We start from the raw sequence: 72,089 nt of genomic DNA on the forward strand, positions 1-72,089 counted from the left end.
TGTTTAAACAAGGAAATACCCGATATACAGAGGGAGGGCAAAGGTCCAGTTTGAAGCGCAAGAGGAGCCTAGGGGTGAGCAGTGCGGAACCCCCACCCACCCAGCTGATTACATGTCCCCTACCCCCAAGCACTTTTCTCCTCAGCCAAGCTCCCAAAATGGCAGGAATCTCAGCTGGGCAAAGCATTCTTGGGGAGAGGCTATGGGAGAAGTGACAAGTACAAGTTCTCAAGTCAACAAGGTTTTGCTGTTAAAATCAGATCTATCACCAGCACCCCTTTTGGGATAACTGAGGTAGCTCTATGTTTAAACTCACAGAACTGTTGCCGTACCAATATTACCTACTAATAATTGTATTGTAAATCTGATGGTTGAATTCATAAATTTTATTGTCATTCTGTGCAGGCTTTTATTTTTAAAAAATCTTTCGTTATGACTGACTGTTTCCTCCATTTGTGCTGAAGTGGGTAAAGTGAAGGTTAAAACCAAAACTAGTCAAAAATTCTAATCTATTATCATTCCAAGTGATATCCAGTCCCATGTGTAAGAGAATCATGTTCACAATTTTATTCGAAACCTACACATCTTGTGACCCTCCAAGCTGAATACAGCCTAACAGCTATGTAAAATACCTAGAAGGCACAAGTCAACTTGTTTTTGCATTGTGACAGGCAGTAAAAATAGAACATTCATTAAGACCCCACATTTCTGCTGGGATATTCTGAGCTTGGTTGATGCATATCTGATTTATTTATCAATCTTTTCTCTTATGAAAGACAGTACCAAATACTTTTTAAAATATAGAAATACTTTTAATTTTTTTTAAAAAATCAAGTCTTTGGAATTGTTCATTAGTTCCTGTAATTGCCTAAATCTTGACTCTTATTTACACCCATCACGATCACACTATCAGGATTGCTACTGGCTAAAGGGAAAACTGGGCTAAACAATGGGCTGATTCAGACACAACACCAAAACCACCAGTTTGGCAAGATGTGAATGAGTCTTTAAAGACCCTTGGGCTCAGACACTAACTCCTCCCCATCTCCTTGGACACAAGGTCCTTCCCTCTCTGGCTGGCAGCGAACTATGGTTTGCATTTACACTACAGATTAGGATTGAAAACTAGGGTCAGACTGTAGTTTCCAATCCTGATTTGCACGGAAAGTGCAAACCATAGTTAGCCTGTTCAGGAAAAAAACAAAACAGAAAACGATGGCTTGCTGCCAGCCAGAGGGAGAGAATTACAGTGCATAAGGGAGAGGATAGTCATGAGTGTGTCTGATGGTCCTTAAAGGCTTGCTCACATCCAACAAAAACTATCGTATGGCATTATATCTGAACTAGCCCATTGTGTTACCTCCAACACAAGGACAAAAAAACATGTATGAACTGGTGCCTTTCGTAACTACCCACATTTCTTGTGGAACTCAAGCGCAGTAGCAAATATGCTATCTTAACAATTGAAACAAAATCACAATCTTTTTTGGTTATATGCATGATTTCCCCCCCTTATAAAATTTAATTCGTAATAGCACCCTGTTGAAGTATGTCCTGCCCTCATCTCTTAGGGAAAAGTTACCTCTTGCTCATGCCACAGCTAAAAAATCTGCAAATTTCTGCTCATCTATGCCACAGTTCCAATGAAAACAACAAGCTGCACCTTCTTGCTGGCAGGAGCTGGGGAGCTTTTACACAAAGGTAGTGTTCAGACTGAATTCCAACAGTTTGCTTTGGTGCTGTATTTAGACCTGGAAATGCTCCTGGAGAACATGCATGTGTCCTGTTTAAATGAACATCTAGAGCTAGAAGATAAAGCATTACTTATTCTCCTTAAAGTGCTCCTGTGCTAGAAAGCCAGTAACAAGATCAATAACTAGTAGTATTCCTTATACAGCAGGAATCCATTAGTACAGCCAGGGTAGAAATCCATGGCTAGACTATCCCCTTTGAGTCTAACAAAACCTATTTTACTAGATGCTTTGAGAAGCTTTTATTCAAGGGACAGGAACAGCATCTATGACTGACTAGTTCTGAACTGAACCCAAGTGAGCAAAACTAGATTGATTACTACAGAGCTGGTACTGAAGTAGATTCAGCACTACTTAGTCCCTATATTGAAGAAATACATGAAAAAATGTGTGTCCTTGTAGTGTTTTTTTTTTTTTTTACACCTTTGTATGTCCATCCATTTGACTCCACTTTAAACAATAACTCTATAATATGGAATCCACTGTTCCCAAGTTCATGTGTAGAACCAAATCCAACAGCCACTGCAGGCATGGGTTGGAACTAGGGATGTCAGAGGATTCCGCCACGGATCTCGGTGAGGCCGAATGCCACTGCATTCGGCCCCCCCCCAAATCCATGATGAAACGAAGCCCACCCGCCCCCCCACCCTGCGAAAGGTGCGCGAAACGGGACACTTACCCAATGCCGTTCACGCTGTTCTGCGAATGGCAGCCGCCTCCGCAGCTGCCATTCCCTTCATCACTATAGCTATGATAGGCTACGTAAATACTTACGCAGCCTATCACGGCTAACGCAGGGACGCCATTTGCATCCCTGCGGAAGCCGTGATAGGCTGCGTAAGTATTTACGTAGCCTATCATGGCAAAAAAAAAGGGAACGCAAATGGCGGCGGCTTCGGCGGCCGCCATTTGCGTTCCCCTTTTTTTTTTGCCGTGATAGCCTACGTAAATATTTACGTAGCCTATTATGGCAAAAAAAAAAAAAAAGAGTGCAAATGGCATAGTGGCTGCCATTTGCGTCCCGTCCCCCCTTTTTTTGCCATAATAGGCTACGTAAATATTTACGTAACCTATCATGGCAAAAAAAAAAGGGGGGGGAAACGCAAACGTCGGCTGCCATAGCCGCCGCCATCTGCGTTTGCTGTTGTTGTTCTTTCCCATGATAGCAAAATACAGGGACGCAAATGGTGGCGGCTACAGCAGCCGCCATTTGCGTCCCTGCAGGCTGCCCAGCGGCCGGATGTCCGGCTGCGGGCAGCCCCAGCCGGTGGCTCTGCGGAATCTCCGCAGAGCGGAGCCAGCAAGAATTTGGGGGGGAGGGAAGGAGCGCCTCTCCCCCACCGCAAATGTCACCCTTCGAAAAGGTAAGTGACTTTCGTACATCCCTAGTTGGAACCACATAAACTGATTGACCCACATGGGAACAGAGATTATATGTATGACCTTAGCAGTAGCATGGAAATAACCACAGGAGCAGCAACTCCCACACTGATAGGGCATCACTTAAAATTGGTACTTAGTCCCCAAAGATCCAATGTATGGACATACTTGTCATTTTTATGCCACTACCTTACAATAAAGCAGCATAGCAATAACCTTGATATTAATATTATTTTGCAATAAAGAACATTCTGGCACAATAGGTCAATTTTTGTTTGGTAGTACATGGTCCATGGGGTCACGAAGAGTCGGACATGACTGAACGACTGAACAACAACAACAACATGTATACATTTAGCACTGCTTCATCAACTGTTACATTTAGAAAATGTTATCCTCTAGATGGTATTCATTTTTAAGCACCGGTCTCCAGCACTCCTACTCATTTACAATAAATGATTCTGCTTTATTGTTAAGTTTATTTCTACATCAGGTTATGGCTAAAGCATTTATTATACATACAAGATCTGAGGAGACTGATGTTCAATACAATTTACTCTTTTTATTCATTTCAGTGGCTTATCACAGCAGCAATAAATAGGAATTGTATCTTTACAAAACACATTAAAGATAGTAACTTTCATTAACATGAAACCACTGCTAACACAGATATGAATTTAAAATCAATATAACTCTTAGATGACTAGTGTTTGGATGTGGAGCTAGAAAAAAAATCTACCACTGAGTAGCTTTGCTATGGTTTATGACTGGGTGATCTGCAGGGCTTCCAACATGTCTTCTACAGCTTTCAGAGAGTACTTGGTCTCCTTCTTACTATGACCAGCATACTAAGAAAAAAGAAAGTGTTATGAAACACTCATTTTATAAAATGTGCATTGAAACGTTACAACAAGCTACTTAATAACAAGGTGCGTCACTAAGGATTACAAATTCTAAGGATTACATTAACCAAACACACACACAAGGATTCTATTCTTTTATCACATAAAGTTTCCTTTAAAACCCTGTAACAAGATTTCACTGTAAAACTATCTATTTCAAGAGCCTGTTCTAACATTACCTCAAATTCCTGCTGGTATGGGGAGCAACCACATGTCCACAGACTACAAAAGCAGTGAGTGGCAGTAGGAACATCTGACAACTGAGGGGAAGTTTGTAAACATCTATAGTGTTGCTTAATTTTTAACTAAAAGCTTCTTTATAGATATAGTTGAACCAAAAATCCCTAGTTCAAATCTTAGCTCTACTCACTAGGTGACATTTGGTAAGGTTCTATCTCTAAGTGTCAGCTCCGCATCTGTAATAGCAGATTATATTAATACTGACCTACAGTATTATTACAGGGCTGTTCTAAGGATTACTGAAAGATATGCAGACTGCTTCGAACACCCAGACACACTATGTACATTTTAAGTATCATTATAATTGAAACTCATAGTTTTTTCCTTAACAGATAAATATACATGTATTAGGTTTCATCTAAACTACACTACATATTTCAGAGGAAATGCATTGTAAATTCTTTATCAATTACCAGACAAGTGACAGGTTTTGCAGAAAAATGACTGACAAACTCAAACAAGGACACCAAAGCTAACCAAGTTCAACTGACTGAGTCTGGATCCATCCCAGAGTGAATAACGGCTTGTTTTCCTTTTTTGTTGCTCACACTTTTTTTTTTTTTTAAAGCTGTCAACACAGTCTCTCGCACAATATATTATGTAACATCATATCAACTATTGTATTGGGTGGGGAAAGAAAAGGCCAATTAACACAGAAGGATATGATGACAACTGTTAACCCAAAATGTTAATAATATACTAAAACCAAAGTTAAAGATATTAAATGTTAAGCTAGGTCAAAAGTTACTAGGTTATTGGTAAAAGGGGAATTTTCTGTATATGAAACATCAACATATATTAAATATGACTAAATACAAATATTTCTTAATGTGACAAGATTTGGCCATGCTACAAAAAATAAGGTTCTATTTAAATTATAACACATAGGGTTGGATACAGACTTGGTCATACTTGGAGGAGGCCTGACGAATCAATGGGACCTGATGAAAATAAAGTCACGTTGCATGCCCAGTAGCTAATCAAACCTTGGTTTGACCTATCATTCATGGGCATTTTATTTTTGCTTGCTACTTTTTTGTGCTGGTGGGGCTGGGCAAAGACAGACTGAAACATAAAGGAACAACACTGGAAAGAAGACAAAATTATCCAGTGTACTGGTTCCAATGTTCTCATACTTCACTCAGTCATGAATGTATTTTAAAGACATTCCTAAATGTTTTAAAGACAGTCTTGCCTCCCCACACCCCCACTCTGTTGGGATTCTCTCTCTCCTTGACCCACTGGTGGGATTCTTGCCCCCCCTTCCTCCTCCTATTCCTCATTTTTTCTTCTTTTTCTCCCCTACCCCCACTTCCACCTACCCCCACACCACTGCTTCTGCTACCTCCTCTGGATTTCTTCCTTCCACCCACCACTGCCACCTCTTCCTCCTTCCACCTGCTTACCTACCTACCTGCCTGCTCACTGGCCACATGCCACAGCTGCCTCTTCCCGCCCATGCATGCATGCTTTTGCCACCTCTTCCTGCCTTCTTGCCAACAGCAGCAGCTGCTTCTACCTGCCACCACCTCTTCCCATCTGCCAGGCCACCTTCCCAGTCACTGCTTCTGCCGCTGCCACCCTTCCCCCACTCCTGCTGCCTTCTCCCTGTTTCCTAGTCGACTGTGAAGGTGGGGAAAAGCCGCTGCGGGGGGGGGGATGAGGAAGGGAGCAGGGGGGAGTGATGAAGGGGTCTTAGCATGTGCTGTCAGGGGTCTTGGCAGGCTCTGCATTGCTGACCCCTGCAACAGGGAATGCGTTGGAATGGGACAGTACCAGAGCATCCTTGAGTTGCTCCCAGTCATTTCAAAGATTTGTACAGAAGAACAGCCCAGTGGATTCTTCCTAAATGAACGAGCGGTAGCACGATTTCCATCACTCAGTCTGATTCTGCACAGCAGATTTATCAGCTAAGGACACATTCTACCAAGAACCTTCCTTGTGCATGTAAACAGGAATTGTACTAGGCTGTTCAAGCACATTCCATTCAGTTCAAGTAAGTTTGTACGGAAGTTCCTGATGGATCATTTGTTTTATACCATGTGTTGCTGTATTTTAGTGAGCTGGAACAACACGCACATACCATAGCTTAGGACGCTTAATTTCTTTTCAAGTACGTACCACATGTTAATCTTTTTCTTTTACTAAAATGGCCTATTCTCAAACTAAGCATTAACATCTGAGCACTTAATAAATTTCCAGGTTAATGCTTGTTTCTTCAAATACTATTGCTGTCCTGCATACTAGATTTCCTGATTTATGATGTGTTCCTTTTTTCTCATAATTAACTCAATTTAGCAAATGTCTCATGACCTGTTGACAAAATTTTGTGATCAGACAGGTAATATCCCAGCTGAAACAAGATGCAGGAACTGTTAACCTGCCTTTGACCCCTTTGGATATATTCAAACTTGAGAAACCTTAACTCCACATACTAAGATTTCAAAGAAAAGAGGGAGGGGGAGACGCCCAGGAGTAGCTCTTGATACTTACAGAGGTAAAGAGGTCTAACCTCTTAAGAAACTGATTATAGAAAAAACCCAACATTTAATTACTATTTGATAGTTTGGGGGCAGGGGGTGGGGGGATTCAATAACAAACTGCCAAAATGCACAGCTCCACAGTAGCTGAGGAAACAGGAGTTTGAAATAAGTAGCATTTTGCCTATTCTGTTTTAGGGACACTTAGAATAAACCTGACATCAGACATTAACAAGAGGAAAGCTTCCTGTTAATTTGAAGAATGGCTCCCTTTAATGGCACTGGCACAATCTCCAAGTTAAAAACAAACAAAGCCAAATGATGTCACAATGAATTATAGCCTAGTTGCACATCTAAACACTTCAAATTCTAGCTAATGACCAATTATTCTTCCTATTCCAGCATTAGGCAAAAATTAAGTTGAAAATGAAGCTTTTACCTCCCCTTCTCGTTGAAATCATGATTTAATTTTCTGTCTCAAATGGTTTGTAATAGAATCACTTCACTACTCATATATAACATATGGATGCCTAACGTGAGTGAGAATTTAACAGTGTACCCAAAAAGCATTTATCAGGGAAATTACTGAGTGTATCATGTTAAGAGCTTCTTTAGTAAAAATTAATCATACTTGCCCCTCTCTGCTAAAATGCTTCTATCACAGACACACTAAACTAATTATCTAACTAGAGCAATAGGAAACTATATTTTACGTTGATGTTAAGCAAACACAACAAAGGGGAGGAGTCTTCAATTTTAGTGATCTAGATTTACTGCAATCTAGTCCAGCATTCTGTTCTCACAACAGCAAATCCGATGCCTATCTGAAACCCACATGCAGAAACCCACCAGCGCTCTCCTGTTCATGTTCCCCAGCATCTTTCAGAGGCAGGAGGCAATATATAGCCACTGTGACTAGTAGCTACTGATAGCCTTACCTTCCAATAATTTGTCTAATCCTGTTTTGAAGCCTCTTGGTGGCAATCACTATACCTTGTGGTAGCAAATTCCATAGTTGATGTGCTGTGCGAAGTGCTTCCTTTTCTCTGTTCTGAATTTCCCAACATTTAGCTCCATTGGATGACCCCTGGCTCTAGTACTATGAGAGAGAAAAAAAACCTCCCCCTATCAACTTCCTCCCTACCATGCATAATTTTATACTCCTCTTTCATATCCCCCTTGCTCAGCCTTTTTCTAAGCTAAAAAATTCCAAATGTTGTCACCTTTCCTCAAAGAGGTGTTGCTCCAGCCCCATCAGCTGTTCCAAAGGCTAGCAGAATATTGAGTTGCTGAAGCCAGAATAATAATCAGCACAGTTCCCACGCACACACAGGAATGCTTCAGGGTCATACACTGGGCTATCGGGATCCAACCCATTGTATGTGGAACTATCTGTTTTTTATTTAACTTCAGGAGCTTTTGTTCAATGCTACAGCTCTTCCTCTTAAAAGTAAAGGTCATTTGGCACATCAACAATTCATTGTTTTGCTCACAAGATGGCAACCTTTAGCAAAATAGAGTACTCATACTGACAAGTCCATTCAACTGGAAGAATGCTACCTACCAAGTTCTCAGCCTGTTAGTTGGAGCCTTTAAGTCCTTTAGTAGTTTCAAATGCAAATATATAAACAGGCCAAACCAGGCAGCATACACAGGTCAAGCAAGGCTTGATCTTGATTTAGTAAAGATACTTATGGTACTTTATCCCAGAGTAGGGTGTAAACCTGAGATTCTGGCCAGCTTCTAATTTACGTAATTGTATCCTGCATAGTTAAATTCCCCTTGCAGTTTTCAGCTAGATATGGTATTTGTCACTTTTCTGCTAAAATACAGCTGAAGTATGCAATACATCACAAACATATGAAGTCACAAAGAAGTTCTGACATTTGTTTTAAATATATTTTAGTTGTGTAAAAATGTGAACTGTTCTGGTAAGTATCAACTGAGAGAGGGGCCAATTTACGATTGTTTTGATCCAACTCCAACATAACTTCACAATAGCTATGGAACTGGACCATAAAGTTACAAAAAATACAAGTTGTATTTTCCAATTTACACTGCTATGTTCAGAGATAAAGCATATGTGCTATTGTGAGTACCTAACTTCACACAACTGAGATTTAAGAGCAGTAAGTTTAGAAATTAGTATCAGTGGTTAAGCTCATTTTTTATCTATTTCATATATATACTGCTTTTCCTTTCCTTTAAGGCAGACCAAACTATAGATTATTACATTGTTTTATATTTTTTATCAGAATCAGAGGGTTTGTTTAAAACATTTCAATAGTGATTAAGCCTAAATTCCAACCAATTATCCCATACATAATAGTCTCTTTTATTAAAGTTAAGCTTATTGCCTTTCAGGTCAAACTGTCAAAACGCTATATGGTAACAATGTCAGCAAGTAATTACATTTATTTAATTTATATTTATATATTTATTAATTATATTTATACCTGAAAAGGTACATGTGGATGCAAAAGGATTCGCTAGTGTGCTCTAATTGAAACTACATATACAAAGGTTAGGCAGCTTTTGTAATGTGTTCGAGTTCCATGAACCAGATTTTAAGCAATGCTGGTTCAGATCAAAAGCCTATCTAATCCAGCATTCTGCTCCCACAGCAGTCATCCAGATGCTTATGGCAGAGGTGGGTAAGGGCCACATCTGCCCCCCCTGCCTCTAGTGCGGCCCTTGCTGCGCCAAATTTCAACAGCAAACACGAACAGAGGCTTTAAAGGATCTAATTTAGCCTGAACACAACCTAATTGTCCCTTTTCAGCCTCCATCACAGTTTGCCACCAAATTTTGGTGGTGGCAGCAGCTGGAGCACAGCCCGTGGGGGTGGAAAGTGGCTCCTGGAACCCCCGAACTGGCAGCAATTTCCATAGTTTAACTATGCGCTGTGTGAAATTCTTCATCTTACCTGACCCGAATCTCCCACCATTCAGTTGTAGTGGATGACCATGGGTTCTAGTATTATGAGTGAGGAAGAAGTGGATAGGGAGAAGTTTTCCCTATCTACTTTCTCTCTATCCACACTGTGCATAATTTCACAGACCTCTATTATGTTCGCTGTTACCCTTTTTCTAAGCTAAAGAGCCCCACACGTATGATGGAACTCCCTTTCCTCATAGCTCCAGCCCCTTGATCATTTTGGTTGCCCTTTTCAGAACCTTTTGCAGCTCTGTAATATCCTTTTTGAAGTGTAGTGACCGGAACTGTACACAGTATTCCAAGTGTAGCCACACCAAATATTTGTATGAAGGCATTATGATACTGGAAGTTTTATTTTTTATTCCTTTTGTAATGCTCCCCAACATTGGATTTGCCTTGTTCACAGCATCCACACACTGAGGTCTAACACATACATGTTAAAAAGGTGATGTAGTACATGTACTTTATCAGAGTTTAATGAAATACTCACCTGGTAAGCTCTGTTGATTTGGTTTGCAGCCCAACTAGCATATTTCATATTGTCCTTTTTCATCTTTGCACTTGCCTTGGAATTGGAAGCAATATGGCTGGCAGACTAGAACAGGAAGAAATCTGTAACAGAATCTTGAAAAGTAAACTAAAATATTGCATACACATAGAGCATGAAACAGTGCCAACAGGAAAGTGTGAGTAAAGGGATTAAAATAAACCACTGTTCTATCAACTATCTTGAAGCAAAAAGTGCAAGATATTTCAAATAAGAATTCAGAAATAATAAAAAGAATGGGGCATTTCAGTTCCGCTAGACAGGAGAGCCTCATTTGCTAGAGGCAGGCATGGCAGTGAACTCTAACACCAGGATCCAAAATAACTATGTAACCAGGTCCTGCATTTCTCTGAAGACAGCAGTTCCTCATGCCACATGGCAAACTGCTTTTGAAACGCAGGGGAATTTTTACAATCACTTTGCGATATTGCATAAGAAAGTTGCTGTTCGAAGAAAAACTAAAAAAAACCTCACTATGCAGTCACAAGTCTCGAGGTGCATCTAAAGCAGCCACTTGGGATTCCAGTCATAGCCTTAGTAACAATTCAAGAACCTCAGAGGCAATACTTTTGAAAATGAAGGCCTGACTGTGCATAAAAATCATGTTATTTCAGTTACAAGTCCTAAAACACAAAAAGTTCGGACAACTTCAAAAGAAGAATTTCTGTTAACACACACAGAGCAGGAATGATCTCGTTTCCAGAAAATGCTAACATTTAGGCAGCACATCCTGACTGCTGGTTATATGGGAATTTTTATTTGATCTGGCAGCAATAAAGAACCTCAAATCTTATCACCAGATAGTAAAGCAAGAGTCACAAATGACCTTGAGCGGGATAAAGGTTTTATCTGCCATTTTCTAGGATTATCAGTCAATATTTGATCCTCTTATGCTGCCATCAATAAAATATATTATACTTCAATCATAAGTATTCAAATTTGTATAAATTCTAGAACACTGCTTTTGAAGGAGTGTTAGCAGGAATTTGTAGCACTCATTAAAAAGTGGTTAAGTTGGAAATCAGCAATTCAAATACTCAGAATGCTTTATATAAAGATTTTTTTTAAATATCAAAGCTTTTAAATATGATCTTTGTCAATCTAGCAGCTGTAGCTGTTTTGTTGTAAGACTCAAGGTGACTTACAACAAAATTATAACATACAAAAAATTAAAATGCATATGGGTCTTGCAATATAAAAGTGGGTGGGAAAATTCTGAGTATATGTACTCCAAATCACTTGCCCCTCTGGTCCCATTCCTTCCGGCTTTATTTCACTATCTTCAGGAGTTCTGCCACAATGGGCAGAATCCAACAAGGTGCTTACGCCCCTGCTGATTCTCTTACACCCCACCAACTGCACTGTGCAAGCGGCCCCCACCGTAGGCTGAAACAAGTGGAAATGCTAGTTTCTGGAAGGAGACAGGTTGGCAGAGCTTGAATAAGGGAGCTCTGCCGACCTGCCTCCTTCCAGAAAGAAGTATTTCTGCTTGTTTCAGGGCTTCCCCTAGGAAGTGCTAAATCTCCCTTGCATAAGGAGTGGGTCCCACTTGTTCAATGGAATTCGCAGAGCCCACCACTTACAGAAGGGAACTGGCGGGGCAAAAAAGGAATTGGCAGGGGTGTAAGCGTTCCTTTGGATTTTGTCTGAAGAAGAGCTATTCTGTACATGATGACTTCCTATTCAGATAAAATCTCATGTGGGGAAGCTGTACTTAAGAACCTAAGAACATAAGAAGAGTTATGCTGGATCAGACCAAGGCTCCATCTAGTCTAGCATTCTGTTCACACAATGGCCAATCAGCTGTCGACCAGGAACCCACAAGCAGGACACAAGTGCAACAGCACCCTCCCACCCATGTTCCCCAGCAACTGGTGTACAGAGGCTCACTGCCTCTGGTACTGGAAGTAGCACATAGCCATCAAGACTAGTAGCCATTGATAGCCTTTTCCACCAGGAATTTGTCCAACCCCCTTTTAAAGCCATCCAAATAGGTGGCCATCTCTACACCCTGTGCTAGTGAATTCCATAGTTTAGCTATGCGCTGTGTGAAGGACTTCCTTTTATCTGTCCTGAATCTCCCACCAGTCAGCTTCATAGGATGACCTCAGGTTCTAGTCTTTTGAGAGAGGGAGAAAAATATCTCCCTATCCACATTCTCCTTACCATGCATAATTTTGTAGACCTCTATTATGTCTCCCCTACCCTCCTTTTTTCCAAGCTAAACAATCCCAGCTGATGTAGCTCATAAGGGAGATGCTCCAGCCCCTTGATCATTTTAGTTGCCTTTTTCTGCACTTCTTCCAGCTCTACAATATCTTTTTTTAGGTGTGGTGACCAGAACCATATACAGTATTCCAACTGTGGCTGCACCATATATTTGTATAAGGGCAGTATGATATTGGCAGTTTTATTCTCAAGTCCTTTTCTAATTATGCCTAATATGGAGTTTGGCTTTTTTACAGCGGCTGCACACTGGGTTGACATTTTCATTGAGCTGTCCACCACAACCCCAAGATCGCTTTCTTGGCTGGTCACCGCTAGTTCAGATCCCATCAGGCTATACTTGAAGTTGGGATTTTTTGCCCCAGTGTGCATCACTTTACACTTGCTTAAACCATGACATCACAAGCACACATCTATTTTACTCTATGCACACAGTATGTGCACTTCATACAATGAAATAAGGCATGTGCAGTCATTAAATGCAACAATATATATAATTTTTCTGCATGGAACAGACATCATGTAAACAGTGATAGTCCTTCTATAACTGAAGGTAAGTTTTTGGAGTCAAAATCTTCCATCTTTTTAATGGATCTGTTTAGGCCTAATCGCACTGAAAATTTGCAATAAGCTACAGAACAATTTAGCACAGGAAGGCCTGGCGTGCTATGGTCCATGGGGTCACAAAGAGTCGGACACGACTGAACAACAACACAGAACAATTTATTGAGTAGGTATGATCAGGTATCTTTATGTTTTAGCTTAACTTTATATTTGAAATCTAATACCTTACAACTGTGGTATCACCACCACTTAAGACAGAATGTGGACACTAAGATGTGTTTTAACTATAGGAGAGAAAAGATACATTACTTATTGATGTCAGATAAGTCTATTACCTAGCTAGGGAGAACTGAGCCAACAGAGAAACTCCTGACAACATTTCTTCACCTCGTCCGAGTTTAGCACATTTCTCCTTTTCAACTCCCTTGCCCAAATTTAAATATAAAATTATTATTTTTAAGATAAAAATTAAAATGCCTTCAGACTCACCATGTAAAGTCCAAACAATGCTCTCATGTTTCGGTTGTTCAGCTTCAGCGCCTGTGCAAAATACTTTCTTGAGAGCTCAAGGTTTTCAAGTCCTCCTTGAGTGTATTTAACCTATTGCAAATTAAGACTGGTGAAGAAGTTTTACTTTAACAAATGCTTTTACTTTAATATTCCGAAAAGTTGTGCCATTTCCCATAGGCCTCAGAAATGGAAACAGTTTTTCTTCCAAAAGTGAAAATGGTGCCTGGCTGACTAACACAGCTTGAAAAGGGGAAGCGTGTCAAATATTTGATGCTTAATTCAAGCGTTTTAAAATAAATCTCTTTAAGTGGTCCATATTGAAAGATAATAACTGACTAGAAAATGTAGGGGAGAGGATGTGATTCAGCTGTGGCAAGAGAATGTGAAAGTTACCATAGCAGATGACTAGTGGGCAAGCTGTAAGGACAGTGCACTCTGCCAATTACCAGCTAGCTGTCCAGACTGTTCTGAAATACTCACCTCTGCAAATTGCTGGCAATATAAGTGGTTGTGAGGGTTGGTCATCATGAGCTCCTCCAAGCAAAAGGCTGCCTTTGCATAGCTGAAGAACAAAATCAGGAAGCAACATTTAAGAGAGAAATAAAGCAAAAACAGCAGCTCTGTCTGACGTAATCATTTTTATTTTTTACTGCAATATCAGGACCACAGCAATGTCAGAATATCTACACAGAAAATTTGTTCGATTTTTTACAAATGACAGACCAGAAGTGCAAGTAGTCTGGCTTCCGTCTCCACTCTTCTGCTGTTAGTATGCAAAGACGAACGTGGAAACGTTGCCTACAATAAGATACATGGCTCCAGGGACCACCTGAGGTTCACAATCTCACAGAAAATAAGATTCACAAGTTCTATTCTGCACATTACAGCAGAAGGGTAGAAAGAACTAATTCCATTAGGTTGCATTTCAGCTTCCCTACTTCCTTCTAACATTTGAGCCTACTCAAAAAGTCCAGTTCTCTCTCTCACACACAGGACATATTTTCTCTTGACACCATTCCTTCTGAATGCTGCAGGGTACAGGAGAAAATGTACCCTGAAGCACTGAACAGGCTATGAACACAGTTAACACCGATTCCTGTAATTACAGCAGTTGGAAAAGGAATGCACTGATTGCAAAGTTACTGCCAGCCACATCTACGCACAGACGATTTCACAAGATTTCTCAGCATGATCTTATACCTATGAACAGTTGAGAGGTATAGTACAGTATGCAGAGAATGCAGCTGCCTTGCATCTATAAATTGCCCCTAACTCACACTTAATCAAGATACTGTTTAATTACAGTATCATGATGCTGATGTACACTTATACTGTTTTTCGAATATGACCAACAAGGTCTTAGACATGCAACAGTAGATATGCGGCAAACGTAACTTGAATATGATTATATCCAAGCCTCCCTTCAAACATATGTTTATCACTAAAATATACACACTTAAACAAGTATAGCTCTTAAGATCTGGGCAACTCATTCCCTTAAGCCTTTCCTAAGACAGAAAGAGTGAGTGCACACTCGGCTGCTCTACAACGGCACATTAATTCTGCAAAAATGTGTTCCCAAGCCTGCATTTCCCAATTTACTTACTATATTTCTAGGTCATCTTTCAAACAATGAAGCTGAACCCAACTGTGATCCAGCAGAAGCCTCTACGAGAGGGAGAGGAAGGGGAAATTATTCCCCTTTTGCCTGCAGCCCTCTGCGCCGCTTTTCACACTGTCCCCAGCGACGTGGAGTAGACTTTCAGAAGATGCAGGGGACTGCAGGAGCTAGAGGGAATTGGCAAAAATCGTCGCTTTTCCTCTGGGATCAAAAAACGTTTTGGAAATGGAAGGGCATAATTGGATTCAAATCAGGGTGCCCAAGGCAGCGTGCATAAAACTAACCTGTTAAAAACCGTAACAAGCGATGCTGAAACCCACAATGATTATAACAATAGTAGGAGTCAGACTGCCGAAGGCAGAGTCTAAGAATCAAAAGAACAGAACTAGCGCCACCATCTTTGCTATGAAACCCAGAGTTCAGAGTGTTCTACAGAAGCACACCTAAAATCAGATGCTTCTTCAATAGCCAAGGGACTTCTAAAATTTTAGAGACACCACACTAAAAGCTTTGCTGCTTGTTCAAGGAAACCTGATGTTAGTAACCGCCAGTATTTAGAGCAGAGCTTTATTTGTGAATCTTAATGCCTGGAGTGCCCCAAGTATGTGGGATGACCAGAGCACAGCTCCTTCTGCTGCGCCTAATGATCCTCCACTGAAAATTCTCCACACGTTTTCCTGTGCTGCTTCTGGATTTGGAGCCTGGGTAGAGAAGGCATCTGAATGGGGAAAGCAGCAAGGTTAAGCACCCATTCTGCCCCTGGGCTCTCCCCTGGAAGCCCCTCCCCCCCCCACAATCCAGCACTCTGCATTAGCATTATGAGAGAAGCTCATAATGGTCATGTCATGTCAAAAACTCATGATTGCCTTGAAACGTAGAGTTCAGCCCTGTTGAACACTGAAGCAGTGGGAAAAGCAGTAGTTCAATGGTGAGAAGAAGCAATGTGTGATTCAATTCTGAGTCGCAGGGGAAATAAGGTACCTCTCAATCCCATGGAGGCTGAAATGTGAAATCCCCAAATGCAGAACATTGGTAGTTCTAATACTAGCACTCCTTTGAAAAACTGAAATTTTTTAGTTAAATTAATTTTAAATTTTAAATCCATTTAATTTTTAAATTAAATAAATGTAATTACTGACTACTGTAGCAAAGGGGTCACAGTTCTTATATATACACACTTGAGGTCTGCATATAAATATATAGACCCACTGCTACTACTTCCATTTCATTGTCCTTTGGCAGGGTGAAGGAAATCACTGATCTAGATCATCGAGTGATCAAAATCACTGATTTAGATAATCAAGTAAAAGTTCTATTTAAATCAAGATTCTCATTTTGCAGTTCAGACATTTTCTTCACACATACATGCATATTAATTGGCTGCTATATCAATCAACACATATTGGTTTTCAGCTTTATACAATCTAGGAACATAATCCAAAACTTTAGTTCATGCAGCCCACGTCCTTTGGCACCAAAAAAAATGTAACTGTTTAGGGACATGGAAGTCATTCATGAATTCCCACTTGACTAAGAAGTTCTAATTCTTTAGTTATATGGATTTCTACTTGCCATGCTCTGTGTACTTAGGAGGGCGCATTAACCAACATCACTTTAAAGACAAGAGCCACAATTCAGCTTAAGCTTGCTTTACTCTTTGCTGGTCTGTAGCTTAAGTGCCTAAAACATTCTAGTAATTACTGAGCAAAATAGTATTTTTCCATGAAAAGTGAAGTACATGTCCATGTTCTTTGCTTGATAATCATAAATATTCATAATTTGCCAAAATAGTGTGTTTCATAGGGGGTAATGGATTAAAGGTTGATGTAAGTGTACATTTTAATGTATTTGAATTAAAGTTATAACTTAAAGTTTTAACTTATAAAGTTATAACTTCATTTTTAACCAGGCTATTTTTAAGAGGAAATACTTAATATAACAAATTTTATGAAATAATTAAAATTCAATTTAAACCAAACCTATTATATTTTTAAAATAACTAATTTTATCTATGTTGCCATTTGCAGACACTGTTAACAACCTTTATACCACTCTGCCAACTAAAGATAATACTTCATGCTTCTGATAAAATGAGTTCTAGTCCATGAAAGCTTATGCCATAATAAAATTGTTAAATTTAAGTATTACAAGTGTCTGCTGTTTTGACTATAACATAATACACAGCTACCATATATTTGTGTCTCTCTTATTTAAGTAAAAAGTTGATTATAATAATAAACATTGTACATTATATTAGACTATTTGTTGCAGGACTATTTCTTGACACACAATGAAAATCTGGTCAATAAAATTATCTGTTAAACTATATAGGCAATAAACGCTTATGTTATCTCTGAGAAAAAGAGCCTTTTTTTTGTAACCCCAATGCGAATGGCTGCCTTTTCTTCTGAGAACCTCATTATTTTCCTATTCTCCTAAAGGGAAGGAAACAATGTGGTACAATTTAGACCTGGGCCGAAAAAGTAAAGACAGGCAGAGGCGGGGACCCACAATAATTTGCCTGGGATGAAGGTTAGAATTAATGCTGTGATATTAGAAAACTTGAACTAAGGCTTTGAGCTAATCCACTCACTCCGGGATTTCCTCTTGTCACTAAAGCAATAAAAAGCTAACAAAAACATTAAATATCCAATAAGAAAGTTCCTACAATGCTCAACATTCTTGACTGCATTCTGTCTTTTACCTAGGAGACCAAACACCCTTATTTTAAAGTCACAGACTTTTTTCTTGCTTTCAAATCATGCCTTTAGTGTATCTCCTCACAGAGGACTCCTAAACTTTAAATACAGTTCATGCATATCATTTCTTAAGTTTACCGCTTTGCACTTATATCTAGCAAAACAAATTAAGTAATGCTGGCAATGTACATGCCCAAAATGTGCCTGTTTAAATAAAACTTGTCTGACAAGTAGGTGAAACGTATTCTTATCAACAATTTAAAAAATCAAGCTTCTCCTATGTAAATATAAATTAAGGAGGGGATTTGGCAGCCAGAACAGAATATTTATATGTGTATTATTTGTCCTACTAAAATAAAACTGGGTATTTTCCAATTAAGGACTTAAGAAAACAGTCTGTAAGATCTCTTCTTTATATGTAAAAAACCTCTCAGTCCTTTGCGGTGTGCTCTGCAAATAACTTACTCATGTTCATTGATGTAAAGCTCTGCAAGTTCATGCCAGGCTTCTTGGTCACCAACAAATCTAACCAAACAGAGCAAAAAATAATTTTAAAAATGGAAGGATTCTTTAAAATGAACAGCATGGAGGCAAAGAAATAAATCAAATGTAAATTCCATTTTAATTAAAAACAGATTTATCAGAATAGCAACACACAATACGTATTCTTATAAAACACTCACTGTTCCAGATACTCATTCAGCTCTCGGATGGCTTCTGCATTTTTCCCCTGGGCTTTTCGAATGGCAATCTTCCGCTTTCTTGCTGACTGTGGGTTGAAATTAACAGAGGATTATGTGCTCATAATTCCCTGGGTTTTTGTGAAACAGGCAATTTGACTGTGCAAATTATTATCTCAATGCCAGAGGAATTCTACTGCACAGCAACTGCTCGGCTGGAGTTTATAAATATACCCCATGACAACCTGCTGAGAGATTCAAAAACTTTTCTTGCTATCGCATTACTTTTTACTTTTCATGTACAAACTGTATGCATCATTTCATCCAAATAAGTGATTGTCCAGATTCTGATAATTACAAAGCAGTAGGGGATCCTAATCTTTATCTAGCCCAAAGTCTACCAATCAATCATTCATGTGCTCTGTGTCCCAAGAATAGTCCATCACTGGAGATTATGAAACTGTACTATGACTTTTTACCAGAAGTACTTCCCCGGGTTTCCAAGATGTTCTCTTTCTGTTTTAAAAAATCTTTAAAACGAGTATTTACATAACTCCCAAAGCAGAAATCTGGGTTTGCTGAAGCATGTTGCAGTAAGCATACAAAAAGATGAGCAATGCTGTGTGAAGGATTTCTGGCAGTATAACAAGCTTTAGGAAAATTTGTTTCCAACACAGCTATTTGAACTGTTCCATCAACTGACAGCTGTTCCATCAAATTAACAAATTCATAATGGGAAAACAAATCAAAAGATACACCTGAAGAACTTTAGTCTGGGAGCACAAGCCATCAGCCAATTTACTGAGCCAAGTGATACATTTTTAATTTTTTTTCTACAAATTTCATTTGCAGCAACAGAGGAGACAGTTCATTGCCATGAGAGAGGCTCTTTCTTTCCACCTCTGAATGCCATTCCTTCAGAAACACACAAGAAGGGCCTCCTCAAATGGTTCAGAATTAGACTTTTCAGCGGCTGCTGCTCTATTTGTAAACCACAGTATTCCCACACAACAGAAGCCATTCAAACCCCTAAGCCTCCTACTAATGGAAACATTATATCCTTTTCTGGAGCGCATGTATAAACTGATCATTATCTTGCACTAACTCCTAGCAGACATTTGATCACAGAAGACTACGAAGTTGGTGAAGAATGTGCAATACCCAATTCTAAGGTCACCTGTATTAAGCAGGGCATGGCATGCACAACCGAACAACTTTCTTGAACTCCAGACATTTGAAGTGTTCATCCCACCTCCCAATTAATTTATTTTTTAGTTCATTTGGAATTAAGTGTTTTCCTCAAATGCTATGAAATTTTGAAATTCATAAATCTCCTGCACTGCTATAACCAAGAAACCTCATTCGGTTTACCTGATTGGCTCCCACATCACTCTGCCCAGTTTCTACATAACCTGACTCTTCACACCATTTTCATCATCAGCATGAAAGAAGTAGACCCACAGTAGCCAGGAACTTACTAATCCTCTCCTCTCTGGATGTGTGATCCTACTCCTTTCTTTCAACAATCCGAGTAGAATCTTAACCCAAGAAATCCTGATCCTTGACTGAGTACAGATATATTAGCTGCAGTGTCATCATTATGTGGATGACACGCAGCTCTACCTCTCATTCAAATCTTCACCAGGGTTGGCCGTGGAATCCCTGTCTAAATGTCTGGAGATGGTGAGTGGCTGGATGGGGAGGAATAAGCTGAAGCTGAACCCTGTCAACACTGAGGTACTTTTGGTGGGAGACAAGAGGAGGTTGGGGGATGGTGACCTGGTGTTGAATGGGGTACAGCTACCCTTGAAAGACCAGGTCCGCAGCCTGGGGGTTATTTTAGACTCCCAGCTGTCCATGGAGGCTCAGGTGTCAGCTATGAGCCGGACAGTGTTGTATCAACTCCATCTGATACAACGGCTGTGGCTTCCCACCCATCTGCTCCCATCAGTAGTACATGCCCTGGTCTTCTCTCATCTAGACTACTGTAATGTGCCCTACGTGGGGTTACCCTTGAAGATGGTTTGGAAGCTGCAGCTGGTGCAGAATGCGGCAGCTTGCCTAATTAAAGGCAGTCACCGGCATGATCACATCACTCTGGTGCTGAAGGAGTTGCACTGGTTAGCAGTTGTTTTCCAGGCCAAATTCAAGGTGTTGGTTTTGACCTTTAAAACCCTATGCAGTTCTGGCCCAGCCTATCTCAAGGAGTGCCTCCAGCAACACCAGACAGGCCACTTAACAAGATCAGCTTCGGATGGCTTTCTCTCTGTCCCATCAGCCGGGACAGCTAGGCCGGTGAGGATGAGGAAGAGGGTCTTCTCTGTGGTGGCCCCCACTCTGTGGAACTCCCTCCCTAGGGAACTCCACTCTGCCCCCTCTTTAATGAGCTTCTGCCATGCACTGAAAACTTTGTTATTCAGGCAGGCATTTGGCATGGGTTAGGGTATTTTTAAATAATGTTTTAATGTATAATTTTACTGTTTAAATTGTACCATTGTACATCGCGCAGAGTGGCTGGGTTACCGGTCAGATGGGCGCTTAAGAAATTAAATAAATAAATAAATAAATATTACCAGCAAGAGATGTAAAACGGCTTGCCCCCATCCTTTGGAACCATCCATCACCCGTCACTAAAGGATGGCTACTCCCTTGGGATGTGTATTGGATTAGGCTGAATCCTAAATCAAATTAGGCTGCTTTGGTGAGATCTAAGAATCCCAAGGTGAAGCAGGATTCTCTCTGAACTGACCAGAACCTGAAGCTTCACCATCCCAAAGCTTTGTGTGCAATTCAGAGGGCTACAGAAAGGCAGGCAGGCAGGCAGACTGCAGCAGCAGCAGCAACAACAACAACAAACAAAATCACTAATTTGCTTCTGGTTTTCCATATATGGAAAATGCCAAGGGGGGTGAGGCAGAGGAATTGAGTGACTGACAGGTCTACCTTTTAATCACAGGGAGCAGTTTACCAGAGGGTTCTCCAATCACTGTGCCTGTGGGAAGGAATCTGAGTTTTATCAAATCCTTTCCTCAAGGATGCCCTACTCCTTTTGCTATTCCCATCTCAGCTGAGAGCAGTAACATGTTGAAGAGTTTTGTGTGAGAAGAATTATTGTGGCAGGCTCTGTACTTATTCCTTCCTGTTTCCTTAATCTTCCAGTCAGAACCAATTCTTATTCCAACTTCCCAATCCTTTTCCTAAACCCTTCCTTTGCTTTTCCATTCCATCTATCCATCCATCCTGATCTTGTAGAAGTTGTTTCATTTTTTCTTGCTCTTGTTTGTTAAGTCTCTCTTAGAACGAGTTATATAGGCAGTGCCACTTTCCTTTGCTCCATTCCCTCCCCCACAAACACAAAAAATGTCTTTAGTTCTATAGGTTTTATTTTGAATCAAGTTTTGTCTCTTTTCCTGCACCAAAATCAACTTCGATGGTGCCTAGGAGAAAAGCCCCTGCCCCTATATCTATGAAACTTGGCAGGCTTCATTCCTTTAAAAGGATTACTATACCTACAAATTTCATCAAATTCTGTTAAGAATGTTAGAACTGTTAGTGGATTTCCCATGTACTCAATGGGAGATAGGAAAATTTGTTCATTCAGAATCCCGCTTCAGGCTTGTACCAAAGTCAAATTAGGCAGCCTCCAAATCACTCCAAATAAAATCAGGCTGTTTTCCAAAGCTCTGAACTGCAGTATGAACCAAATGTTGTGATCAGTGCATACCCCTAGTACTCTCTGGCTGGAGAAACATGGCTTTTAACAGCCAAAGCCACTTGATATACTGAAATTTCTTAGAGGAAACCTAATCACTGTGTTGGAAAAGGCATCAATGTTAAAAACATGAAAGTCTGCTGAAAGTACACAGTTTAGTAGCCACTGCACAATCCATGCACACACTACCGTTCCTATGTTACAATATCTACATTTTGAGTTTAAACCATGTAGGAAATCAATCTATGAATTCGCCCCTCAGCTGGCATTCCAGGCGAAAGGTTTAGATCCTGAAGTATAAATCTTTTATCCAACATTATGGTCTAATCAAATGATGAATTTTAGTAAAATTATTTAGGGCGCAATCCTGGGAGAGCATCCCAGCGACATCAGATCTTTTGGATTCCCCCTTCCTAAAGCTGGAGACAATGCCACAACTTTGGGAAGGGGAATTAAAGATCCAATCTTTCCCATCACGGAAAAACTCACATTGCCTGTTTTTCTGAGGTTGCAAAAGCAGCCTTGGATAACCTTGCAGAAGTCAAAAAGAGGGCTTCCAATGGGCAGAAAGGGGAGTGGAAAGGAGAGGCTGGGATATGCAAAATCCTATGGCCCCTCTAGCCCAGTCCTCCCCCTGGCAGTGCGACTCCTCTAGATGGGCTCAGAGGCCCATCTAGAGGAAAAAAGTAAAAAAGGGAAGATGGGGAGGCAAAATGTGCCTCCATTGCTTCTCCCACCCTGCTGGCAGTAGCCTGGCAGGGCATAGGATACTCAGAAGCCTCCAAAATTGAAGGCTTCCTTCTAACGGGTGGCAACCTGATAGGGCTGCACACTTAAAGATCCATTCAATCCTTTTTAAAGGTAGGAAGATCTTAGGTGATGCAACGTTTTAAGCAGATATAAGACTATATCCTTCTTCAGCCATGTGAGTACTGAATAACCCAAGCTTCATGTTCAGTTTACAGGTTACAAACTCTTGTGATAAAGCCTGTCTATCATATCTTCATTCCAAGTGAAACTATTAATTCTGTCCTACTTTATGAAGTGATATATTCCACTACATTCTGTATTAAATAAAGAACAATACAGATACATTTAAAATAACCAGAAGGCCCATTTGATTCAAGGACGCCCATTTATCTCTGTTCATACTGTATCTGATTTATGGAATTGCAACCAGCGGATAAGTAGCCCTCCCCTGATAAGCAGGTAGGAAAGTGAGAAAATGATTCACTTCAATGGTTAGGCTAGAATACATCTGTAGAAGTATTTGGAATTTTTCTCAAAACAAGAGATTCTTGAGAACTAACTTGACATACAAGAGGAATTTTCCTCCTTTTCATTCAAAAACTATTTGACCAGTACCTGGTCAAAATGCGTCTGCAACCAGATCTGTTTTGCTTGACCATGCAGAACTGGTGACATGGAATTTCCCCCTATCCATTTCCCAGCATTCAAAAGAACAAAACCCTACAGAGATTACTGGCTGGCTCTGTAAAGCCATCATTCTTAATGGAAAGATATAGGTCATCTTAAAGAAACACTTATGCTATAACCGGTATCAAATGAGCAAAGGTGCTGTAGTATATCCCATATTCCTTTATTAAACAATGAACTATTCCAAACTATTCATTTAAAAAAGCTAATAATCCACAGTTTGGCTCAAGAACTAATCCTCCATTTGTCATGATTTCTTTTTAAATTAGCAATAAGTAGACTCAAACTGAAGTGAGGATTTGAACATGTATCAACTACTGCATTTTATTAGCAAGACAGACCGATGCAGACTTCGGAAAAAGCTTTTACCAGGAGAGAAGTTTGAAGTTGATGACTCTGTCCTGAAAAGGAACTCCGCTGCATTTTAGACCCAAATTTCTTTCAGGAATTATTTAAAAATGAGAAAATTTGTTCAGTTATAGTATTTAATGCTTAAAAAAAGATTTTTCAACTGAAGATCAAACCATTTATCCAAAGATGGAACACTGCAATTTTAGAGGAATCCAGAGAAAGATACCATTCTGGCAAGATCCAAAAGTGAGCTCATATGATCAAGACCAAAGATCCTGTCTCCAATGTACAAGAATACCAGTGTGTATCAGCAGCCATTACTGGCCTCAGGTGGTTGTGCCCTGGTTTGTAAAAGTGCATGGCGTTTACCAAGAGAGGGTAGAGACAGTTTCCCTCCAGATTCCTGTCAAGTTTAATAGTAAAAATGGGATTAGAAATTATAGGCCTCCCCCACTTGCCAAAATTAAATCCAGCCAAGTCATTATTTCCACCACCGCAAATAAAACTGGTCTATAGGGTCTGCCTCTTAGTCATGAAAACTGAATTATACCAAATGGATCGGGAAGGGATGGCAGGCATAGAAAGCCTTTTAGTGGAGTAAGTTTTGCTAGAGATCAGACAAACTTTCCAGCTTCAGAGACCTCTTTTTTCAGATGGGGTGGGAAACCTCAGGTCTGGGGGACAAATCCACTCCTCCTACAGTCCCAATCTGGGATCCTCCATATAGCCACATCCCCTTCACATGACCCTATCCCCTTCCCCCCGACACTGATCATTTTGTGGTTTTCTGGCTTTTGTGCAGTTTTTTTCCCCATTCCAAAAGGTTGAAATGCCCCCCCTAAAGCTTACTATTGTAGTTAAAGCTCCCAAGTAAGAGCTTTAACTACAATATGCTGGGGTGGTGGTGGTTGTATTTTGTCCCTGCCCACCAGTGAAATGTGGCCCCCAAGAGCTTCTCCTAAGCTGAATTTGGCCCTTGGGTTGAAAGAGCTTCCCCACCCATGAGACAGAGGATAACAAACTTCTCTTCATGCTTGTAATGGATTGCTCTATTCTGGGTAGGTAGAGATTTTATGGCATAGTTACATTACGATCATATTGCACCACATTTCAGTTGACTTTTCATGAAGCTATTGCTACGTTTCTACGCAGTTCATGCATAAAAATGTATTCTGTCCCATTAATTCACAAGGTCTTATGGAGAGGACAGCTGGGCAATTATTTTGTTTAAAAACATGAGGGAAGTACGCACACTGATGTCTTCAGCCAGAAGTGAAGCTAAGCCCACAGGGTGATGATAAGGGGTTTGGTTCACAGAAAAATTTGGCAAGCATTTAAGAGGACACTCGAACCATGCAGTTTTACAAGTGAGGGTAATGCTGCACGAGGGGTTCAGCCTCCCCTTTCAGCAGGTATTGATGAGTGTGTTCATCACTTGAAATAAAAAGAACCAAGTTTACCACTGGAACATTAGATTAAAAAAGAAATAACTGAAAGAGACACTTAACCTACATGTTTAATCAGAATACAGAACCAAAGCCTAATTCATATACACAATTCAACCTAATGTACATTTGGCGCAAGACCCTTAAAAATAAATTGCATGTGTGGTTATCTCCCATCAGTAAAGTCTCCTGCCATTAAAAGAGTTCTTGCTTTCATATAAGCCCTATTCAGACAGTATAGTCCTGTCTTTAATCAACATGTGAAGGGGGGAGGGGACACAACAAGTATAGCTCCACCCTCAATTTTCCAGGGTTCTAAACTGCATAGGCAGCCTACACAAGTAGAAAAGGGTAATTCAGAAATTATCCCTCCAACTTGTGGAGGGCAACAGGGATTGCGATGTGTGGGGCGGAGCTAGCATGCTCAGCTTCCCCTGTTCACATGTTGATTAAAGACAGAACTAAAATGCCTGAATGGAGCTACAGACATGTCATTGTGTGACTGGGTGTGGGGTGGGTCTCAAATCATCATTTTTATAAGCCTTTTGTTCACATGTTTTCTTTGCTTTGTCAGAGACAGAGAAAGCACAGAAAAAATGTTCTTCTACCCAGAAGCTTGATCATACCTCAATTATAAATACTCCTTATGTGTGTTAACGTCTGCAAAAATGAATTTGCAAAACACTGAAAAACACAGCTAAGAGCTAAAAAAGGAAAGTGAATTAGGAGAATCTGAGAGCTGCTCAATTCAATAAAATTATCAGCATATGAGAAATTCAGTGTTAAGTATAAAAAAAAGTTACAGATGACTGGAAATGAGTGGTATATGTAAGAAATGTTTCTATGGCTTCCATCACAGGCTTTGATTATTTCAGGGTGCAATCCTATCTGAAATCGGAGGCTGCCGACTATCCATGGAGGGGATCCTCTCCTCCATGTTTCAGCTGCCCAGCATTTTGGCTAAATGGGCGATTTTGCCCATCTTGCTGTGACTTGCTGAAACTAGACAGGGAGGCTTCAGGGAGGGAAGGACCTTCTAGACCTGAAAGGAAGCTGTGTAAAGCAGCTTCCATGGTCTTCTCCCTTCCCACCCCTGGGACTGCCCCCTTGTCCCTGCTCTCCGTTTCCAAGTGCAAAGACATAGCCAGCGCGAGGAGAACCATGGCAAGTACGAGGAGGTGGGAGAGGGGTGCATGGTTTCTGGGCTCCAAGGTCAGAGCCCTGGTTCCAACCTCGGATCCCAGAAACTAAACAATCCTATGTCACCCTAGACGCTGTATAGGGGGCATAGGATCACACTCTCTGTGTGATATAGTTTTATTTCTGGCTGCTTATCTTTTGTTAAATAATGAAATGCAATAAAAAACAAATTATACCCTGATTTCATACATTAAATTAAAATGCTCTAAAGGTATTATCTCCTTTTTATTAATTAGTGGGAAACAGATGTAAAAAGTAATATTTTTTCTATTTTTGCATTATATTTGATGCACAGTAAGATTTGTATCAATGAAAGATTTTCTCGGCAACCAAAATGACTGCAAACTTTTTAAAGCCTGGTTCTGATATAATGACCTGATTCTGAAATCCATAAGGGTAAAAGAGATGGGAGACCAAACACAGTATTCATTTCCTCTTATTCACTTATTTTCCCATGGTATGATTCACTTTCACAACCCGACATTATCTGCTTTTTTCCAGCAACTCAGAATTATTTTCTGGAGAATGCTCTAAGTGCAGTAAAGGTTCAAAATGGAAATCTATGAGACATACATCAAGAGCTTGGAGAAAGGAATGAATTCCTAGCCAAAGATTCAACTATTGAGGCTAATGGAGTATAACAGAACCTGGCCGTACATAAGGCATGTTGCTCAGAACTGCTTTTCACCATACGTCAAGGCTACGTAACCCTACATAGTACATGGACTATGACTTTTAAGTGTCCCATTTTTAATTTAGGGTTTTAAGTGTCCCTTTCATATAAAAATGAAATCTATTTTAACATTTTTTAAACCTTAAAATGTCTGCCCCCATCTCCATTTCATAGTTGTAGGATGTAACAATGACTGGCACTAAGATGCACTTTTCTATTACATAAGCTAAAGTTTACAACTCTCTGTACCCTAATGGAAAAAGCCTTTGGATATTAAAGTTGTTTTTAATCCTTGTGCAGCCCCTATCTTTCCTGTTTGAAACTGTCAGCTCCTGCAATGCATGATTTTTACATGACTTATGTGAACAAAAGTCTATGTTTCACTTGCCAAACAAGAGAAAATGTTTAATATATCTAAGCAGCTCCATGTGTCAGCACACCAGAAGAGACTGCTTTAAACTCAAATCGATGCCAAGACAAACTCAGCAATAGTTTCAGTTTAAAACCATGAAGCATTTATTTTCCTACAGCAGCCATATGTGCAGATGGTAATAATTAACAGGTAGATGACATATAAACAACTCCAATACCTGACAATTTATCAAAACTTTCTACTTAACCATCATTCATTAGGACACAAAATCAAACCAGCCACATTTGTCTGAAGAAAAGGCATTTGCTCAATATTAAACAGATTTTATGAATTGTAAGAAATATAAGTAATCAGCTGTTCTAATATGGCAGTATGCAGTGGAACCCTTATCTGTATTACTGCCTGGCAAATTTAGGATGTTTTAGCACCGTGTTATTGAATTGGAAACACTAGGACCTGCGTTAGTGCACGACAGAAAGAATATAAAAGTACAAAGAGGGACAGTGGCATCATTAGTGTTATTTCAAAACTTTCCAGAAAGCCTAATTCCTTATTATTTATTAGAGGTTGCACATTGTCTGTTATACTTTTGTTTTGTAGGTTGAAAACTCAAACATACATATGAAAAAATGCAATTCCTGCAACCTTGCAGTCTGCATGTGAATGGACTACTGGTTACGTTTCTGTGCTATTCAAAGAACACACTTTCTTATATAGCATCTGGTGCAATATAAGCTTTTATATAAACCATCTGATCCAATTAATTTTTTGATTGGACCCAATATGATAACTACTCGTATCTAGCATGCAGAGTGGTGTTTTGCTGTTGATCAGAATTATTACATTTGATTCACCATGTTTATAAATAAAATACTCAGGATGACTTGGGAAAAAAGTTCCAAAACTGCATGCAGTTTGACTCTTTTATTTTTAGTTGTCCAAATTATTCAAGTCTAATTCTTCTCCCAAATTAGGAAACATTTTTAACACCAAAAACTCAAATAGCAACATTCTAATTAATCCATTGACCCGGTTTGCACCTAATGACAATAAATCATGGGTTAGTTAACCAAAGATTTGCTTGGCCCACACCAAGCACATGCCACTATCTCTTTAAATATGTGACCTCTGATCGGTTCCATCATGACCAAACCTGGACACTATGGGTTAATCGTGCCTTAAACAACCCAAAGTTAACCTACAATTAGTTGTTATGTTAACTATGGGTTGTTTAATCCATGATTAACCTATAGTGTCTGGGTTTGGTTGCGACAGAGCAACCTCTTATTGGAGATTGCATACTGAAAATGGTGGCATCATGCACCACAGCAAATCATGGATTAACCCACAAACTGCCACTATTATGTCCGTAAAGGCTCATTGTCTTGCATTAGCATCTGTTGTTTCCCTTGGAAGGCAGCTAGACAAACCTCAAACTACTGATGCAACTTAAGAAAGCTTGCTTTCAACATTTTAAACAACAGCTGGCCCAATACAGTTGACTTTTCATTTATTGCTTCTCATTATGTGAGAATATAGCTATTAAGATTCTCACCTTCGACCCAAGTTATCAACATTCTGTTCCAAATCTTACCAGGAAACATTTTGGTCAGTTAGGCAAGGAAACATGAGCATGGGGAACATGTCCTACCATTTCATTAGAGTAGTCCAAACTGGATGTAACCAGAACATGTGTCACTGTGGTGAGGTGTTTTCTCGATGGGCTGCAGCTGGGAGACCAGCTGAAGCTGGGAGAAATCCTGACTACTGATTTCACCTGTGCCTCCACACTGAAAGTGCAAAATCCAGGACGACCCCCAAACTGCATGTCTGAGTTGCAACTCTGTCTAAGGCAGGCTGCACACCTCTATCCAGTTCAGTGGTTTTCCCAAACCACAGGAACTCTGTCTTGTCAGGATACAATTTCAGCTTGTTCGCCCTCATTGTCCCAAAACTGCCTTGAGACACCTGTTTGGAACTACTACCACCTCCCCCCTGGGATTAGATGGTAGAAATGAAAGGTCGTATGCGTGTCATCTGCATACTGAAACCACATCACATCCCAAACCTCTGGATGATGTCTCTCAAGATTTGGGGGGTGGGGAAACAAAAATCCACTGAAAATAGCTCTCTGCATTTCATGTGCCTCTTCTGGTGTGAAGGCCTTTGGGATTGGAAAGGCACCATTGTATCCAAGCCAATATTTTCAGTTATCTCTCATGGAGCTTGAAGCTCTAATAATTCCAGTTGGGCAACATGACAATGCTTTTTCTATTGGCCGAAACAACTTGCCTCTCACATAAAACCAGTTTAAAATTATTAACTGGAGTCTTAGAAACTTCATTAAGAGTTGAAAATATACTGAACTAGTTCTTTTGATTTGTCTTTTGGAATCCGTAACATTTATTAGCATCTAGATTAGGTGCCCAATGAGGACCAGTTGTACCATTCTACATCATAGACTAAATACATTAATAAAAGCTCAACATCTAAAAAAAATATTAAGTTCACCATCTCAGATGTTTCCGACTTTGGAATTTTAACCAAATGTTCTTATGAATAGAGAAGTTATAGAATATTAGCATGAAGTATATAACTCTAAGGTTATTTTTATTTTCGACTTACAGTATTAGTCGAATCTTCTTGCAAAATTCTGTCATACAGCTGGATTGCATCATCATACCTGTTGTAAGGTGCAAACAAAAAACACTTGCACATGAATTCCATATACTTCGAGTCTTTCACCCCAACCCAACAAGAGACATCAATCCAACAAGAGGTACACATGTGCATGGCCAGTAGAGATGCAGAGGATCATCTGGTTGTCGACATGAACCTGCATAATAATGCTCATCTGGTTAGATTAAATTGGCTGAATGTGTATTCTGGTGTATTCAGGGTCATCAGCCTTTCGGGGGAAGGGTTTCAGGTTCAATCCCTGGTATCTCCAGGTAGAGCTAGGAAAGAATCCTGCCTGAAAACTTGGATAGATGCTGCCAGTCAGTGTTGACAATACTGGGCAAGATGGGCTCAGCGTAAGGCAGCTTCCTATGTTCCTATGTGTAGGAGTTGTTGCATGTGACTCAATGGTAAACTCTGTTCAACCTCTGGCTTACTGTGTACCTGTGGATGGGGTTTTTGTTTTCTATTATTGCAAACTGTCATAAGCTGCCTTCAGGATTATTCAGTCAAAATGTTGGCTGTAAACTTTTAAAATAAATAAAATACTTTATCATCAGAATGACTTTCTGACAAGACTATAAAGAGAGAAGGTTCCAAATTCAGAATCAGACAATGGATCCATCTACCCAATACTACCTACTGTGTTTAGCAATGGCTCTGCAAGATTTCAGGCAGCCGTGCTCCCAGAGATGCCACTTTTTAACTGGGATTACTTTATACAATGAATTCATAAAGGGCCAGTTCACATGACACAACAGCCCACTGTGGGTTAATTAACCCACAAGGAGCTGTGGTGTGTGCCAGCCGCCATTATGAATATGCTAGCCCCAGCCAGGAGTTGCCGTGGCTTATCGTATCATCCAAACCTGGGTAGTGGGTTTATTCGAGGGTTAAACAACCCTTGCATAATCCTAAAACAGACCATGGGTTATGCAACCGTTGTTTAATCCTCACTGGTCAGGTTTGGATGACATGACAAGCCACGGCAACCCCTAGCCAGAGCCTGCATATTCATTATGGCAGCTGGCACACGTCACAGCACCCCAAGGGTTAAGCCACAGTGGGCTCTCATGTCATCCAAACCAGGTCATATTCTACTGCTGAAGTATGGCCTTTCTTCATCATCAGGGCTCCTCTCCTATATAACCATATTGTTTTCCGTTGTGTGGAAGCTGCATACATGAAATCTCTTCAAACAACAGCCTCTGCTTCAAAAGGATCCCCCGAAATTGTTTATTAGATGTTGTGTCCCAACGTTAGGCAGCTGTTTTAATATACCGAGGACCTCTTTATGAACATAGCTATTTGAGGCCAACAGTTCCACTAGTGTCCCTCTTATTTCTATTTCTGAGATATCAGAAGAACATATTTTCACATTCAAAATCCACAGCTGTGCAATGTATTTCTTAGGACTAACCAAAATTAGCAAATCTTCAGTAGGGTAGAACCTATCTCATGAACAAGGCTATGTATAATATAGGACATCACTGAAAGAGTTGGACTGTGCTACTAAAGTTTAAGAGTGGTTGGTAAGTTTTTAGATACTGCGTAAGAATTTGTTATTGTACATAATATCTCTCTTAAATTCTCTAATATGTTTTCATACTAACTAAAGTCTGTTTATCTACCACTGACAATCCTATCTTATTACCATGTACACAAGTTTACTTCCTTCACAGAATTTTTGACTGTGGGAGACTTTTTTTAAAGCTGAGTCTGGAAAAGATTTTATTAAAAATTCAGTTACCTCTCCATGGCTTCAAATCTCATGCCAGTTAACCGCTTAACTCTATGGCTCCCAGGGAATTGCCGTCTCAGTTCTTGAAGACAAAACTATATTTTTAAGAATGCCACAAAGAGAGGTGGGGGTAAGGAACACACTTTTCTCTCAAGTTTGAAATCAACATGTGAATGATGTTTATTTAAGTGCAACAAGTGAGAGGCTCATCTGGCAGTGACCTTTCTTAATGCAAACCAAAGTACCATACCAACACCTCTCCAGCAATGTTTGAGAGATACCAGGCCATAGACAGAACCCACTACAGACTTGAAGCTACAAAATATTCTGCAGTCAGTTAAAAAAAAATTATCCAGAAACTATCCTATAATTTATTAGGACCATTCTTTTGAGTTTTGACCACAGAATGCAGTTTGCACTCCTGTGGATAGCCTTTGCAACACAAGAAAGTTAAGACAAAGAACACTTTATTATTTATTTCATTTCATTTCTATACCGCCCAATAGTCAAAGCTCTCTGGGCAGTTTACAAAATTAAAACCAAAAAGCAAACAATAAAACAATATAAAATATATAAAACATTGAAACCACGTAATAGACCAGTTAATGCTATTTCCTATAATGTGACTTTTGATTAAAGGAAAAGACCTATTAATGGGGTAAGTCAGTAACAGGTAATGAAGGCACTTTTAGTTGGAAAAATAATTCCAATACTAACTGTTTCCAGGTATCAGAGGTTCTTGAAAAAATTATTAGAATGGGCAAAATTAAGGAATCTGCAAAAATAGCACAATTTAGAGAGGAAACAAACGAAAAGACAAACATAATATTTTATACCTATAAGTTCTAGATATAAAGGGATCATGAAAGAGCAGATCAACAGAGAGAACAGGAGATGTGAGTGAGAGTGTTAGAATAACTAAGATCTCAAGCTGGAGCATAAAAGAGAAATAAGATTAGGTTTGACTATGAAAAATGAGAAATGGGATATGGATGCAAAGAGAACAAAAGCTAGTGAAGAGAAGTGAGTTGAGTTCTACTCTTCAATACAAGACATGTGGCCAATGAGCTTGTCTGGGTTTCTTCTTGTTCCTCATCTCCACTCACTCAAATGCATTTCTGCTTCTTCCTCATCTCCGCTTAGGCACCCCTCTCTGCTTTTTCCAGTGGATACATCCATCTTCATCTGCCGTATTTTCTTTGATATCGCACATGGATTAACACAATCATAAGGAAGCATGGTGGCTAGGTTCGGGGTGCTGGTGATCACAGGTCAGGGCAACAGGTCACAGAACAAGTCTGGCCATCCTGATAATTTAGTTGAACAACTCTGGAGCAGAAAGGCTTAACAAAGTCAGTGTGGAAGACAAACTGAATAAACTCAACGGCATAATTTTGGACAGAGATGAAGTTATCATGGTGTAACAAAGGCAAGGAAAGACACAGGTCAGTGAGAGAAAGCAAGAGCATGAAAAGGGTTTCAGTGGTAGGAATGATGAGAGAAAGTGTATTTTGGAAATTTACCCCATTGTTCCTATTTAGTATCTATTTTGTTTCAGCAATGGAAAAATGGCACATCCATTTTTCCAAGAAGTCTGGCATTGCAGACCCTGAACAAACTGTATTTAATCAAGGCAGACCAAACCTGACATACTTCCTGACTCCCCCTCCCCTTGCCTTGAATTTTGTCATTAAGGGGGAGGAACAGCCAGAAAGGAAATGAAAAATACTTAAATATAAAAAGGGAACTGTGAAAATGATCTTACTTTAATCAAAATAAGGAAAAGAAAATGCAGACCCCAACTTCTGACACACAGGTACTACAGGTGGCTGCCAAAAGCAGGTGATCTCACTAAAGCCATGTGCTGAGTGGCTGTGTGTGTGTGCGTGCGCATACATGTGGGGCTGTGGGAGGGCAGTGTGTGTGTGTGTGTGCACGTGCGCGCGCACGCGTGTGTGTGCCACTTGACAGAGATGAAGTTGGAGAACTACAAAACTTCCACAGGTTATGAACAGACGTTTCGGAGTTGAAGAAACAGTTCTAAAATACCAAAAGTTTAGATTAAGCTAAGTGAAGGTCTACCATATCTCATCTGGAACTGATGGCATGACAGGCCTCCTATTTGTTGTTTTCTACAGACAAGAAGTTAGAGTTCAAATACAGTTTTGGAATCTGGTGTCTGCAGCTGTGGCAAAAGGCCAGTCAGAATTATGACTATTTTGAATGCCCTTACAATTAAGTATGTGGACCAATAAAAATCTAACATTTTCATTAGGCTTTTAAACTGTTTTCAATGTGGAGACCAAGTAGTAACACTGCTTGCACCATGCTGTGTTTCTTATAGGACACTTTGGGGCCAGAGGTTCAAACTTAAAACTGTTGCGGCAATTATTGGTGTTAAAAAAAATCACAGTTTTGAACTTGTTGGTTGGTTCTTTGGGAAATTCATAACCGTGTTTTAAAAGAAGGAGAATGTCAATGCACAATTCCTACATATGTCTGTATTTTATGCACATAGTATCACCTTTTTTGTTTCAACACGGTGAATTCAAAGTGATGTCATTGCTTCTATGATGCCACGACATGATCAGCAGCAGTGCAATATTGGATTGCATTGCAAATTTGTCTCTTTGCTCTTGCTGGCACTCTGAAGTAACAGGAAATGAGGGAAGGCTGGATTGTCTGGCCCCAGCCCTTTGCCTTGAGCCCTGCCCACCACCCTGAAAACGTCTCTGAAATGGAATTCAACCCTTGGACCGAATGAGGTTCTGCATCCCTGTGATACACAAAATCACTAGCCTACTTTATTTAAAACACTCTGAAAGAGGTTTTGCATATCTGATTACCTGCGCGGAGGATAAGCATTCTGGGTATGTGCTCAGTGCAATGAGCTCCTGGCCCTCAGGGAATAACTTTGTTCCCTTGAAACCAAGATTGCTGAGCTGAACAAGGTGAGAGATACAAAAAGGTTTGTGGATGAAACCTCTGGGGATGTGACAGGGGTGTGTCAATGCCACAGTGACAGCTGAGAGAGGGACTTAGAGAATTGAGGCATCACTCCATGAAAGAGGAAAATAATCCCTTAGAAGGGACTCATCCTTTGGGGGACTAACAGATATCCTCTTGTGCTGAGGATATGCCTTCAGGGGGTGGTAGGGGTCTTGTGGTAGTGGGAACATCTACTTGGAGACACAGACAGCTGGGTTTGCGATGGGTGAGTAGACCACATAGTGAGTTCCCTGCCTGATGCGAAGGTTGTGGATATCACACATCTTCTAGATAGCCTGGTAGATCATGCTGGGATTAATTCAGTGGTTGTGGTATACATCAGCAACAAAGATGTGGGGAGATGTTGTGAGGTGCTGGAAAGCAAATTTAGGCTGCTAAGTAGGACACTGAAAGCCAGAACCTCCAAGAGAGCCTTCTCTGAAATGCTACTTGTTCCACTTGCATGGCCAGCTAGACAGGCAAAGCTGAGGGGTTTCAATACATGGATGAGACCATTGTGTAAGGAGAAAGGGTTTAAATCAATTAAGCACTGGAGAACATAGCCTCCAAGCTAAGATGGAAGAGTGAGTGCAAGGTTTTAAAGGAGAACATAGATATAGTGGGTATAATGGGAACCAGTGGGACATGGTCAACTCTGGATACAAACTCTATAGGAAAGACTGGGAAGGGCATACTGGGGATGGTGTCACTCTATATCAAACAAACTAGAAACCTCAAAAGAGGCAGACTCCTTCACAGAATCACTGTGGGCGATAGTAGCAAGCCCTAAAAGTAATTGAGTGCTAGGGACATGCTAACATCCCCATGAGCAAAATGCTCAGAGTGATCTTAAGATGGAGATGAAATCAGGGAGGCATCCAAACAGAAAAGTGTTGTAATAATGGGTGACTTCAATAACCCTCACAGCGACTAGATAAATGAATGTTCCGGTCATGGCAAAGCTAATTTTTTTCGATGCTCTAAATGACTCCACCCTAGAAAAGTTGGTCATGAAACTGACCAGAGGGGAAGTACGCACAGCTCATAGTTATACTATGGAATTCGCGATCAGTCTATAAGATATAGCTTTAAAATGGGTTACACAAAATCATGGAGGACAAGGCTATCAGTGGTTACTAGTCATGGCGATATATTCCCTCCAGTATCACAGACGCTATGTTTCTGAATACCAGTTGCTAGGGAACACAAGCAGAAGGGTGCTATTCCATTCATGTCCTTCTTGTGGGCTTCCTATTGGGGAATCCGGCCACTATGTGAAAAAAACACTGGACTAGATAGGCCTTTAGTCTGGTCCAGCATGGCTCTTATGTTCTGTTCTCTGAAGGCAAATATAATATGAGTGAAGGTAAGAACTTCTTCACTTTTTATGTTGCACCTCAAGCTATTCCAATCCATGCGAAGTTCACTATTATAATACAGTATTTTCTAATACTGTGTTCATAGTTCCTAGACCATTGATGAAGTAAATCTATTTCTCCTCTTGAGACTACAAGTACCTTAAATTCATAAATGGTCTTTTTAATACACTGCACAAGATTAATCTGTGCCGTTTTATTTATTTTTTGAGTCACATCTACTATTAAACTAGTGTACAAACTTCCTATTGAAAAGCTTGTATAATTCAAGCATTTACATGCTCTTCCACCAGAAGAACATGGTCAGAGAAGATATCAGGTTCCCCATTTTGTAGCGCTCCTCTTCTTTGACCAAAAAAAGGGGGAAAAGATTTCCATAATACAAACAACATTTCTGTAGCAACCATGCAATGAAACCAACATGCAAGACATTGACTATAGCCTCCATAGAAAAGACACTAGATTGAGAGTTACTTTCAATCCTTTGAAAAACTGACATATACTAAGGTTTTATATCAACATTTTCTTTACAGTATGGCAGCTAACACATTATTTTGGCACTAGCTTGTATCCAAGTAGCTGTAAATATTTTTACAACTGTTGAAAGACCCATGATAATTATAAGCAAAAGCATGGTGTAGACATTATATTTCTTTTAAGATCTTACAAGCCTCACGGCCTATTTAAACAATTAAAAGGCCAGATTTTTTCCATAGCACTTACACCAGGATGGGAACATGTGGCCATCCAGATGTTGTTGTACTGCAACTCCCATAATCTCTTGCCACTGGCTATACTAGCTAGGGCTGGTGGGAGTTGCAGTCCAAGAACATCTGGAGGGCTACACATTCCCTATCCCTGACATACACTCAAGGTAGCCCCACTGAAGGACCAAAACTACTAGCATAACTGCATATTATGGAGTGTAGGTTTGTTATGGGGGAGGAAACAGATATGCATGAATACTGTTTCTTTATCATAAATAGGGAAAATGTGCAGCCCAGAACTAGAAAGGTGGAGTCACAGTTGCCAAAGAATTAAATTTTAAAAGCAAAACACTTCAGAAATGATGGGCCATAATGGTCAAAAGAAGGATAGCTTTGCTGGGGTAAAACGCTATTCTATTTTTAATGGGCTACCTGACCACTACCATGCTTCAGCACAGCTGTGAGGGAAGCCCTCAATCTTTCAAGAACATCACACATTAGAAGTGCAGCAAACAATGCGGGGGGGGGGGGGAGAAGTGGGGAGCCAAGTTCTTTTTCATAAGTCATATTGCACTAGGTGCCTGTGACACCTACAAAATACATGACATAACATTAAACAACAACAGCAGCAAAGTATATGATAGAGATTATGCTGCAGGGAGAGGACGGCAACAACACAAATTTCAGTTTGAATGGTGGGAGAATTCAATGGGCAGAATCCGATGGTGGCCTTGCACATGTGGCAGCCCTGCCACTTCCAGTCCGCAAGTGGTCTTGACTGCTTGCAGAACAACAATTTAATGCTTCCAGAGGCAAGTCCCCAAAGGAGTGGAAACACTTGTTTCTGGAAGGGGGCAGGTTGGCGAAGCTAGCATAAGGGAGCGCCGCAGACTTGCCTCCTTCCAGAAATGAGCATTTCCACTTGTTTTGGGGGTTGCCTCTGGAATCACTAAACTGTCGTTCCACAAGCAGTAGGGGCTACTTGTGGACTGGAAATGGTGGGGCTGGCCGCATGTGGACCAGAATCAGAGGCCAGCTCTGCTAGTGGATGGGCAGCATTGGATTCTGCCCAATGATCCCATTACAGAATTACTGCATCAAAAAAGGATGTCTAGCTCCCAAAGAGCATATTGTTGTGGTTAACAAGAACAGCCTGCTGCATCTCCCCAACATTATCTTTAAAAACATTCACATTAAGAAAGGTACTTCTGTTCCTATCAATTGCCCCTTCCCATTGCAGCCCACTACACTGCATCCTACAGTATTCCAGGAGGTTTCCCAACCCTCTGGACTCAGAAGCATCTTTTCAGGGGGTTGTAGTGGGAAGGAGAGGATGGAAACGCCCTGTTATTCAAGCAGAGTTCTAAGGCATTGGATCTGCATAAGAAGCTGGAATACTTACCAGTGCCAAGTCATCCCGACTGCAGTCCAATGCAGCAATCATCACCTGTTCATATATTATCCAGACTAGACAACACAAAAATATACCAGTCATATGAAATATAGGTACTTGACTTTCAAAACAACTGCTAACACCTAGACAGTAAATAAAATCAATTACATCCTCTTCTGTATTTTTATCATAACCATTTTTATGGAACCTATCACAATACTGCTCAAGCTTAATATCTACTAAACACATTTAAAAAAAAACTCTACGATTTGTTTATGTTGTGCATGTATGTTTACAAACAGATCCATATTGCAATGCACTATTACTAAACCTGAACTACTCATTATACCAAATCAACTATGGCAATGATTCAGAGCTCCCCCTATTTCAAAAAGGGGGTGGTGGAACAATTTTTAGAGGGGCCTTTTGTGAATGCTCAAGTGCTGTTCTTCCATTTTTCCTTAAATAACCCTTTCACCAAGACCCCAAACTACTACTTGAACTGAATTCCAAGGTTCTGTGGAGGCAGCTTCTGAAAGTTAAACATTGTCAGAACAGTTTTGGCAATTGTGCCCTCATCTGGCTTGTGGCCTACCTCATTATTAATGCATAGCTACAGGATCAATACAAACCCCTGCCAGTATTCCACTCTTCCTTCTTCCACTGCATTTAAATTATTCTGCTGACCAAAAATGACCTAATCTGATTAAATAAACTACTTTCAACTCCTGTTATGTTGAGGGTGAACAGCGTTCAAGAGGAAAGGCATGAGAATGACATAGACAAATGTATACATTTCTGGGACACACACCTATTTAGAATTGTTCTGTGTAAAAAGCTGAAAGGATCTGAAGGCTCACAGATTGCCCTACAATGGAGATCCATCTTCCACATCACACAACTGTAACTCCCTTTTCACTATTTCTATAAATGTATGAACTGCCAGTCTCTGTGGTTAACTAGAATAGAAACTACTTAGACCAGCCCTTCCCATCCTGGGGCCCTCTAAATGTACTGAACTGCAACTCCCATTGTTTCCAGCCAGTATAGCCAATGGCCACACCGGCTGTGAGTTTTGGGAGTTGTAGCCCAACACATGTGAAGGGCACCAGGTTGGAGAAGCCTGACGTAGACTATAACAGCAGGAAACATGAGGAAAGTTCATTCATGCTGCCTTCTAGAAAAATGACACATTCCTTAAGTGGACACTATTAATCAGGAAACAGGATTATTGTCTGTGATTATCAACAAGGACTAAATGAGTGAAGTTAATGTTTTATTTAGTGTCAGAAAATTATAATAAATCACAAAGTGAAGGTCAATGGTAAACAGCACACTCAACTTTCCTGTTGAATCTAATATCCTTTCCACCACCCAGAGCTTACATTAGGTTCAGGAAGAGGGCAGTATATGTAAGCCAGTTTTCTTGGGCACTTCAAATTTTCACTGCCACAACAACAGAATAAATTATTGTGCAGTATTATTTTTTATGCAAGTTCCATGCGTATATTATCCATGCTAATCTGTGGGCAGGGGACAGCTCATAATTATGAGATGTATTAGTGACATCTTCTGGCAACATCCCAGAGTGAAAGTCCCCTGGTTGAAACTAAAAAGAAATGAACCCATTCTAGAAATATTGCTCTCTTTTAAAAAAAAAAATTTAACTGTTACTGAGACCAAAACTTCCTGAAATTAAATAAAGAAAGGTACACCCATTATGATCTTTCAGTCTTTTGCCAGACGTAAACTCCTCATACTGTCTGAATTAGGTTAACTGAGTTATAGAAAGGAAAGAAAGAGAAAGTAGAATGAGCTCATTAAAAACAAATCACTGATACTTATTCCCTTCCTGCCTACATAAGAGCCTTAGTCAACCATATACAGTTTTCTTGCCATAAAACACTCAGATGCTTTATTCTGTACATATATAGAGGGGGGGTACTGCATTATTGTGACTTTCTTTTTAAACAATTCCCTTCTGGTATAAAATACCGTATGCCAAGTTTCTGTCTATTGAGAATTAGTATTATGCACTTACGTACCCCACCCCCACCAAATGATTCAGAGATATTGTATGTAATGAAAATACAGGCACGCCCTAGACTCTCATGCCCAACACTATAATAAAAGGAACACTTATATTGATTCCACATACTGAAGTTATGGTTTAATTTCAGGAATAACCTTTTCTCTCCATTTCAAACTCAAGCCATCCCTCAGAATATTGAAGACAACTACTGACTGAAACTTGTCCAATGGTACTTGGCTAAGGGTTCTCTGAAAAGTATTTGCATGACTAGTGGCCAGGCTATACATCCTATTAGGCATACATCTTCCAGCCTACACCCTTCAGTTGGAAAGCAGATCAAAAGTCAAGAATATTGGCAGATGTTGAGTTTACAAAATGTATGGGTGGACCATTTATCAGCATTCACCAGAAAAGTGGAGTAAAAGTCAAATAATAGAGAGGGCATAATAGGTGAATCAATGGGATAATAATAAAACCAGCTCCACAGAATAAAGAAAGCTATAGATAAGAAACAACTTTAACCTACTGTCATCACCAAGCTTAGCTGCATATTCATTAATTAATTCTTCTCCAACTTCTACTATCTGCTCACTGTTCCGATAGTTCTCTTCCCTCCATTTCCTCATTTTATCTCTCATCTCTGAAAAACAAAAGTAAATAAAGTGAAGACTGCAGTCGAATGACAACAATGGATGAATATTTCTAGAATGCACGGTCCCCTTGAAGTTACTTCAAGCCCGAAGCTTTGAAATCATGTTTGGCATAACTTGCGGAAATGAAAGAAAACTGAATACATTTGTTAATTTTCTGGTAGTGGCTAATAAATCTATGGCTTATGCAATGTAAACCAGCTCCTGAACTCCTAGAACATCTACCATTACCTCCTAATACATATCATTACAATAGCACCAGAAGTATAAAACGTAGAGGAAATTACATAAGACAGTCAGAAGCTGAGTCTCCTCTCTAAACAGAGACAAATGCTACCAACACAGAGAGCCAAGGACGAAGAGAAGGTTTTTCAAAGATACCCACGGTCTACAGATGATCATCATGTTAGGTGCCTTTCAGGTGGCAGGAAGAGAACAAGAGCATTCCTGAACCAAGTCTGGTGTCTACTTCCCCTCCACCTAATTTATTTAAATGTCTCTGCTACTCCAACCATTCAAGGAAACTTACATAATTAAAAGATGAATAAAACCATAAAGTTAATAGGTGATTGCTGTTGTTAAAGCAATCTCAACTGTATGCACATGCATACATCCAGGTAATGAACGTTAGTTCTCTGCTAAGCCTCTTCCCACAACCTTTACGCTGGTTGTAGGCAAAATCTAGAAGTGGACACCTGTTGCTCAAGATTATTGCTTCTTGACTGGAATGACTGATCTTACTCAATGTATACGAATCAGTGCCTGCTGATTTTTACCTACTGCCTTTTGGGGTACCAAAAACACATTGTAGTACAAAGTCCTGAACTTCAGGCTTACTGAATAAAGGTGCTGAACATGACAGGGTGCAATCCTACGGCCGCTACACAGCAGCTAGACAGCCATAGGATTGGTCGGTTTCCGGGAACCGACCTCGGAGCCGCACTCCAAAGTCAGTTCCTGGAGAACCACCTCCCCTACACCTTGTAGGCAGCGTAGATCGACCCTGCTCTCCACGCTTGGAAAAGCAGTGCGGAGCGAGGCAAAAGGGGGCATTCCCGGGGGTGGGGCGGGGAGTTCGCAAGTGCCAGTACGACACTTCCTATGTGTCATCTGGCCTCCTCACCCCATGCTCCGATGTCCCACGGCTAGACAACCCAAACCGGACATCTAGCTGCAATGCAGGGCAACTGGAACGTGGAGATGATCCCCTCCATGCTCCTCCCACCCTGCATTGGATAGGCAGTCGCCTCTGAGAGCCAGTGTGGTGTAGTGGCTAGAGTGCTGGACTGGGAGTCGGGAGATCCGGGTTCTAGTCCCCACTTGACCATGGCAGCTAGCTCATTGGGTGACTTTGGGCCAGTCACAGACTCTCAGCCCAACCCACTTCACAGGGTGGTTGTTGTGAGTATAAAATGGAGGAGGAAGAGGATTATGTATGCCGCCTTGGGTTCCTTAAGGAGGAAAAAAGGCGGGATAGAAATGTAATAAAATAAATAAATAAATAAATATCTGCATAGAATTGCTCTCTAATTAGTGTTTGCTCTGATGACCTTTGTCATAATGCTCATTGGTGACTATTGTTCCTTCAGCTCTCAGTGCAATATCTAGTTGCATTTTACGGTTGTTTGGGAAGTACTTAATGTAAATATGCAACTGAATGAGTCTTGGACAGTTTATTCTTAAAATGGCTATATGCTATTTATTACTTCTTTGAATCAGCTATATAGCATGTGACAGAACATCTTCCATTTTCCACTACAGACACATCTGGGAATTCTCAGACTGTTTTTAGTTTTCCCATAAACTACAGATTATATGCCACTGGATCCCCTCTACTTATATATTGGTTTATATTTCTATTTTATGTGAAATACTGGAATAGCAATTGATGCAGATATCTTCCCTATTATTCCCTAAACTAACAGACGATACAGAAATTTAATATAACCACTAAAATTATTATGACAGCATTTATGTACATATTTTACAGATCTTTTTAATAGAATGGTCATTTCACTTCATGAACATTACATCATCTTCTATTATGAGAAAAAGACCAAGAGTGAGTTTTTAAATACTTATTAATACTATATCAAGTTTTCAAAACCTCCAAAATTTATCATACAGCAAAAAATATAATATGAGAACAAATAACTGGCAAGAATACAGAAAACAAAACTGCAAGAATAACATGATCGTTCAGGTTGAAATATACCACTAACTGAAGTGAAAGACGGTGTTTCTAAGCTTTAAAGTGCTTTTATAACGGACCAGATCTTAAAAGTTATCCAACAGGTCCTTAAATCATCTTCAACACTAGAGTCCTCTTCACCCTTCATAAAACTTGAAGAATTTTTTTCAGACCAGCAATTTTATATGATGAAGGAAGCCGTAAGCAACTACAGAAACTATGAAGAAAATAATGCACTGGGCTTGGTTTAATATTTTGCTATTCTATTTATAAAGGATATGTAAAATGCAAAATGTCTTATAGGATTATTTTAAATTACATCTTTATATAAAAATACACAACTCTGAATTTGTTGGCCTTCCTGTCATTTCAAAATGTACCAGTTAACAAAACTGTCAGTGTTAGATTAAACAAATTTCTTTCTACAGTCCACCCCACTCCTGCCCCACGTATGCTTTCATCCACCAAGAATGATCTCAGAGCTCTCTTTGGGGAAAAGAACTGTTACTGTGCTACATTTTGTTTTGAAAGTCAACCAAAACCACCACAGGGTTACGTTTCATGTGCCTGAGTAAAACTAAATGGTTCTTGACTCAAGACGACCCCTGGAAATTAAAAATTTGACAGAAAAAACATGACTGAATATCAAATGTATTATAGAGACTGACAGCCTAAACACACACAAAACAATGGAAGTTTTCTCCATTAATTTACTTGGCCACTATTAAAGTCACTATGCCAGTATAACTTTCAAATAATTCAGTATAACTTTCAAATGATTCAGAATCAAAGTATAGAATTTCTACTGATGGAAAAATAGGAGGAGACAGGCCATGTTTTGTCACTTGATCACCAAATATAAGAAAATAAGCACATTAAATGTCTGGCAGGCCAATCCTTGTGCATGTTTACTTAGAAGGAAGTCCCATTCTGTTCAATAAGGATTAGTCCCAAGTGAGCGGGTATAAAATTGCAGACTAATGCAGATGATTTCTTTCTGTAGGGTAACAGGACCAGCTTCCACCTTGCCAATATGGTGGCACTAGCCTGGATCTACTGCCACCATATTGAAGGGTTGCCTACACTCATATAGCTCACTGACATGTATCCATTTCTTCCCATCCATGTGGGAACAAATGATGCTGCCAAGCAGAGCTATGAAGAAATGACGTTAGTCTTTGAAGCTCTGGAAGGAAACTCAAGAACTTTGGGGCCCAGATAGTTTTCTCATCCATTCTTCCAGTAGTTAGAAGAGGGATAAAAAGGGAAAGAAAAATACTCCAGGTGAATGACTGGCTACAAGGGTGGTGCCGACGAGAGAGATTTGGATTATGGGACCATGGGCTATACTTCCTGGAAGATGGACTGCTGACAAGGGATGGGTTGCACTTCTCAAGGGCTGGGAAGAATGTGTTTGGCCACAACATGAAGAACAGGAAGAACAGAAAGGGAGGTGGAGTCGCACTATATGTTAAAAATACATATCCCTGCATGGAATTACAGGAGGATGAGCTTGGTAGCCCCATCGAGAGCATCTGAGTTAAAATAAATGGAGCAAAGAATCGGAGTCTACTATCAACCACCCAATCAAGGAGAAGATGAAGATGAGACTTTTGAAAACCTAACTGCCAATGTTTCAAGGAAGCATGATGTAGTAGTAATGGGGGACTTCAAGTTCCCCGATATCTGTTGGGAGACAAATTCTGCAAAACATGGCCCCTCCAAGAATTCCTGACTTGTGTTGCTGATAACTTCCTCCTACAGAAAGTGGAAGAAGGAACTAGAGGATTGGCTATCCTTCACTTGATCCTAACCAACAGAAATGACTTAGTGGGTAAAGTAGCAGTTATGGGAACTCTGGGGGAAAGTGACCATGTTATACTTGAGTTCTTGTTTCTAAAGGAAGCAAACGGCATGTGTAGCCAAACTCGTACCCTGGATTTTAGGAAAGCCAATTTTATGAAACTCAGAAAAATGTTAAGTAAGGTCCCATGGCAAGTGACTCTAATGAGAAAAAGAGTCCAAGATGGGTGGGAGTTTTAAAAAATAGGAAACTCTAAAGGCACAATTACAAACAATTCCAACAAGAAGAAAAGGTGGAAGACAACAGAAGAAGCCAATGTGGCTTCACCAAAAGCTTAGATATGACTTGAAAACAAAAAAGGACACATATAGGAAGGGGAAGGAAGGCCAAGCTACAAACGAAGAGTACAGGCAGGTAGCACAGAACTGCAAGGATGGCATCAGGAAGGCTAAAGCTGAAAAAGGTTCGCGAGGGATGCTAAAGCAACAAAAAGGCTTTCTTCAGATACGTGCACAGTAAGACAGAGTAAAGAAATGGTGGTTCAACTATTCAATGAGGATGGCAAAATGATAACAGATGACAAAGAAAAGGCAGAAGTGCTCAATTCCTACTTTGTTTCAGTCTCCTCCAGAAAGAGGGTCTATGACCACCCCTGGCAAAGGCGAAGTACAGGCTGAAGGGGCAGGATTGCAGCTTGAGATTGATAGGCATATGATCAAGGAACACCTAATTACTTTGAATGAGTTCAAATCTCCGGGCCAGATGACCTGCACCCTACAGTAATAAAGGAACTGGCAGAAGAACTCTCAGAACCACTATCTATTATCTTTGAGAAATCATGGAGGACAGGGGAAGTGCCAGATGACTGGAGGGCTAATATTGTCCCTATCTTCAAAAAAGACAAAAAGGAGGAACCTGGGAACTACAGACCAGTCAGTCTGACATCAATCCCTGGGAAAATTCTGGAGATCATAAAGCAATCCATCTGTAAGCACCTTGAAAACAATGCAGTGATTACTCGAAGCCAACATGGATTTGTCAAGAACAAATCCTGCCAGACAAATCTGATCTCATTTTTTGAGCAACTAACCTCCCTTGTGGACTGTGGGAATGCTGTGGACATAATATAGCTCGACTTCAGCAAAGCTTTCAACAAAGAGCCCCATGATATCCTGATGAGCAAACTAGCTCAAAGTGAGCTAGATGAAACAACTATCAGGTGGATCCACAGTTGGCTACACAATCGGACTCAGAGAATACTTATCAATGGGATCTTCTCAAACTGGGGAGAGGTAACAAGCAGGGTACCGCAGGGCTCAGTTCTTGGCCCAGTGCTCTTCAACATTTTTATTAGTGACTTGGATGAGGAGGTGCAGGGAATGCTGATCAAATTTGCAGATGACACAACATTGGGTGGGATAGCTAATACCCTGGAAGACAGAAACAAAATTCAAAGTGAACTTGATAGGCTGGAGCACTGGGCTGAAAACAACAAATGAAAATTAATAGGAATAAATGCCAAGTTCCGCACCTAGGAAAAAGAAACTAAATGCACAGTTACAAGATGGGGGGTACGTGGCTCAACAGTACTACAAGTGAGAACAATCTTGGAATTGTTGGAGATCACAAGCTCATGAGCCAACAGTGTGACATGGCTGCAAAAAAGGCAAATGCTATTTTGAGCTGCATTAATAGAAGCATAGCTTCCAAATCACGTAATGTGCTAGTTCCCCTCTACTCAGCATTGGTTAGGCCTCATCTGGAGTACTGTGTCCAGTTCTGGGCACCACACTTTAAGAAGGATGCAGACAAACTGGAGAGGGTTCAGAGGAGGGCAATGAAGATCATCAGGGGACTGGAAATAAAGCCCTATGAGGAGAGACTGAAAGAACTAGGCATGTTTAGCCTTGAGAAGAGAAGACGGAGGGGAGATATGATAGCACTCTTCAAGTACTTGAAAGGTTGCCACAGAGAAGAAGGCCAGGATCTCTTCTCGATCATCCCAGAATGCAGGACACGTAATAATGGGCTCATGTTACAAGAAGCCAGATCCCACTGAACATCAGGAAAAACTTTCTGACTGTTAGAGCAATATGACAATGGAACCAATTACCTATGGACGTGGTGGGTTCTCCCACACGGGAGGCATTCAAGGTGAAGCTGGACAGCCATCTGTCAGGGATGCTCTCACTTGGATTCCTGCATTGAGCAGGGGGTAGGACTTGATGGACTTACAGGCCCCTTCCAACCCTACTATTCTATGATTCTATCTGAAGGAGATGGCTTGTCAAAATTAGTTCAACAACTTTTATTCCTGATTAAATGTCAAAAGCTACCAAATGAATTGAATGAATCAAGAAATTATCACGAAACTAATTTCTGTACCAAGTGCCAAATTCTGTATTTCCCCCATGAACTTGCGTGAAATACTCACAACCCTGAATACTGCCTCCAATTCTCTGAAAAGGGTGTTGTCTTTATTTCAAATACCTAAACATAGTGGAAGGTGCAGGACACATGTTGACTCTGTGTTTTATTTATCAGATCAAACTTGGCTTTTATTACCACAGCAAAAGCTATTCTATTAGTAGTGTAATCCTGTGCATGTCTACTCAAAAAAGTAGTTAAACTAACATTGAGAATTAAAAATAGGTAATAAAATTATAATTGAATCAGGGCATCACCATGACAATTTAGAACAATTCCTGATAACACTTTTGCACAGATCCTTGCAGCTACTTGTCCCTACTCAAAAAGGGACACTCTGTAAGTCACAAAAGGGTCAACATCTGACAAGAGATACAGCAACTTTTTGGAGATAGTTTTTGAACGTAGTCTCAATAAAATGGTATCTAAAAATTTAAGACGAGGTTCCAAATACACTGGACAAAAAAAAATGTAGTGTGGATGATCTTCTATTTCAGCAATTCCATACAGGCATCTATATTGGAGCAGAGGGTGTCCAATGATATCATCCACCAGTCATGGTATAGCAAATGCATATCTACTCAGAAGTACATCCACTGAATTCAATTGGTCTAAACCTGAATTCAAGGTACAGGACTGATGTTGTTCTTCAGTTGTTCAGTCGTGTCCGACTCTTCGTGACCCCATGGACCATAGCACGCCAGGCCTTCCTGTCCTGCGCTCTCTCCCGGAGTGTGCTCAAGTTCATATTCATTGCATCGGTGATGCTATCTAGCCATCTCATCCTCTGCCGTCCCCTTCTCCTTTTGCCTTCAGTCTTTCCCAGCATCAGGGTCTTTTCCAGAGAGTTTTCTCTTCGCATTAGGTGGCCAAAATATTTGAGCTTCAGCTTCAGTAGTACAGGACTGCAGCCTAAGACTATTGCACTAATGATTTTAATAACACTTCTGCAAGGTTTAGTTGCATAATACAATGTATTGGGAGACCCCATAGCTGCAATTGTAAGCACACTTCCTTGGAATTAAGTACCAATGGGTTGAATCCAACTGCACTGTTCTGCTGACAGAAGCAGTTCTGCCCCCAGGAAGGGGCAATTTCCACTCCCAACAGCCCCCCCCGTGCACCATAAAATCTCCTCTGTGATTTTGATACAGAATCACAGGAAAGAGAGAAAGCAGAAAAGCATGTAGCTCAGCCCACTGCAAATGAAAAGGTCTCCTGTCCATTTGGCTAAAGCAAGATTGGTTCTCATGCTAGGAAACAGCTTATAAAATATTTTAAATAACTAGAATTAACCTAATAATTGTAAGAGATAAAGACAGCAGTAGAATTCATTCCATATAGTGCTAACCAAAATGGGATTAATAGATGTGAATCACAGAATTTGTAGGACAAGATGCAAGTTTAAAAAAGGTCTGTATAACATGCCTGGACTGCATCTGATACAGCACAGGAAAATATTGGTTTAACTAAACTAATCATTGACATGCTGAAAAACAAGTATGTAAATTTTAAAATTATAAAATATGCTTGAAGCAAATATATCACTCCACATTGGAACCCTGCCACATAATTTGCACACTAGTAAAAGTTTATGCATGCACTTCTGATGAAATAGAGCAGTGTAGACACAATTAGCATGCTATAACTCAGGATTCACTTCCATCTGTTGATTATTATTTTCATATGCAAAATGAATCACCAAAGAAGTTCTTCTTTTATTTGGAATTTAATGGTGGATCAAGGCCAGAAACACCCCATGACTGCCACCTACTGGAAACCGGAAAAACCCACCACTAATTCTTCCAAATAAGTATAGATACCTGTAACTTTAGCGAATCTCCATTGTGTTTTGAGGACCTCACATCTAAGATTTTTAATTTGGAGAACAGACTCTAAAGAAAACACTTTAACCCCCAAGCTTTGGAGCTCATTAATAAGAAAGCCCACTTCTGTACTATACATCAGACAGTCCCAGGGAAGATCATCTATTGTTTCATCCACTCCACAATCCTCACAAAGAGCAGAATAAGATTTTCCCAAAACAAACAGATGCCCACTCAAAATGTAAAGCTCAATGTAAAGTTCAATGCCCACTCAAAACCTGAAACATAGCAACCTGCTGAATCCAACCATGTTGGTCAAAAATCCGAAAGTCATCCAGAGCTGGACAGACAGAACAAACTTTTCACCCAACAAGCCCAGTATCCCACCATTTCTGCCAAAATTGTTTCGATTGCACGCTGAACCATACAAGCAAGTTATAGTCACCAAGCAATTTATTCCAAGCATTACAGTCATGTTTTCATTCTCTGAGCTGGCTTCCAACATTCATACCATTAATCATTTGATATTTGATAATAAAATTCACAGTCTAACTCAAGATTTTATTGTATACACTATTTTATTATGACAGTTCACCATACACAACCAATTGCCATTTCGCTCTCCATAGAATTTATCATTTACGATTATGCTTCAATTATGGCTGTACAGCCATAACGAAAGGAGGCTTAATGTATGTATGTGTGTGTGTGTGTGTGTGTGTGTATATATATATATATATATAAATGTGAACATTATAGAAAGTGTCAAATTCCAGTAAAAAGAAAGCTAATGACTCTTTTATGTCCAGATAAATATGGATCCAATTATTCTATTGCTTGGATCTTGAGAATTGCCAGTGTAAGTGGATTGGTTTCCTACCTACTCCCCACAGAAAAGCCTCTTCTGAGGGTCCAGGGACTCTACTGACTTAGGTGAATAGTGGCATGGGGGAATCGCCAGAAATCAGGTAGAGGCAACTTCTGTGTCCAATATTGTTCCACGTAGTTCAGTATTTTAAGGTTCTGCCTGGGTTCCAGCAGTTTCAACCTATCCTCTGAAACTCCACAATTTTGAAGGGACTGTGTGTGTGTGCACGTGTGTGCGCTTTTTGTTCTTGGTTTTGGTGGAGAGCACTCCAGTTAGTCACAAACTGCTGCTGCCTAAGTAGGGCTGATGCTGACTACTTTTTTACTTGCAGCAACAGCAGCTGCCCATCATCTAAGCTGGGAGGAGGATGGAAGAGGAAGTGAGGGCGAGTGTCATTCTTTGAATTTCCAAGGAGCATGCAGAGGCTTTGCATGGCTGATCTGCTGACTAACATTTTGATTAAAAAGACGGCCACCATCATTGCATAGTTAGAACCCACACTAATCTTTGCTGAATGTTGGAAGGGGAGCCTTAGGCAGTTGGGGCACTGAAGAAGCCTCCTAGAGAAGAATCTTGTTTCCTCTTTTTTCTTTTTAACCTTAAGAATCATTACTGAGACTGCAGTCCTAAACCTAGTTTACAGTAAATCCCAATGAAGACAAGTGGGTCCCATGGTAGTAGCAGCAGCAGTGGATTGGGTGAGAGATTCTAATACCTTATATAGAACTCTCTTCAACTGCATGTTAATGAGGAGAATATAACTCCCACCCATCTAACTCTGTCCCTCCAAAGCCCAGTCATAATCCAAGAGATTATGACCCAAAATAAATAAATTAGGTGTACGTTAATTGAAGGGAGACATTTCGGATAATATGAAAGTGGGCTGCAAATTAACTGAAGAATTTGGAGGGGATGATTTGGGTGAGAAATAGGTTTGTCTTGTGTGAAATTTAAATTCTAGTAATTATTTCCAAATCTGCATATACACATAACAATTTGGGCAAATACAACAAATTTTGTGGAAATGTATGTACTCTTTTGGCAATGCAAAATTCACTTATTTGGCAATGCATAAAGTGGCCATCCTACCCCTGTGAACAGAACTCCCACACACGGAAAGTGTCTCAGCCCAATTCTCAGCAGTCACCCTTTCCCTATTAAACCCTAACCCTCTTGCATGCAGAGGAGGACATGGCTTAAGTGGGTGGACAGAAAGTAGACCTTCAGGTGTTTTGAGTTTTATCTCCCAACGTTCCTGACTATGGGCCATGCTGGAAAAGGCTTCTGGAAGTTGAAGTCCAAAAAAATCTGGAGACTTTTCTTCTGCCCAGCCCTGATTTAGGGGCTCGTCTGAACCAGGCCTAATAATAATGCTTACTATTTATACCACAAATTTTGAATGTTCCAAGCATTTCAGAGATATTATCTCAGTAATCTTTACAACCCTGTAACTTAAGCCAGTATTATCCCCAATACTGCAAACAGGAGGCAGAGAGAGAGAGATTAGTTTTACTAATATTACCTAGAGTACATGGCTGAAATAAGACTTGAACTGGGACTTCTTAGTTCATTCTCAGCCACTACACCATGCCAACCAAACTACCAATGATTTCTCAACACCTGAGCACCCTAGCAAGATATAGTGAGCAAAAATGTCATAACCACTTTAATGTCAAGAGAGAGAGAGAGAGAGAGACTGGATTGCTCTTGTGGGCTCCGTCTCCAGGTCACAAACTCTTGCATTTCTGCAATGCCTTTTATGCAATTCCCAATGCGAGAGTAAGAATGATAGTCCACTGCTTACTTCTTCAGCCACTTATCTTAAAAGGACAACACATACCCCTTTATTTATCTTATTTTCCAAATTTATATCCCACATTTCTGGATGGAACAGGAAGCTGGATCACAACAAAGCCCACATAAGATAAAATAAATTTAAAACTGCACTAGCAGTAACATTTAAATGAGCATAATAAAACAATTGATAAAAGAGGCAGATTAGTTTATTGCTCAGACAAAAAGGTTTTCACTTGAATTTAATTATATCCTGAGTAGACTAATGAAAAGTCGAACTGAGTGGAAAGTGATGGAAAGGCTTTAATAAAGCAGCAGCTACGTAAACACACATGTGTTATCTTGGGTATGCACAGGTGAGTGGAATTTAGAATTCCCATTGATTCTAGCATGATCCAAAAATAGAAGCCTCTTGGCAATTCAGAATAACCTACTGATCAACAAATAGGATCTAAAGAGCCTCTTGTTGAGGGTGAAAGAGGAGAGTGCAAAAGCTGGTTTGAAACTCAACGTTAAAAAAACGAAGATCATGGCATCTGGCCCCATCACTTCCTGGCATATAGAAGGGGAAGAAATGGAAGCAGTGACAGATTTTACTTTCTTGGGCTCCAAGATCACTGCAGATGGTGACTGTAGCCATGAAATTAAAAGATGCTTGCTCCTTGTGAGGAAAGCTATGGCAAACCTAGACAGCATAGTAAGAAGCAGAGACATCACCTTGCTGACAAAGGTCCATCTAATCAAAGCTATGGTTTTCCCAGTAGCAACGTATGGCTGTGAGAGCTGGACTATAAGGAAGGCTGAGCGCCGAAGAATTGATGCTTTTGAACTGTGGTGCTGGAGAAGACTCTTACGAGTCCCCTGGACTGCAAGGAGGTCAAATCAGTCCATCCTAAAGGAAATCAACCCTGACTGCTCATTGGAAGGACAGATACTGAAGCTGAAGCTCAAATATTTTGGCCACCTAATGCGAAGAGAAAACTCTTTGCAAAAGACCCTGATGCTGGGAAAGACTGAAGGCAAAAGGAGACGGGGACGGCAGAGGATGAGATGGCTAGATAGCATCACCGATGCAATGAATATGAACTTGAGCACACTCCAGGAGAGAGCGGAGGACAGGAAGGCCTGGCATGCTATGGTCCATGGGGTCACGAAGAGTCGGACATGACTGAACGACTGAACAACAACAACAAATGTAGGCATCTCTAATTGACTGAACACCCCTTTTCCCATTCCACAAGTGCCTTGGATGGTGGTCTACTGTTGGAGAATAAACCCGGGTATGTTTGGAACTGTTAAAAGATCTCCTTCCACAAGGTCTACTCCAGATACCTAACATGAACAAGACAAACTAGTTTTATGTTCCCTCCTACACCAGTACTGCCACTTCTTCAGGAATAAAAAAAACTGATCTGGGAAGGATTACCTCAGTTGCCCAACACACAAGAGGGCTTTTTACAGATGCTACCAGCGTGGAAGCAGCCATGCGGAAACAGTTCTCGCACTGCTCAGTGTCATATCAATACATACCTGTTTACATATAGGGAGCCAGCAGTTGGATAATCTGTATTATACCAAAGGGTTAAACTGTCTGCCCTTTGATCCTCTCACTGTGGCTTTATAGTTCTGTTATTATAATAACATGTAATACCAATAACACACAAGTCTTTCAAGACTAAATAGGTTGCAAAATATGTAGAAATTTTTAAAACACATTTAAAATATTGCTAGATCGAAGTGAATAGACGGCAATAGATTCTGCTTTGCTACATTACTCGGAGAAAGCATATGGTCAGGCATCAGTTATAAAGTGAATAAATGACAGGTATGTGGATAAGAAAATCTAGTTAAATCAGGCTTGTAAATAAATCTACTAAGGGCACAATCCTATGCAGATAGGCGGCTGCCTCCAAACTTGGAGGCGACTGCCTATCCAATGCAGGGCAGGAGAAGCACAAAGGGGATCGTTCCCTCCGCGCTTCCCCTGCCCTGCATGTTCGGCTAGACAGCCGATTGCAGCTGTCTAGCCACAGAAGGGCTGAGCGGGGGAGGAGGCTGCCATACAATACATTGGACATGTCGTACAGGCATTTCTGCCCTCCCCGCCCTGGAACACCCCCTGGGAATGCCCCATTTTGGCTGCTCCGCGCTCCTCTTGCGAGCGTGGAGCACAGGGCTTTCCCCTGCTGCCTGTGAGGCAGCACGCAAGTGGGGGAAGGTCAGTTCCTGGAAAACAAGATATCCTATGGCCATCTAGCCACTGACTGGCGGCCATAGGATTGTTCCCTAAGTTACTAACTCAAAGAAATCTGAAGACTTTCAGTCCACATATACACCTATAGGTGGCATGTTAGTTATCCATTAGCCCAGAATAGGCCTGTACAACTTGTGATACACTAAGCCAAATGCAGTCCATCAGCCATCTATTTTGGCCTACTAAGTGATTGACAACCTTCTGTTTTTGCAATCCCAGGCAGACAGCTGAACCAAATGGGGCGCCTGCCATACAGGCTAGTTATTCAGTTTTATGAATCCCAAGTTGTGCAAGCCTGACCGGGAAAAGAGGCAGGAAGAGAGAACCAACTTTTCTAAGGCTTCTCTTATTGGTCACCTGGAGAAGATTCTTATTCACTACAACCAATTACATGAATACCTGAATAAATGACATTTACAAATCTCTCTTAGGTTTAAAGAGAGTTCTACAGTAGAACTCTAGACAGAACTCTACGTTACTTAAAGCCAAGTGAATACTATCCACATAGGAAAGGATTTCAAAAATCACGAAGAGGCAAGAAAATAAGTAACCGCCACACTTAATAATGTAAGTATTATAATATCAGTACTATATTTTTATATAATATATTATAAAAATAACCTGCAATCTCACTCACCCATAAAGGAGTTCCTCCCACTAAACACAGTGGGACTTACTTCCAAGTAAATATGCAAAGGATGAGTCTGTAAGGGCCTTCTATCTCACCACAAACCCACTGCCTTTCCATATATGTATATGCTTACAGCTAGTGGAACATACTGGGCCAATTCACACGACACAACCCATCATGGGTTAATTTACCCACGACCTGCTGCAGCCACCACTGTGAATAGGCAAGCCCCAGTAGGTGTTCCTATGGTTTGTCATGTCATCCGAACCCAGGTGGCAGGAGTTATTTGAGGGTTAAACAACTCTCACATAACCGTAAAACATATCAGGTCACTGATAGAGGGAGCAATCCTATGGCCCCGAAACATTGTCTGAGGAGCCACAGAATACTGTGAATTCCTCTCTCTGAGGTCAGAAACAGAACTCTGGCCTCAGAATGGGGAGTAAGAGATCCTCCCCCCCACAGCCAGTGTGGAAAGAATCGCATGGGCTACCCCCCGAGGTTGGAAAAGCAACCTCAGAGAGGGAGAAAAGGGGGCCTTTCAATGGGTGGGTGGAAACTGGAGGGACCAGGATACAAAGCCCCTCCAAAGCACTGTCGCTAGGGGTCACAAAGAGTTGGACTGTCAGGGTGGACAATGAGTCCATAGAATCCCAGAGTAGTTCTGATTCTGAGGAAGAGCAGTCGCTCCTGGGAGAGGAGCGCACCCCTCTTTCCCAGGACCAACAGCTGATGGAGATTCCTCCCACCCGCATTCCTAGTTTAGTTAGCAGTCCAGGGAGTGACCGAGCACAGATAGCAGACTTAGTGGATGTGCGACGCAGAGAGCGGCGCCAGATGGAGGGTGCGGAAAGGAGCGTAGTGCCCGGTTGGCATGCACACAACAGCTGTGCCCCGAGGATCCAAGGAAAAAGGGGAGGGACTCTCCCTAGTCCTTAAGTTCAGGGGTCTGCCAGTAATTCCTTTTCAAACTGGGACCAACTGTTCCAACTTAGGGCATAGGTACTCTGCTGCTCATATCTAGTTGCTACCTGTAGAGTTGTTAAGTTGTAAAAGAAGAATAAAGCTTTAAAAAGAATCCCTTTGTCTGTGTCTGGACTTGGCTACTGGATGAGAATGAGAGAGCCCTCCAAGGAGCCCTTGACACGGTCACGACTTAACAACTGAACAACAACAACAAAGTGTGTACAGGATTGCGGCCTAAGTTTTTTCAAGTTGCCACAACATCACTGGGCCCATGATCTAGCCAAGAGCCACTTTTTTTTGACACTGGGAAAGACAACAGGGCTAGGGGAGTCAAGAATAGCAAGGGATGAATGTGAGGGTGTGTGATTTGTACACATTTAGGCTTGTTTACGGTTGGAGATGAGGACAAAGAGGTTAAATCATAGAATAGCAGGGTTGGAAGGGGCCTGCAAGCCCATCGAGTCCAACCTCCATCAAAGACTTTTCACTAGAGAGGAGTTTTGAGGAGGCCTGAAGCAAACAACAGGCAAGGAGAAAAGGGGCCGGAATCCACCTGCACAGCCCCACGGTCTCCAATACAGATTAAACAAAAAACAACAACACAAAAAACAGTTCAAGCATAAACAAGGCGGGGGGGTGGCCTCCCTACCTGGTACTCCGAGTGGACAGTGAAAGGGAGACTATAAGAGCTGAGGCATTTAGGACGTAATCCCACGCAAGTTTAGACGGCAAGAAGTCGTAGGGCTGGCTGGGGAGCGCAGGGAGTTGTAGGGCTTTTTTTCTGCCTGAACAGGCAGAGGGCTGGATTGCGCCCTCGCAGGGTTCACTAATCCGAATGATGCGCAAGTGGCCTTTGAGAATTCCACGTAGGAAGGCTCCCTGCGCAATTTCCCTCCGCTGGGCGGCCGCGGCGGAGGCGGCGAGGCTTCGGCTGGGGAGGGGAGGGGGGGAGGGGCGAGCCCAGGCCTAGCGCCGGAGCGGCTCCCTCACAGAGCCGCCGCCGCGGCCGCTCCGCCTCCCGCGTTCCCGTGCCGCCCTCCGTACTCGACGGCCGGCGGGTTACCTTCCCAAGTCACGTCGTACATGTCCGACACCTTCGCCATCTTGCCCGGCTCCCCTCCGCCGCCGGCGCGCCCGGCTCACGTGACCGCCCGAGCGCCCGCCCCCGCGTCCCCGGCCCCTGCGCGCCTTCGCGGGCTGCTCTGCGCCTGATTGGTTGGGGGCGTGGAGGGCGGGCAGAGGGCGGCCCGTCCCCGCCGGCGAGCCTAGGGCGGCTCCGCCCAGTCCGAGGAGGGGCGCGGGCGGGCTGGCTGGCGCGGACGCGCGCTTGCCTCCGAGCTGTCGCAGGGTTCTGTGTGAAGCCGAGAGGGGCGGGGTGACCCTGGGCTAGGCTTCCTCATCCAGATGGGCTGGACGACACCTCCCATCATTCCCAATGGCCCTGCTGGTTGGGATGGCGGGAGTTGCAGCCCCATGCATCTGGAGAGCACCGGCTTGAGGAACGCTGTTCACGGGGTCGAGGGCAGCCTTCCCCGAGATGTGCTTGACGGCAGCGCCCATCGTTCCCAATAGCCATGCTGTCTGGGGATGATGGGAGTTGCAGTCCAACCATCTCGAAGGCACCAGCTTGGGGAACGCTGCTCTCGGGGGTAGACGGTAAATGGCAGTGTCTGTCTCGCCAAAGAAATATTTACTGCAGCCCTGCACATCTAATCAGAAAAGCAGCATTGCCCTCCTTGTTCAGTCGTTCAGTCGTGTCCGACTCTTCGTGACCCCATGGACCACAGCACGCCGGGCCTTCCTGTCCTGCGCTCTCTCCCGGAGCGTGCTCAAGTCCATATTCGTTGCATCGGTGATGCCATCTAGCCATCTCATCCTCTGCCGTCCCCTTCTCCTGTTGCCCTCAGTCTTCCCCAGCATCAGGGTCTTTTCCAGAGAGTTTTCTCTTCGCATTAGGTGGCCAAAATATTTGAGCTTCAGCTTCAGTATCTGTCCTTCCAAGGAGCAGTCAGGGTTGATTTCCTTTAGGATGGACTGATTTGACCTCCTTGCAGTGCGTATTTGCTCCCCCCACCCCTGTTTATTTATTTTATTTATTCAAAAGATGTATAATACTGCCATTCAGCAGAGCTTTCCAGGATGGTTTGCAATAACAGATAAAATTCAGAAAACCTGACATGTTAAAAACAAATATGATGCATTAAAACACATTTAAACCCTGTTTAAATGTGTTTTAATGCTCTGGCGTGGGCTGGTCCATGAAGTCACGACGAGTCGGAAGCAACTGACTGAATAAACAACAAACACACGCTGTTAGCAATGTATTTTCTTTTGCACACCTGTATTATTATTATGACTGTTGTTGTTGTTGTTCATTCAACTTTTGCCCATCAAAGATGGACTCAAAGTGGGTCATATGAATCAAATAAAAACAACAAACCATAATACTGAGTGCAATATTAAAATACAAATGCACACGTGCACGCACACACAAACTGATATATAAAAGCAGCAGAAAATAACTGCTCCATTTCCAGCCAGAAACTCTGAATAGCAGAAGAATAAAATGATCAATAATGTATAATATAATATTATGCCAGAAGCCAGACAAATAATTAAAGGGACATAGAACCATCCCTTTAGTTAAGGTGAGTCACAAAAAGAGCTTCTGCTGTTATAAGCCTCAAAATTCTATTGGTTATAAAAATGACACCTGTTGAGCTAATAACTTCAAACTTCGTATCCATTAACTACCTGGTGAGATCTATGCAGATCATAGATTTCAATTTCAAAACAGATAAAAATTACCACAGGTACAGCAAATTAAAAAGTGCTGAAAATGGACACTTTTACTCCAGTTTTTAAACAGGCCTATAATATATCAAATTTCGGTGAAAATGACTGATGTACATTCTTCAGATGTGTTGAGGAAAGCAATCCTTCACTGGTCTGGTGAAGTTCTGAACACAGTTCAAAAGTTATTAAGGGTTTCCTGCCCCATTAAACCCACGGCAGCTACTGCTGGCATAGTTAGACAGTACGTGTTAAGTTTGATTTTGAAGCTAGAATGCTGCCAGTACTTCCAATCCCTGCAGAACAATTCTATGATACAAAAGGAATGTGGATTCCATGTGCAATGCCTATTCCTTTAGTTACGGAATGTGGCTTCTTAGGATTGAATTACATGAGGATTGGGACCCTAGCATGTAGGGATAGGGAACCTTTAACCCTTTGCCCCCAGCACCTGTAACTGACATTGCCAAAAAGTGATACAGTTGTAATGTAAATTGCAGGTGTGTGGGGGGGCAATCTGGATTGGGACCACAACAGGGGACAAAGGGTTAAAGCCTCCTTACCCCCACTTTAGGGTTCTGATCCATATGGGGTCCCATGCATTTAGTTCTTCATGAAAAGGGCGGAAGGTCATAGCTACTAGCTACATCTTTGTTTAATCCTGAGGGAATTGGACATGGAATGCACAGCTGTGGAAACGTAGAAAGGCAGAACAACAGCCCCATTCCCTGCTTTGCTTTCCATCTGGAGGGAAAGAAGATGTTGGAATTGGGCCCTTTTGTTGCCTTTCTGAAGGAAGCAATTCACTGCAAGGGCCATGATCCATGCTGTTCCTTTTTCTGTGATGGGAAAGGGATGTGCAGGGATCAGGCTTCACACCAGACAGAGGTATTCACACTGCATGTGTGTTCACACTATGTACCCTTGTTCATATGGTTGTGAGAATCATGCGAACCCTATTCAAGAATAAGCTGTAAGTAAGCACAGTTTACAGGGGCCATGGTGGCTTAGTGGTTAAGACGCTGAACTGCAGTCGAGAAGGTCGGCAGGACAGCAGTTCGAGACCCGAGTGCTGCGTGATGCAGTGAGCTCCCGTCTTCAGTCCCAGCTTCTGCCAACCTAGCAATTCGAAAGCAAGAAATTGCAAGTAGATAAATAGGTATCGCTTCGGCGGGAAAGGTGACAGCGTTCCGTGCACCTCGGTGTTCAGTCATGCCGGCCACATGACCACGGAAGTGTCTTCGGACAGCACTAGCTCTTCGGCTTAAAAATGGAGATGAGCACCACACCCTAGAGTCGGACACGACTGGTTGGGGACACCTTTTACCTTTTTTTAAGTACAGTTTGCCACATTGCACAACATCAAGGCATGTCTGTCATGCCATCACCCTTAGCTTCCACTTTCTGGCTTTGTGCAGCTTGAACCAACATGACATAGCCTTAGCTCTGGTCTAAAACCAGCACATTTTAAATCATTGGCTCAGTCTCTGTGATAGTTACACATCCATTATATACTTGCACACGTTATGTCAGAGCAGTTGTCTTATCACAACCTTTGGGAGCCTACTGCACAGTTGATCATACTGTTAATTTTTCACACATAGACATACCCCCACTGTTATTCTTTATTATTCCACCATGTTCCTCTGTCCTGGTTGGCAAGTACAACCTGTGCCACGAAACTACAGGATTGTCAGTATTTAACTGATTCCATAGCAAGCTATGTGAAATAGCAGTGATTTCATCCTTGGAGCAAACTCCTACATGTGTTTTTATCAACATCTTGCATAGGCATTAAGTCCCACTATAAAATTGCAGACCCCCCCACACACCTAACTTTTTGTTGTCTCTCACACTCGCAACGAATCCCAGCACATGAAATCTCCTAATCTTTTTATGCTCGTGCTCATGTCCACTGCACAATCTCACACATAGATCTCCCTTAGATAATCTATCATAAAGCAGGGTACAAAATTTGTTGCATTCCTATTACACACAACCTCTACATCCCATTGAACAATTTCTCCAACCCGCTAAATCTCTATAATCACCCACATACAGATGCTAGTAATTGCAACAGGAACTTGCACCAAGCCTATGCGCATCTGTTACCTTTATTATACGTTCTGTTTCTGTAATCAGTCATACACACATCCAGAAATCCCTGGTAACCTTTTTATTACCAGAGGGCTGGTTCACCCAGCCATGTTTAGGGCTTTTCTATTGACTGCTTTTCCCCACCACCTTAATGTAAAACTGAGGTGCTGAAGCCTTCAGCTGAGCACCCCCTTTTGCAGGGGCATGCTAGGTAACTACCCGAGACTGTGATGTGCACAGATCCTTCATCAGTGTGGATCCACTGAGAGCCAGCGTGGTGTAGTGGCTAGAGCGTTGGACTGGGAGCCGGGAGATCCAGGTTCTAGTCCCCACTCAGCCACAGAAGCTCACTGGGGGACTTTGGGCCAGTCACAGACTCTCAGCCCAACCTACCTCACAGGGTTGTTGTTGTGAGGATAAAATGGAGAGGAGGAGGATTATGTACGCTGCCTTGTGTTCTTTAAGGAGGAAGAAAGGAAGGATATAAATGCAATAAATAATTAAAAATAATCAATAAAGCCAATCATGGATCTTCCCCAATGTCACACTAGCGGAACTCCTCTAGCATGATGGGACTTTCTCCCTTGTTCCTCCCCCCTGCAGCCTTTTGTCCTGCCCAAAAATCTTCTCTTGAGGGTTTCCCAGCCCTCCTGAACATATTTTGAGGGTCTATGGACTGAGAGTCGGGAGATCCGGGTTCTAGTCCCCACTCAGCCACAGAAGCTCACTGGGGGACTTTGGGCCTGTCACAGACTCTTAGCCCAACCCACCTCACAGGGTTGTTGTTGTGAGGAGAAAATGGAGAGGAGGAAGAGGGCTATGTACATTGCCTTGGGTTCCTTAAGGAAGAAAGAAGGCGAGATATAAACGTAATAAATAAATAAATAAATAAATAATCATTGTTTCAAAAGGATCCCCTGCAACTGTTCACTCAGCTGATATTTAGACTGCCAATAAGGCAAACAGATTCTTACGGTCACCCAAGGCATTTCGCTGCCTGAGTTGAAGAACAAGATGGCACCCCCTCCTCCCATTCCATGTACAAAATTCTACTGGGCTGAGAGAGCAACCTGCCTTCAGCACTGATGATGGGACAGCATCTTCCATGGCAGCTGAAGGCAGCAGGTCTTTCCTCCAACACCTTGCTGCCACCTCCCATCTGCCACCTCAGGCAACTGCTTCACTCTGCCTAATGATAGAGCAGCCCTGAATGGAGCACATCGCTACTAGGAACCTCTTAGGACTGTCCCACCCTTTACCCCTGGGGTCTCCAATGTGGTGCCCGTCGTCACCAATGTGCCCGCAAAGACCTTTCTTGGCACCCTCCAGGCTCCCTGTCTCTCCTGATTTTTATTCTATCTTCTTAAATATGATTATGATGACGTTAAAACTCGGAGGCTGGCATGCTGCAAAGTGAAAGGCTGCCCTCCAGCACTATCTTTATTGGGTTCAAAAGAGTGGTTTTGTGTTTTGAAGCTCAGACCCCACCTGCGCCTTATACTTAGGTGAGCAAGAGTGGTCAAAAAAACAGCCACTCTACATACCAGGACTACAGCACCACAAAGGCTTTTGAGATACAGGGAAGGAGCAGGCAAAAGAGGAGAGAAACAATGCAGGGATTGATAAAACAAACCATGGTTTGTTCAATCATCTGCCAGACAAACCCTGGGTAGGGGAACAACCCATGGATTAACCATAGGTTAAATAAACCATGGGTTAGTGTTATGTGAGAACCAAGTCACTTCTATTCCTGAGGAATAGTGAATGCCAGAGTATGGGGTCAGTTTATGGCAGATTAGTCAAGCTGATTCTAATTCCAGCCTTTAAACCAGGGGCTAAATTGATGAACCTGGAACTCTGTGGATGGAAAACTCTCTTTGGGGTATGATTTGGAATGGAGAAACTACAGGCAGGGAAAGGATTAATCACACACATCCCACTGCTTCTTCACTCTGATTGTCCTCTCCCAAACCTGCTTTTCCTTTAGAAATGTCATCAAGGTTCTGTTACGCGTATTTGCAGGAAACATGCACAAAGCCTATGAAAGAGGGCTGAGTGGAGAGTCACTTCGTAGTTCATATTACTGTGCCCACTCAAGGACTACTGGCATCCCTGTTGACCCTGTAATGGCAAGTGAAGCTCAGTAGGTAATAGGGCCTGAATGGTAACTGACCAGTTTTGCCCCTTTTATAGGTCAGCCATAGCACTGATTTTGTTGATTGGCATGCAGGGCCCTCATGTCCTCATCCTCTTTCTCATCATTCCTACCATAGGAAGAGAGTCACTGGGCAAATAGGCCATGGCATCTGCTCTTCTTCCTTCTCACCATCACCGCTGTCTGGGCCAGAGCAAGAGGCAGGTGAACAAGCAGGCTGCAATAGTGAAGAGGAGGAGCAACTCCAGGGGGTTCTTGTCAGTGGGCCTCTGCTAGGGTGAGGACACTTGGCAGCTGCCCAACCATGCCTACTCTTGATGCCGGTCCTGTCAATGGCCAAAATCTGGACTCCAGATCGCTCTAGAACGGAGCTGGGTTTTCCTCCTTCCAGTGAAGCTGGTCCATCATTTATGGCCGGAACACATGTTTTGTATGCAGTCACAGGTTCAAGCCCCAGCATCTCCAGTACTTTGCTTGATACCCTGAAGAGCAGCTGCCAGTCAGCACAGACAATTCAGTGTTGAGTGATTCCAAGACAAACCCCTCCATATCTTCTTCTGTAACCCTTGATCTTTATAGGTATTATATTATAGCTTATTCCTCTGTTGCCTTTCGGCCAAAAAGGTCCTTAAGGGCGCTCATAAAGCTTAATGCAAATACAAAATCCAAGCAACATACCAATGTTGTATACCAGTAGTATACCAAGCAATGTTGTATACAAGGCAATACAACATACCAAAGCAACACAACAGTTTAAAACAGCAACACCTCAATAGCATTATTTGAAACTAAAAACAACAACAACACTGAAATCCCAACACATCTTTCCCCATGCCAAAAAGCAGAATCTGGTTCCCCCCAAATGCCAAAAGATAACAGTATACCTCCTCCCTCCAGCTCCTTAGAAAGTTCTGCAGGTTGGGGTAAGCAGAACAAGTGAAATAGTTCAGCACTGATCACAAGCCTCTCCACTACAGCAATTGCCTCAGTCTCTCCCTTGCAGGTGCGTCTTGTGTGATTTTGAGCATTTCTACACGAGGCATTTATTTTGTGCTCATCATTTCCTACTCATGGTTGTTTACTGGTTCTTTAGATGATGTCATAACCTTCTAGTTTAACTTCTGGGTCTAAAGAGCACTTTTGACCGGTTTCTTTTTAGAGCAGGGAAAATGTAGTATTATTTGTGAAAGTGAAAGAAAATGCTTTTTTCACTTGTGTATTTGAGCTGTTCTGCTATATCACAGTGCCACCTAGAGGTTATGTAGTGGAAAACAGGAAAGGACATGCTGTTCATGTAATGCTCGGATCTCAATTCTGTGATGAAACCAAAGGCAGATACAGCGCATTAACAGCCTTATGTAGAAAAGTCCTTACAGTGGAGTCCTATGTATTACAAGGTTCAATGAGTTCAATGGAACTATGCTAAGTGTACATAGGTTTGAAATCTTAGAGGGCAATCCTATGGCCCGTACACAGTGTCTGAGGGGCTGTACGCTGCAGCAGGTCTCCAATGTCAGAGACGGAGTTCTGACCTTGGAGGAAGAGGTCTGGCTGTGGATCTCCCCATCACTACCACTCCTGCAAGCTCTGTGCCAGATCCCTTGCCCAAGGTTGGGACTCTGACCTCAGGAATGGGAGCGCTGGGGGCAGGCCAGTGGACAGGGATGGGCAAGGCTGCGGATCTGTCAGAACTAAAGGCCTCCCAGCCCCTGTCCCTATCCCCAGCATAGAGAGCAAGTTAGATGGGCTTGGAGGATTGTCTCATGAAAAATGTCCCTAAGGAGGATAGCAAGGCTAAAAACATCCTCTGTTGCTCCCCGAGCTGGCCCAAGACATTTTGCTATGTGAGGCAAAGAACACCTCTTCCCATTCCATGTGCAAAAGCTGACTGGACTGGCAGCTGAATTTCTCACAAGCAGACTGCATATTCTACCACACCTGAAGGCCACAGGCCAGCTTAGGGGGCGCAAGGCAAGCTGCTTGACACACAGCTCTTCCCACCAACACCTTGCTGCCAGCCTGCCACGCAGCCTAATGGTAGGGCTGGCCCTGGTCATTCCTCCCACCCTGCCAGCAAGAGCCCAGAAGGGCTTGGATAAAGAGAGGACTCTGAGCGCTCTACCATTTGGGCTAGGTGCCCATAGGATTGCTGTCTTGGTTTACCTTGTCTTTGTGAACCTCCTTAAAATAAGACGTTGGATCTCAAAACCTTTGTACAGCTGGGAGCCCCATTACATTTCTATGGGATTCGCAACATCTGTGCTTTGTGGAGTATATCTGTGAAGGCTGCAGGACTGACCAGGTGCAGACACTCCCAATAGCTGCTGCTTCCTGGCCAAAGGCTTTTATTGTGCAATCACCCTGCCTCATTCATAGGAGGTCCAGATGATGTCGTCTTCCCTGAGTAACCCTCCCCTGCTTTCCCACTGCTTCTTCCATCTTTTATCCTTACCAGAAAAAGTCCACGGAGGAGGAAAAGACAGAATGGCTGCACAATGCATTTTGATTGGAGGGCACTAGGAGCTCTCCATCTGGAAGCATCCAATGACTTTAAGAGCATGACTCAGCGTATATTGGAATATCTTTGAAAAATGGCTGTGGTGCCAGGATGTGGTAAGCTGTGATCTCAGCATGCCGTGGGGCACCCTCCAGAGCAGATAACCACCTCTTAGAGCCTCCCCCAAAGCCAGCTGTGTTGACTTCATTAGCCACTCTGTAAGTATCACATGAAAAAAACACACAGCTGCTGTGTGAATCAACAGCCACAAGCTGCTCATACACCTTTCCTCTTCCCTCCTCCTCATGCCATTTTATACAAGGTTCACTGGGAAAAGCTGGATGGTGCAGAAGCTGTGCCCATAATCTTGCACCCCGTGCTCTACTCTGCCTTGGCAGTATCAGCTGCAAGACTGCTACAAATTTTGAGAGCCATGAATTGTATGGACTTACTCTGGTTCTCTGGAAAAGAGCTTTCATATGGACATGGTTAATTAATGAAGTCACAATCTGGTTCTTTTTTCCATTAAGGATGAAGGTTATGCCAGTGCTGTTGCTCATGCCAAATGCAGCCTCTTCTGTGATGGCTCCAACTTTCAAACTGCTGTACTACAGGTTAGTATACATCCAAAGCTCTGTTTATTTGTTGAACTATGACAGCTTAGGGCTGGAAAAATCTGTCACACATTTTCCACATTCAATTTTCTTTTTAATTTCAAGTTCTTTCTATCCCTTTTATGAAGAAATTTCATTTCATTTATTTTTCCCGTTTTTTATTGTGAATTTTAACAAAACAAAACAAACTGAAAATATAACAAACCATAATAATAATAATACATATTCTAAAATCCTCAGTTTCAAATATTACAATATTCAAAAAAGGAAAAAAAGGAAAAAAATAGGTTACATATAAACTTCAGTGAAAGCAGACCAAATATCCACATATAAGTCCATCTGCATGTCACGCCTATATACCACTCTTTCAAATGTTGCTAGTGTTGCTAGGTCTTCAGTCCATTGCGTTATAGGTGGTGAGCTTTTATCCTTCCAATATACTAATATCAGTCTTTTCGCAACCAAAAGACTGCGAAAAATCCATCTATGCTGACCATGTGTTGCATTCCAAGAAGAAGGTAAGTAATTTGAAAGAGCATTTACATCAGTAAATATTAAAGAGCTTCCCAATACAAAATGTATCCATATAATAACTTTGTCCCAAAGGAGGCAACTGTTGGGCATTTCCAAAACATATGAATAGAAGAAGCATTGACAGCATTACACCTCCAACAATTAGCCAAATTTGACAAGCCTTTATTAAAAAGACATTCTGGCATCCAATAAACCCAAAACAAAAGTTTTTGCTGAACAAGTAGGGATGTATGAAACAACTTACCTGTTTTGTTTCGTGACATCCACGGTGGAGGTGAGGCGCTCCATCCCTCCCCCCGAAATCCTCACTGGCCGACTCCGTGGAACTGCCGGCCAGGGCCGCCCGCAGTGACATCTGGCCGCTGCTGGGCTGCACGGGGACGCAAATGGCGGCCACCGTAGCTGCCGCCATTTGCGTCCCTTTTTTTCACTGTGATAGGCTTATGTAGCCTACCATGGCAAAAAAAAGGGAATGCAAATGGCAGCGGCTACAGCGGCTGCAGCGGCTGCCATTTGCGTTCCCTTTTTTTGCCATGGAGGCCGCCATTTGCATTCCCTTTTTTCCCCCGTGATAGGCTATATAAATATTTACGTAGCCTATCATGGCCTCCGCAGGGACGCAAATGGCGTCCCTGCATTAGCCGTGATAGGCTACGTAAGTATTTATGTAGCCTATGATGGCAAAAAATTGTGACGCGAATGGCGGCCACAGATGCGGCCGCCATTCGCAAAGCAGCATGAACAGCACCAGGTAGGTACTCCATTTCGTGCGCCTTTCACGGGGTGGGGGGGCTTCGTTCTGCCATGGATTTTGGGGGGCTGAATACACTGGCATTCGGCCTCACTGAGATCCGTGGCGGAATTCTCCGCCATCCCTATGGACAAGGCATAACCAAAGGTCCACTGAAATGTCTGATACAGATGCCAAGGCGGCAGTCATTGATTAAACAAAATAGGAACTTCCAATTCCCTGTTCCATCCCACTTGTATCATATTTATTCATTGATATAAATGTTTGTAGACATTATATCTGACAATATATTTGATCAGCTTCAATAAGTATTTCCAATAGCAAAGGAGACTCTGAAGCAGTAAAAGCAGCAGGACCGAATCTAGATCGCAACAAATGTTTCAATTGCAAGGATGCCATTCCACTGTAGCAAGCAAATCAAATTGATCTGGCAAAGTTGAAAATAACAAAAACTCATCATCAACCCCCACTAATTGATCCAAGGCAAAGATCATTTTATCTGTCCAGGTCTGCCATAAAAACATTTTCTTACCAATTCTTAAATCTGGATTTCCCCATGAAGTCAGTTTAGCATGGGAAAATGGATCAGACTGTAATTGACATGACATTATACGCCAAATTTCTCTAACTGCCAAAATTGTGGGAGAAGCTCTGTCTACCTTGATACGCCGAGAACCTAAATGAGATGCTCCTAAAGAGAGGCTCCAGACAAGAAGATTCCAACACTGACCAAGGTGGAAAATCTAATCTGAGTGGAAAAGACCATAATTTAGTAGAAGTCAGCAAATAGGCCCAATGGTACATAGTTAGATCCGGAAAACTGAACCCACCTTCATTAATTGGAAGTTGCATCCTTTTTAAAGGTATTCTTGGTGGAGAGGAACCCCAGAAAAATGTATGAAACAAAGCATTAAGTTATTGGAAATATTTGCCAGGTTTAAGTATAGGGATCTCAATAAATAATTTGAGGTATGGTATTCATCTTAAGTGTATTCACCTTACCCCATAAACACAACTTTAAAGATGCCCATCTATCTATAGTTTGTCATTTATTACATTTCCATACTGCTCAATAGCCAAAGCTCTTTGGGCAGTTTACACAGATTTGCAGATTTGGGTGCATTCTTATAAAAAATGAACTGAATAAAATTCTCAACCACGCAGCTGTTAAAGATGAGAAGCCTGCCAGAAAAAAAAGATGGCAACCTTAATTCAACACCACAAATAAGGCTGAATACACAGAGATGGAAATTCATCAAAGCCCTCTGCTTTCAGTTTCTCCTACATTTCGTTTTTTAAATTAATCAAACTAAATTCTCACCAATCGCTAGGCAGGATTGCTGGATATTTTTCACTTAGAGCAGGGGTGAGCAACTTGTGGGCCACAGATATTTTGACCTTGAACTTCTATCAGCCCCAGCCAACATAACCAATGGTGAAGGATCTTAAAACATCTGGAAGGCCACAAACTGCCCACCTGTGACTTAGTGGAACCTGCTAATTTTAAGGAAACACATGTTTCAGGATCCCATGAGATAAGAGTGGGTAGGAGATAGATTTCTGGGTGTTTCAGACTTCAACTCCTAGAAGCCCCTGCCAGGATGGTCAGTGGTCAGGAATACTGGGAGCTGAACTCCAAAATTTCTGGTGATCCACTTTCTGCCCACCCCTGCCATAAGAGAACAGAAGGCAATTATATCATGACATTACCGCTCTATAAAACAGACAGGTCTCCTCTACAAACCCATATCTTGGCATTTTGAGGTCATACCCCAAACTTTGTCCATCCAAGGCTAGAAGAAAAATGAAGCAATGCAATGGATCACACAGGTTTCTATAAGAGGGTTTCATCCCCTCCTTTGCAGTATGCCAGGCGCAACAAAGAACTGTAAATGGTCATGGTGCATAGTTAAACCATGGAATTCGCTAGCATGGGATGTAGTGATGGCCACCAATTTGGATGGCTTTAAAAGGGGGCTAGACAAATTCCAGGAGGAAAAGGCTATCAATGGCTACTAGTGCTACCTCCAGTACCAGAAGCAGTGAACCTATGTACACCAGTTGCTGGGGGACATGGGTGGGAGGGTGCTGTCACGCTCATGCCCTATTTGTGGTTTCCTGGTCAACAGCTGTTGGCACTGTGCAAACAGAATGTTGGATTAGATGGACTCTTGGTCTGATCCAGCATGGCTCTTCTTATGTTCTTATGAGGAGCAGTAGCACTGACAATGGCAGTAAGAAGATAGATTTAGTGAAGGAGGGGCCTATTGAGGGTGCCTTGCCCAAGGGCCATCAAAAACCTGGAGCTGACACTGGCCATTGACTATTTAACACAATCAGAAAGTGAGAGAAAATGATTTCCATCTTCTTTGGTGGGGGCGGGGGGGGGAGGATTCTGGACCGGGAGAAGAGTTTGTAATAGCACGTACCCGAAACAGGCATGCAAGCAAGCTTGATTCTATTTACATACTTGGCAACAGCTCCCTGTAAAATTCAAGGGCGTGCATTCCAAACATATACTAAAGAACACCTGCTACCTCTGCTTTGGGACAATGAGTTAAATGTGTTCGTATCAGTAAATTTGGGGCCAAAATTTAAATTACTTGCACAAAACTCTCTGTCAGACTGAAAGACATCAGCAAGGAAGGCCGTGATATTTTAAAAGTGTTGTCACAGACTGAAAAGTAAGCGAGTCATTTAACTGGAATCCTGATCACTTTCTTTCATTTTCCTCTGCGGTTCCCACAGGCCTGAAAAGTCTAGTAAAAGCTGACATGGAGCATAAAATGATGTCACATGACCAACCAACCCCCCACACACACCAAAAAAACCCTCTGATGTATGAGGGTTTTAAAAAAACAGTGCTGCCATGAAAAGCCAAATACGAACAGATACATGGGGTCATGTGTATATCTTCGCACAGCATCTCCAGTACCCAGGCAGCCAAGCCCTAGCATCTTAAGTCCTTCCCCACTAGCACTCTAGTACCTAAGCAAAACCAGGCAGATTGGGCTCCATGAATCAAGAGAACCCCCTAGGCTTCAATATCAGCCTGGACACTGTCAGGTGATTCCACAAGCCAATCTGGAACCACCAGGCTCTATAAACAGTGGTGTAGTGCTCTCAGGGATGCAGCACTGGGCCTGTTTTTACAAATTAGCGGGGGATGCTGATGTCATCTGCCACCTCCTCAGAGTTCCTTCTTCCCTCTGAGCTTAGCTGCAATCCTCACAGTAGCTGTGGGGAGAGGGATTTGGCAGAGAACAATATCTTGTTTTGAGCCATCCCTGTTGCAATGCAGAGAATTTCAGGGTACCTTGGTTTTGAATGGGCAATTAAGACCCATTAGCTTTAGGAAAGAGCTGCTCTTGGGGGAGGTGGGCTTGTTGATATGGATCAACACAGCAGCCTGCAATTTTGGGTTCTCACTGGGGGCATGGTTATGGGGATTGTCATGATGAGTGACTGTACTTCAAAATTTACCACTGCCCTACTGCCTATAAAGCTCCAACAGCCACCTCTTCAGTCTGAGCAACTCGTCACACAGAGAACCCCCTGAACAGTCAGCCATCATATCCCATGGTTCTCCTTATCTACATATCCCCAAAGCTGAGAACCAGCATGTCTCAGTGGAGGCTGGTGGCTCTGATGTCAGTGGGGTGGTGGTGAATCCCTTCCAGGTTTCAGCCAGAACCAGTCAAAACTCTAAAGGAGCTATCCAAGGTGCAGAAGCATCTTTAGAGTCTAACTCCTTTAGAGTTCTGACTGAAACCCGGAGTGGATTCACTGCCCAATGGCATCGGAGCCACTAGCCTCCACTGGCCTGTCTTGGCTAGATTATCAGCCTCTGGCCTTGTTTAAATCATCCTAGTATGCTTGCTTTGTAACCAACCAACCCCTCACTCCCCTGCCTCTATCTTTGCTGTGGCCTGTCAACAGCACATGGCCAGTTTTTGTTTTTTTACTCCTCTGAGGGTTTGAAATCTGTTGCTGCTTCTCAATGGCAGACTGACCACCAAACCCAAACTCTTCTCAAACTGCATGAAATAATCAAACATGCATGCTTTTAGCTAAAACTGTTCTCTAAAGGGGAGCTGTGTGCCAGTCTTGGCTTGAGCAAGCTTTAACGTCAGAAGGCTTCATTTTGCAGTGGGACTCTTCCTCTCCTGGCTTCTGAAAGCAAAGCCAGGGATAGAAATTTTAACGGGAGAGAAGCAGAGCTTTTGTGCATCCCACAAAAAAATCAATTAAGAAGAAAAAAAGCAGCTAGTGAATGTCATCTACCATAAGCTATACAGCCAGAAGGAAATCCCACAAACAGATCTAACTCATATATTTTAATAGTGGCTTTCACATGGGGATGAATTGTGCCCTTAGTTGTGTATCCAGGATTAAACACCACCTTTGTATAGCAGGGACAGATGGCTAGATAATCTCTAGTGGGGTAAAATACAGGCATAGAACCCATAAGAGAAGTCTATAGAATTGTACAGTATGGCTTTAAGGGAGCCTCAGGGTGCTATAGGTCAAACTGCCTCTTGCCCTATCTTCCTGAAGGTTCCTATTGATGAATTAGCTCTTTGGAATGAACCA

The 72,089-nt window shown here is 41.8% G+C and overlaps 1 protein-coding gene across 4 annotated transcripts; it reads right to left on the minus strand.

The window, feature by feature from the left end:
• Positions 1–3,673: 3,673 nt before the first annotated feature.
• On the minus strand, positions 3,674–57,173 carry EMC2 (ER membrane protein complex subunit 2). 4 transcript variants are annotated; one of them, XR_014790015.1, is made up of 11 exons: positions 57,119–57,173; positions 41,171–41,284; positions 38,622–38,686; positions 32,158–32,243; positions 30,354–30,411; positions 18,541–18,626; positions 18,323–18,382; positions 14,018–14,099; positions 13,517–13,627; positions 10,181–10,302; positions 3,674–3,979 (listed from the first exon to the last, which is right to left on the minus strand). XR_014790015.1 is itself a non-coding variant. In XM_084848930.1 (11 exons), the coding sequence occupies exons 1-11, from the start codon at positions 57,156–57,158 to the stop codon at positions 3,893–3,895; spliced, it is 894 nt and encodes a 297-aa protein (XP_084705056.1). In that variant the 5' UTR covers positions 57,159–57,173; the 3' UTR covers positions 3,674–3,892. The 4 variants fall into 4 exon arrangements, 2 of the variants coding, with proteins under 2 accessions (XP_084705056.1, XP_084705057.1); XR_014790016.1 differs by having other exon boundaries at positions 56,705–57,173; XM_084848930.1 differs by having other exon boundaries at positions 10,181–10,285.
• Positions 57,174–72,089: the final 14,916 nt, after the last annotated feature.

This window comes from Heloderma suspectum, chromosome 4, assembly GCF_057233095.1.
Source record: "Heloderma suspectum isolate Gila_16-S chromosome 4, 16-S_ref, whole genome shotgun sequence".
NCBI classification, from domain to species: Eukaryota; Metazoa; Chordata; class Lepidosauria; order Squamata; family Helodermatidae; genus Heloderma; species Heloderma suspectum.

Bases quoted from the DNA above. Each gene is read 5' to 3' on its own strand.
- EMC2 (XM_084848930.1), bottom strand. From the start codon at position 57,158: ATGGCGAAGGTGTCGGACATGTACGACGTGACTTGGGAAG. The intron at 18,383-18,540 runs GTGAGTGTTTTA...CTGTTTGGTTAG, and splicing joins CTGAATGAGTATCTGGAACA to ATTTGTTGGTGACCAAGAAG. The intron at 14,100-18,322 runs GTAAGTTATTTG...TTTGTTCTTCAG, and splicing joins CTTTACATCAATGAACATGA to CTATGCAAAGGCAGCCTTTT.